The following is a 72089-nucleotide window of genomic DNA, read 5'->3' as shown; positions in this document are numbered from 1 at the left end:
GAAAAAGCAAGATAGTTCCAGAAAAACATCTATTTCTGCTTTATTGACTATACCAAAGCCTTTGACTGTGTGGATCACAATAAACTGTGGAAAATTCTGAAAGAGATGGGAATACCAGACCACCTGACCTGCCTCTTGAGAAATCTGTATGCAGGTCAGGAAGCAACAGTTAGAACTGGACGTGGGACAACAGACTGGTTCAAAATAGAAAAAGGAGTACGTCAAGGCTGTATATTGTCACCCTGCTTATTTAACTTATATGCCGAGTACATCATGAGAAATGCTGGGCTGGAAGAAGCACAAGCTGGAATCAAGATTGCTGGGAGAAATATCAATAACCTCAGATATGCAGATGACACCACCCTTATGGCAGAAAGTGAAGAGGAACTCAAAAGCCTCTTGATGAAAGTCAAAGTGGAGAGTGAAAAAGTTGGCTGAAAGCTCAACATTCAGAAAACTAAAAGATATGAAAACAGTGTCAGACTTTATTTTTGGGGGCTCCAAAATCACTGTAGATGGTGATTGCAGCCATGAAATTAAAAGATGCTTACTCCTTGGAAGAAAAGTTATGACCAACCTAGATAGCATGTTAAGAAGCAGAGACATGACTTTGCCAACAAAGGTTCATCTAGTCAAGGCTATGGTTTTTCTTGTGGTCATGTATGGATGTGAGAGTTGGACTGTGAAGAAAGCTGAGTGCCGAAGAATTGATGCTTTTGAACTGTGGTGTTGGAGAAGACTCTTGAGAGTCCCTTGGACTGCAAGGAGATCCAACCAGTCCATTCTAAAGGAGATCAGTCCTGGGTGTTCTTTGGAAGGACTGATGCTAAAGCTGAAACTCCAGTACTTTGACCACCTCATGCGAAGAGTTGACTCATTGGAAAATACCCTGATGCTGGGAGGGATTGAGGGCAGGAGGAGAAGGGGATGACAGAGGATGAGATGGCTGGATGGCATCACTGACTGATTGGACATGAGTCTGAATGAACTCTGGGGGATGGTGATGGACAGGGAGGCCTGGCGTGCTGCGATTCATGGAGTCACAAACAGTCGGAGACGACCAAGTGACTGAACTGAACTGAACTACATAGCCCCTAAAAAAGATTTTACCTGTAAAAAAATTTTTATGAGCCAAAGTCTAGTGCAAATAACATTTTCATGAAAACTTCTCAGAATTTATTCCTCCCCTCTATTGGAATTTACATATATACACATATATACATATATACATTTATATATATACACATATATACATTACATATATACATATATACATTTCTTCAGTATCAGATTTTCAAAATATATCAAGTTTCAACATGTGCTAGCTTATTTTTATCTTTTTATTTTGTTTTGGGGTAGCCAATTAACAATGTTGTAATACTTTCAGGTGAACCACGGAGGGACTCAACCATACATATGTGTGTGTGTGCTCAGTTGTGCTTGATTTTTTGTTGCCCCATGGGCTGTAGCCCACCAGGCTCCTCTGTGCATGGAATTTTCCATATAAGAATACTGGAGTGGGTTGCCATTTCCTCCTCCAGGGCACCTTTCCAACCCAGGGATCAAACCCAAGGTTCTTGCATCTCCTGAAATGTCAGGTGGATTCTTTACCATTAGTTCCACTTGGGAAGCCTCTACATGTACATGTATCCATTCTCCCCCAAATTCCCCTCCCATCCAGGGTGCCACCTAACATTGAGCAGAGTTCCATGTGCTACGGAGCAGGTCCTTGTTGGTTATCCATTTTAAATATAGCAGTGTTGTGCTAGGTTTTTGTGTGTTTACTCAAATGCCACCCTAAATCTCTGACTAACCTTGAGAACTCATTCCAGAAAATCTGCTTTATACGAGTAAAGCTATCTTGTCCTGAACACTGCTCTATTTCATTAGTTAAAAAACTCATTCATAAGGTGTTGGGGACACAGAGATGAATGAGACAGTCTCACTCTGTCTTATTTTAATTATAAGACTGGGAAACCACACAGGAACACATACGGTATTGGAATGTTAATAAATGCTTCAAACATGCTCAGTGGGCTAAGGAAGCATACAGAGGACTATGCCTGACCATCTGGAGGGGAGCTGGAGATCTGGTCGGGAAAGTCGCCTCAGGATAGACTCACCTGGGCTCACCATGCGGGATGGAGGGTGAAGGGGAACAGAGGCATTGGAGGCGGAAATCAGACGTGTCCATTACAGCCCTCCTATTTGGTTATAAATACAAATAGCAGAGAAAGGGCAATTCTTACAATGAAGAACAAAATTTTCAAAGACAAAATAAACTGAGTCTCAGATGGGAAGGAAATTTCATATTTGAGGGAGCAGTAAGCCAGAAAGAGTAGATGAAGCCATGTACATGGAGAGAGCTGGAAAGGTGGGGGGACGGGGACCATATGGAAAGAGACATGGGGCACTTCTTCATCAAAGGTAAAGAAGAGGAGAAAGGAATGGAGAAGAGCTCAGAGCGTTTCTGGGGAGGCACAGGAAGATGAGGAGCCTCAGAGGGGAGGCTCACTCTGCACAGGCTGAGACAAGCAGACTCCAGGGGAGACTGAGGGAAATGGGGCAGACTTTGAGACTCAAGAGTGTGAGGAGAACTTGCACAGGTGTGTGGGGAAGCAACTGGGCATAAAGGAACAGGAAACAAAAGGCTGGGGAGGAGTGGTGAGGTCCCAGTTGAGGTCGGACAATGGGAGTTTGCAGCAGGCTTACTTATGTGAGTCCATGTCCCAGGACTTCTCTGACTGCCTAGAAACCAGCATCCCAGCCCAGCCCCATGGGATCTTGGGGGTACCTAGAACTTTACTGCTGCTTTTGCTTAGAACTGGGGAGCTGAGAAATTAGTTAACGGTGGCCAAATGGACATTATAAAGATGGGGACCAGACATGTTTCCTCCTCACTAAAAACAAAAAGTAAGGCTTAAGAAAGGGGATTCAATAGAACAGAAGAAATATTGTCCAGCTAGACTCAAGAAAACAAATTCCTTCCTTATAACAACTTTGTTCTGTGGGACAACAATTAGGTTACAGAATGACATATTTAATTCTTCAATCGGTTATTTCTTTTATGTGCTTAAGACTAATAAGCTTAAACTTCAGCTTGAGCTATTTAAGAAAATGTCAAAGAACACATTTGTGGGGCTGTTAAAAAGCTGGATGGCGTAATGGTTATGATCGCAGGCTTTGGAGCCGTGCTGTCTGGATTTGAATCTTGCCTGTGCTGCTTAGTGGTTGCGTGACTCTGGGTGAGTTACTGCTCTTTCATGTTTCTTTTTTTTTTTTTTTCATCTCTGAAAAAGTGATGACAACAGTACCTGCTTCGTGGGTTGTTGCAAAAAGCCCTTAGCACAATAACAATACAGCGTTCAATAAATATTAATTAGCTGTTATCATTTTTAAAAAATCAGATTGCTTAGTGAACTTCCTAGGAGCCCTGGCTCTCAGAGTGGGGAACTTCTGAGACTACTTGATTTTCAAACTGTGCTCTTCAGAGCCCAAGGGTGAATAAGAGATGCTTCCGGGAAAATGAGGGGGAGGAACTTCTATGGCCCAGTCCATTCCCCCACTTCCATAAGAACAGCTCTGCGTTGATCAGTTTCACGTATTTGGTAGACTTCTGCCTATACCTCAAAAGATTTCAGTATAGAGATAGAAACCTGAAATAACTTTACAGATGAGGAAACTGATGTTCAGAAGGGGAAATGACTCACCCAAAGTCAAATGCTGAATTGTCAGTAGAGCAAGACCCAGCACCCAGGCCTGCTGCCTCCGGTCCAGGGTGTCTCTACTGCACCTCTTTACCTGCAGCTCCAGCCCCATTTCAAAAAGGCCTACGATTTTTTCTTTCCCGCAGGACCTAGCCCAATCACATTTCCTCTGGAAAACCTTTCCCAGTTCCCGAAGGCAGTTGGCTCTTCCCTCCTAGATCTTCCTACAGTACCTCTTCCTGTATAATGTTTTAAATGGCAATCTTGACTGATGTATAAAAGACCTCAGTTTCAAAGGAAACCATATTTTATTTATGTTGGACTTCCTGGTGCCAAGCCCAGTGACTAGCATATAGTCACTGGGCAAATAATGGGTGTGAATAAACATTTTAAATAAAAAAGCTGATGTATAAATGTGATGAATAATTAACGTTGCCATTATGATTATGGTGAAGGAGTGGCAGATGAAACAGTTCTTGTCCCAAATGAGCTAATTATTGAGTTGGCTTAAAGCTTCTGCAAATTTTATTTCTTTGGGGGAATAAAATGTGAGTCCAAAGTGGCACATAGGGTTTAATTTTAATTTGTAACATAAAATGCTTCTGTGGTTGGAGAGGAGGTTTGCAGGGAGGCTGGGAGGGACTGGTTAAGGGCAACCAGTGTCTGCAAGAAGGTTTCAGGAAGACCTGCCGAGCTGTGTGCACAGCCAGAGGCCAGCTTCTTTCTCCTGTATAAGGTCTGTCTGCAAGCCCGAAGTACCTTTTTCCTATGAGCACATTCCGTGGCTGATTGATTAGGGGAGACCTTTTAATGAAGGCATTAATAAAAGAAGCTCCAGTGCCAGAGGGGTCCTGCACTAATTAGGATGGTGCCACTCAGGAGAACACCCACACAGACAGCTCTGGGTCTTCTCCACGGCGGGGGTGCAGGGAGCTGCCGGTTGTTGCTGCCCCCCTGCCCTCTCCTCCCCACCTGGGGCCTGTTTGTTAAAATCTGCTTCCTACACAGTCAGCCCCCTGAGAATGTGTGGGCTTGCCCCGCCCCAGCCAGAACCTGGGGAGGTGGCTCTGTTAAACCTTCTGGGACACCACTATCCTTACAGAAAGCATCGCAGCTGTGTATGTTTCCAGGGAAGATGGAGAGAGGGCAGTACGAGACCTTCCCGCCTCTCAGTTCCCTCAGCTGAGCAGAGAAGCTTTGCTTTCCTCCCTTCACTCTGTCCTTTATTTTATAACCTTCCAAAGTGATTGACTTTCCCATCTGTATCCGTGTTTTCCAGAGAATTTATAGATACATGCACACATATGTGCATATGAAAAACACTGGCTGATTGATTTTTAGACATTGTCTGGTGCAACTGTGCATGCGTGCTAAGTTGCTTCGGTCGTATCCAACTCTCTGGTGACCCTGTGGACTGTAGCCTGCTAGGCCCCTTTGTCCATGGGGTTTCTTCAGGCAAGAATACTAGAGGGGGTTGTCATTCTTCTCCAGGGGATCTTCCCAACCCAGGGATTGAACCCATGTCTCTTATGTCTCCTACATTGACAGGCAGATTCTTTACCACTGTGCCACCTGCAACTGTAGGGGATGACACATCCAGAATTTGGAGAGCAAGCCAGCAGGCTGGAAACTCAGGCTGCAGTCCTGAGACAATTTTTCTTCTCCAGCAAACTTTTGGTTTTTGTTCCTATAGCCTTTCAGCAGATTGGATGAGGCCAGTCCTCACAAGATTAAGGGTAATCTTCCTCTATTTACAGTCAACTAATTGTAGATGCTAACCCCATTTGCAAATTACCTTCACAGCAACACTTAATGTTTGGTTAATAACTGAGTGTTATAGCCTAAACTGAGATGGCACACAAAACTAACCATCACACTGTCTTTATGATATTTGAACTTCCCAGTATTTCTTTAAGCTAAGCAGAAAAAACTCCATACAAAAACTGAGGCTTTTCTAGTCATGTCCTGTTTACTTCCACACAGCTTTGTTGTGCAGTAGCTAAGTTATGTCCAACTCTTTGTGACCCCATGGACTGCAGCACAACAGGCTTCCCTTGTTTAATATTAATGTTAAAATTAAACCACAGTTTCTGGAATCAGTCTTAAGTTCTTAACGTGAGATGTTACTGCCTTTCTCACACAAGGTTCATTCATTCATTCAAGTAGTTAGGCATTCGGTCCCCACTACAGGCCAGGCACTGACTTGAACAGGATGGACATGGAGTCCTGGCGTGACAAAGATGATCCTCTGCTGAGAGAGATGCACACAAAGGTACTAAAGACAGACACACACACATGCATGTGGGCACACGGAGATGCTCATAGGGTTTAAAAGGCTTCTCTGAAATTACCGATGACCTCTGGAAGAAGCAGGAATTGTCATCCATAATAGAGAAGCATAAGACTGAGAAGACTGGAAAACGCAGCCGTTTTTTCAAAGACAGAGACAAGCTAAAGAAATCCAGTGTCAGTTTACTTTAGAAGAGTCTGAGCCCCATGTCTGTGGAGGAAAGGGGACGGGTTAGCAGCCTGGGAAGTGTCTTGGTTTTCACCTTTGATGTGAGAGGGGCTGCTGGATGGGAGGCAGGTGGAACCAACATGGGGCAGAAGTATACTGGGGCTCCGGGCAAGCTGGTCAAGCAGCAAACCCCCTACCCTGGTCCCTGGTCTACCCCTGGCCTCCATGTGCTAAGTTGCATGGGGAAGAATGATTCAAAGTTACCTCTCTGGCTGACGAAGACATTTTATTTAGGTCGTGAAATCAAAGTATTTTATGTAGCTTTCTACAAACGCAGAATATGTACCTTCATCCTATATCTAGGCATCCCTTCCCTCCCACCATCACCAGATCGGAAATGGATGCTCCAAACAGTATTTGTTGTGTAGGATTTCACAGTTTACAAATGCTTTCAAATATATTATCCCACCTAATACCTGGAAAAAAATGCAATAGAAACACTATGAAATTGCCATTTCACAGAAGAAACTGAGGTCCAGAGAGATGAAATGACTTAACCAAAGTCTCCAGGCCAATATTTTTGACGGCATTTCACCTAAGAGTATTTCACCTAGCTCTTACTACTCAGTCACCAAAATCAAACATCAGTACTATAGTTTAGGGCTACTGTAGCAAAGCACCACATACCAGATGGCTTATTGTCTCTCAGTCTAGAGATTAGAAGTTCAAGGTCAGGTTCTGAAGGCTGTGAGGAATAACCTGTTCCAGGCTTCTCTCCTAGCCTCTGGTGGTTTGTTGGTGTCTTCTGGAATTCTATGGCTTGAAGGCACATCACTGTAATCTCACCTTCAAGTTTCCATGTCCTTCTCCCTGTGTGCATTTCTGTGTCTGAATTCTCTCTTTTCATAAGGGCACTAGATAGGCACATTGGATTAGGGGCTCAACCTACTCCATGCAGGACTGCATCTTAACTAACAACACCGGCAAAAATTCCGTTTCCAAATAAAATCACATTTTGAAGCACTGGGAGAGGCAGAATTTGGGAGGCACATGGCACCATTAAAATTAGCGTCCCTTAAATCCGTCATCTTACCACCCTGTGAAGTGGTAAATCTGAGATTATCATTCCCATACAATGGATGAAGGTGAGAATCTTCAGGGTAAAGTAAGTTGCCAAGACCATGCGGTGGCAAAGCTGCCCCTGCCCTCACTCTGCCTCAACTACTAGCTTTAAAAGTGGGGCCTTCAAGCTATGATATGGCACATGGAATCCCCCTGATGCCCTACCTGTGAGGTTTAGTAAGGGTAGAGCAACGGCTCATGTGATCCTTGAGAAATTGCAGATTGAGAGAAAAATGAATGACCTAATGAAATTCTTTGACTGTGAAGTACACTTGGAGGGGATTTTCACTTGAAAAGGAAAGAAAAATAGTGTTGGGTCTGCATGTAGTCCGTCTCCAAATACTGTACCAAGGAAATGGAATCAGAGAGAGAGCATACAAGGTTAACAAGATAATGCAAAGATTAGCTCTACTCTTTAGGAATATTAACATTCCTTCATTGCCATAACTATGTCAGCAAAATGTTTGGAATCACAAATAGGATCAAGATATTTGAATGAAATTATCTCAGACTAGAAAACCTTTCAAAATTACCTAGATTTTTTTTTGAAGGGAACAAGGAATCTTTGGTCTCAACAAAAACATACAAATTACAGCATGCCTGGTAAAGAACTGATTTGAGTCATAACTTAAGGCGAGGCCTTTCAGATGAGTTATGGAGCATCAGTCAGTGCTCTGCTGTCTGTAGAGCAGTAGAGAAAGCCTATGGTTGCAAGTGGAAACATGGATTCCCATCTTGCCTTGCTTCATCACTTTATGATTAGACGGGGGACGACTTGGACAGCGGGACTTGTTGGGCTTTTTGGGTAGACAGACCTGAGTTTGACTTATGTGTATCACTCACTAGCTATGTCACCAAGGGCAAGAATTTGAGCTCTCTGAACCTTGGTTTTTTCATTTATAAAATGGGTATAAAAGTCATTAGAATTAAGCAAGATAATGTATATAAATGCCTGCCACATAAGAGCTCTTAATGTGAGCTATTTTTCCTCCTCTGTCTCTGATTCCACCCTACTCCCTTCACACAGCTATTTGAATGATAACTAAAGAAAACGAAAATGATTATCTCTTGGAGGCATCCTAAGGAAGCATTTTTTTAAAGTAAATAAAACCCTCTTCCTGAACATTTGTTGTTGTTGACTTGCCTGATTTTTGAGGCTTTGCATAATTTCAACAGATCTGAGGTTGAACCAGGGACCTGGTTGGCAAGCACAAACATCAGTTGGAAAATCCAAAGAAAAATGGCATTTCCAGATAGTATTTCTAGCAGATATGTCTTGGTAATCTAACAAAGCATGCCAATAGTAACCATGTGGACCATCATCCCCACATTGACATACACTGTTCAGGCTACAAAGGCTTTGCAGGGTTTTATTTCCTTAAGCCTCATTTAGCCTGTCTGTACATTGGAGAGGACACAAGTAGTTATTACCTGTTTATTCTGTCATGAATACACTGAGTCACAGAGCAGCTAACCAGTACTGGAGCCAGCACTCAAACCTGAAGCTTCAGGCATCCCAGGCAACCACACCACACTGCCTTCTGGCCTGGAATTATCAGTCCAAACTCCATCCCAGAACTCTGGCAAGAGCTGAGGCAGAGCTCATATCCGTGACCCTGTGTGCTGGGGCTTTGTCCCTTACTTTTCTTACCTGCTCGCTCATCACCCACCTCCCCAAAGAATCAGAGCCTACTTCCCCAGCAGGAGAAAAACTTAACATGGATTCTCACTTAGCCAGTAGTTAGTTTTAACTTCTGTTTCTCTTTAGATTTTTACTGATGTATTGAATATAGCTATTTTCTTGGTAATACTGAACATATTTTTATGTTCAGTAAAAATATGAACATAATTTTATGTAGTCACACATTCACAGAGGCCTATCATGTCAGGGAATTTTGCAGGAACATAACATCGATCAGATACAGACACTGTTTCCAAGGAACGCGTGGTCTAACAAGGGAGATAAGACATATGATGGGGAGCAGGGATGGGGAGAGTTCTAAATGGCTGCAGCAAGCAGCTTCAGAACCCCAGTCCAGGCCCTGAGAAGGCACTGGCATGGGCTAGCCACTATCTGTTCTTTCTCCACTAGTGTGTTCCTTTTGTAGAACAAGTTATCCATCGTAGGTGTCTGGAGCTACCCTGTATGGTAGAGTATTCATTGATGGTAGAAATATCCTATACCTACACTGTCCATGGGCTTTGCTAGTAGCTCAGCTGGTAAAGAATTGACCTGCAATGCAGGAAACCCCAGTTCAATTCTTGGGTTGGGAAGATCCCCTGGAGAAGGGATAAGTTACCCACTCTAGTACTCTTGGGCTTCCCTGGTGGCTCAGACCGTAAGAGAATCTGCCTATAATGTGGGATACCTGGGTTCCATCCCTGGGTTGGGAAGATTTCCCTGGAAGAGAGCATGGTCAAACACTCCAGTATTCTTGCCTGGAGAATCCCCATGGACAGAGGAGCCTGGTGGGCTACAGTGCATGGGGTCGCAAAGAGTTGGACACAACTGAGTGACTAAGTACAGTGCGGCCCAGCATTCTGTCCTCAACAGTTACCATGAGCCATGCTTGATTTCTGAGCACTTAGAACGTGGCTAGAGCAGCCAAGGCAAAGAGGTTTCAATTTTATTTCATTTTAATCAATGCTGATTGTAGCTAGTGGCTACCATGTTGGACAGCACAGAAGTACAGACAAGAAAGTGGACAGCTCTTCATGGCCATGTCAGTTTTTAGGGGGGGAGGCAGCTGAAGATGGCTATGGGGAAGAGCTCTCCCTTTGCCCCACTGCTCCTCCAGGACATCTGTCATCATCTGGTTGTCCTGGAGTGAACGTCAGGAAACTGAGACACATAGGGCTGGGTCCTTTGAAGTGTCCCTGAACCAACGTGATAAGTCAGACCCTCCCCACACCTACATGTGGCTGCCACCAGCAATCCTCCCTTCTCTTCTGAGTGATGAAATTAATAGATTCTGGCAAGGTGCAGATTTAAAGAGGAGCAAATCCTCTGTGAAAGAGAAGCAATGAGTTGTCAAAAAAGCCCCAGGCCTCACTAGCAAGTTCGTGTGGTGGCCTGAAGGGAGCGTGGAGTGGACATAAAGAAACCTGTGATCCAGCCCCCACCTGCTGTGAGCCCACCCCGTGACCCTGAGTAGCTATTCCTTCTTGCTGGGCCTTGATGTCCTTTTCTGTAACCTGGGGGATGAATTTTCTGATTTGTCAGCCAGCTCAAAGCTTCAGAGAAAATCTTATTCCCGGAGACAGCAATTTAACAGTGAAGGAGAGTCTGGGGATGTATTTTCCAATGTGAAGCACAAGGCAAAACTAATTTAGCAGAAAATAAAAAATGGGAATAGTTGAAAGTACATGGTGTTATCGGTGGTAAGCGAGTGCTACTCGTGAACTTAGCAGCAGTAAGAAGAAAAAAGGCCAAGAAGATTGCAGAGGAGGCGGGGAAGACCGATGAGGAACTCACAAGAATAGAGGCAGGAGCCACGGGGGCAGGTAAATAACAAGAGAATCACCAGCCGCGCAGCCAGAGAAGGGGGAAGAAGGCAGCAAGCAGACCTCCCTGAACTGGAAAAAGCAATTCGATTAGGGGTGATGAGCAGCACAATTTTTGCCCTTGATGCGGAACATCCTGACTTCAGTCAGTGTCTGAAAGCACAGGGGAGAAAAACGCCTGCGGCAACAACTTCAGTCAGTCAGTCAGTAAATATTTATTGAGCACTCTGCAACACTGGCTCTCAGTCCTGAATGAGTGTCAGAAGCACCTGGGGAGCCTAAGGAATACTAAATAAAAGCCTGATGCCCAGACACATAGCCAGGAACCCTTCGCTAATTGGTCTGGGTGGTGCTCAGTGCTGGTGGGACATGAAAGCTCCCTAGGTGCTCTGGCCTCAACTGAGAACCTCTGGTTTCTGGTGCCAGGTTTCATGCTAATCCAGGACCTACAATGGGAATCAGACAGACATGCATGACCCCTGCCCTCGCCAATGTGGGACATGATCTCTAAATCATACATGAAAAAAATAACATTCAGAAAAGGGGTCTATTTCCATATATGTTGAAAGTCATTAGTCTTGGACTCACCTCCATCAGGTCAAATCTCAAAACCCAGCACTCCTTCCCTTATACCACATGACCTCAAACAACAGGATGTAGAGAAAGGTGACTTTCTAGTGGTCCCTTCTCTTTTATTGGCAGTACTTGAAATGCTCACTAGGCTCTGACCATATCCAGACTTGTCAGACTTATAGGTGCCCAAGAGCTGCAGGGAGTGGCCACAGGCTAGGAACCCTGGGATAATCCTAACATGGATTACAGCAAGAGGACACCTCACTTGAAGTACCTGGAAAGGGAGGGAAACACTAACGTACAGAACCTAATACTTGCCAGGCACTGTCCTAGATGTTAGAGACACGGAGATGGAGCCTAGAAATTCACGAGTAGCTGCTTCAGACTAAACAGAAAAGGGCTACCTTTTTTTTTTCCTCTCTTTTTGCTTCACATGAATTACATTTAAAAAATACATTATTAATAATAGAATGGTAAATTAAAAGATGCTTACTCCTTGGAAGGAAAGTTATAACCAACCTAGATAGCATATTCAAAAGCAGAGACATGACTTTGCCAACAAAGGTCCGTCTAGTCAAGGCTATGGTTTTTCCAGTGGTCATGTATGGATGTGAGAGTTGGACTGTGAAGAAGGCTGAGCACCAAAGAATTGATGCTTTTGAACTGTGGTGTTGGAGAAGACTCTTGAGAGTCCCTTGGACTGCAAGGAGATCCGACCAGTCCATGCTGAAGGAGATCAGCCCTGGGATTTCTTTGGAAGGAATGATGCTGAAGCTGAAACTCCAGTACTTTGGCCACCTCATGCGAAGAGTTGACCAATTGGAAAAGACTCTGATGCTGGGAGGGATTGGGGGCAGGAGGAGAAGGGGACGGCAGAGGATGAGATGGCTGGATGGCATCACTGACTCAATGGATATGAGTTTGGGTGAACTCCGGGAGTTGGTGATGGACAGGGAGGCCTGGCATGCTGCAATTCATGGGGTCGCAAAGAGTCAGACACGACTGAGCAACTGAACTGAACTGAACTGAATTTAACACATGGCTGATGGGAGAAAAATATTTATTGTATATAGCCTCTCTTTCCGTAAGAAGTATGGATCCAGATAACTAGAGGAATTTTTGGTTGCTGATAATAGAAAAAAGTCTTCATCTTCAGTGTACTGGACTTAGATTTATTTAAAAGATGATATTACAAAGTGGGAAAGAGCATGCAAGTAGGAGAGAAGAGACTAAGATGTCTAAGAAGAGTAATTGAGTAATTGTTTCTAAGAAGAGAAAAGACTTAAGATGTCTCCCAGAGTAATTGTTCCCTGGAGGCAGGAGACAGCAACCAAGAGGCTGCATGAAGACAGCTGCAAAGCCAAGTTACGTAAGGAAACAGGTATGAAAGAAGATGCCGGTCTGGGGGGCTGAATGGGAACTCCTGTGCACTGTGAAATGTTGTCCTCCTTTGCCTCCCACCATGAATTTGACAGTGCTCCACATCACTCATTTTTCCTCATGAGTGAAGTTAATCTGGAGAGAGTGTGAGAAAAAAGAGAAATGTGGGGACAGGACTGAGCAGCAAGTTTAGGTTATGCCTATCAGGCATTTGGGCTGAAAAGGAACTTGGATGCAGATGCTGTTGGGTAGAGGACTAGGAAATCCCTTTTACAATAATCATTCCAGCTGAACTGAAACTCCACTCTAGACAGGAAGCAGAATCTGGAAACTCCAAGCTTCGAAAATGTACATCTACATAAGAGCCTGGAAATCTCTTGGAAGGGAATCGATCTATGTTCTTGTACCTATTTGCATCTACTAATTTACTTCACGAAAATGTTTATTGTCATCAAATATACTTCTGCCATATCATTTTCAGTAGCTTTATAATATCTGTTATATACCTGCACATTTATTCAGCCAATATATTTTGCTTGGCATTAAAGCTGTTTATATGATTTTTTAAATAAGCTACACTGAAATGTTATAGATATGTTCTTATACATCTTCCTTAGGAAAAATTCCTAGGATTAGAATTTACGGTCAGAAAAAAATTTGTATTTTCCGGGATGTTTAACATGTTCAAGCGATGGAAATATATGTCTATATATACACATGTATGTGCGAAGACTTGATAATTGCTTGTAAATTTAAGATCACAATTGATTGAAAAGCTGCTTGAGTCCATATATGTTTACTTCTGGGAAAGCCTGAGAACTAGGGTGCTACAGCTGTCCTTGTCTCACCTAATTAGGATGAGAATGCAGACTAAGGGGCTTACCAGGTGGCGCTAGAGGCAAAGAATCTGCCTGCAATGCAGGAGACATAAGAAACTTGGGTTTGATCCCTGGGTCCAGAAGAGCCCTTGGGAGAGGGCATGACAACCCACTCCAGTATTCTTGCCTGGAGAATCCCATGGACAGAGGAGCCTGGTGGGCTATAATTCATGGGGTCGCAAGAGTTGGATACGACTTGGCCACTAAACCATCATCACCACCACTAATTTGCTTCAGTTGTGTCCGACTCTTTACGACCCCATGGACTATAGCCCGCCAGGCTTCTCTGTCCATGGGATTCTCTAGCCAAGAATACTGGAGTGGGTTGCCACTTCCTTCTCCAGGGGATCTTCCCGACCCAGGAATCGAACCCAGGTCTCCTGCATTGCAGGCAGATTCTTTACCAACCGAGCTATGAGGGAAGCCCTTAGTATGCAGGAACAAATTCAGACTAAAGTGGCTGTCTCCATGAGGAGTCTCAGAGACAAGAAAATAGTATTGAAACTCTGCAATCTTGGTACAAACCCCGCAGAAGACTTTTACACTCTAGAAGACTTTTACGCTCTTTCTGTTCTCCAAATTTCTTTGTATAAAATCTCCACTGACTCCACTTTGCATACAGAAAAAGAACTCCTTGAATGACTCCTTGAATCATATCTAAAGTCCTCAGATGAATAAATACAGAGAAGATGATAGAAACAGAAAATCATCCTTTTGTTAGCTCCAAAATAATAATTGATTCTGGCAAGGATCATCAAAAGGAGCTCTAACAATTAGGTAAAATATATGGGAATAGAGTATTTACCCTAGAACCAAAATATCACCACACAAATTACTCATTCAAATAAAAAACACATCACTGAAAGAAGAACAGATGGTCAGTACATTTCACCAAGCAATCAAACCTAACATCACAGATAGTGGGATAGCAAAAATTTCCCTTTTAATTTCTGTTTTGGCTGTACCTTCCAAGTCTTGACACATTTTCATTCAGTCGCTTCTAAATATTTTCTAATTTAGCGTTTTTAATGCCCCTAATTTTAGTATTTAATTTTCTATTTTACTGTTTTATTTGATCTGTGAATAATTCATGTGTTTTTAAATTTTTAAAATACATGTGAATATTTAATTAACTTTGGAAAATAATCAAAATATGCACTGTGGTCTGATTTTTATTTTTGTTGAAACCTGACTTTTATGTTTGTGGAAAAATATGTGGATAATCTTTGTGCATATTTGGTATGTGCTTGAAAAAAGTGGGTTTTCCCTGATTTGGAAATGCAGGACTCTATGTATGTATCTGTATTAGATCAATGTTGGTAATTGTGTTACTCAAATGTTTTATATCCTTACTAAGTTTCTGCTTACTTGGTCTATCAGAGGAAGAAATGTTAAAATATTCCACTATAATTGTGGTTTTGCCAGTTTCTTCCTGTAATTTGGACTATTTGACAAGTGTGCTCGGTCAGTCAGCTGTGTTTGACTTTTTGTGACCCCATGGACTGTAACCCACCAGGCTCCTCTGTTCCTGGAATTTCCCAAGCAAGAATGGAGTACAAGCCATTGGAGTGGGTTGGCATTTTCTTCTCCAGGACATCTTCCCAACCCAGGGGTTGAACCCACATCTCCTGCTCGGCAGGTGGATTCTTTATCATTGTGCCACCTGAAAAACCCCTATATACATATATATTCTCAAATATGTATATGCATATCTGAGAAATTATTTTTAGATGCAGGGAGGTACAGGACCAAGGTCATCAAAAATAAGGAAAATGAAAAATTGTCACAATCTAGAGGAGACTAAGGAGACATGAGAAGGAAATGTAAATGGTGTTCTATGGGATCCTGGGACAGAAAGGGGCAGCAGGTTAAAAACTAAGGACACTGAATTAAGTATGGGCTTCCCCGGTGGCTCAGTGCTAAAGAATCCACTTGCCATGAGGGAGAAGCAGGAGACAAGTTGGATCTCTGGGTTGGGAAGATCCCCTAGAGGAGGGCATGGCAACACACTCCAGTATTCTTGCCTGGAGAATCCCATGAGCAGAATAGCCTAGCAGGCTACAGTCCATAGGATCTCAAAGAGGTGGACATGAATAAAGCAACTGAGTACTCAGGCATTCACTGTAGACTTTAGCTAACAATAATGTATCAATACTGGTTGCTCAGAGGGTAAAGCGTCTGCCTACAATGTGGGAGGCCAGGGTTCGATCCCTAGGTCAGGAAGATCCCCTGGAGAAGGGAATGGCAACCCACTCCAGTATTCTTGCCTGGAGAATCCCATGGACAGAGGAGCCTGGTGAGCTACAGTCCACGAGGTCACAAAGAGTCGGACATGACTGAGTGACTTCACTTTTGCTGGTTAATTAGTTATAACAAACACACCATACTAGAAGATGTTAATAATGGGGGAGCAAGGTATATGGAAACCTCTGTACTATTATATCTACTTTTCTGTGAATCTAAACTGTTCTTAAATGTTTTCATGTTTTTTTAATGAAAATTATGCAGGGTTAGTGATACCTGCCAGAGGAAATGTAAACCCTAACCCAGGATTTACAATGTTTCCACAGGTAGAACCTTGCAGATGTTCTCAAATCGAAAGTTACAGAAACAAAGAAAATTAAACACCGAGACAGAGAGAGAGACACATAGAGACAGACAGTGCATTAAAACAGCAAATTAAAGGCTCCCAAGAATTTGAGATAATAGAGTTATCTGCTATAGAGAAAAACAATTATTTTAAATTACTAAATGTATGAAAGAAGGAATTTAAAATGTGGGGAAATAGAAATAGTGGTTGCACTATACGTTTTCTTCATTTATAGAAACAGTTATGAGACCAAAAAGACATAGAAATTACCTTCTTTAGCAGACAAATAATCAGAAGAATTTTCTTTCTCAGTAGTATAATCAGCCACACATCTTGCTCTAATATTGAATGGCCATTATCAAAGACATGAAGGTTTAAGTACCAGCTTTAGAAATACATGTTACCAGACTGGCAAGGTAGCAAAATTCTGAGCAGCCTTAAGGAAATGTATGAGAGCACCACTACTGAATGATCACATGAAGATTTGGGGACAGAGGCCATAGAAGATAAGATTTTCCAGCTACATACAGAACTTATATTTTCTTTGAGTTCCCTCCCCATCAAAGGAGAAATTTACTTTCTAAGAATAAAATTTTAACTCTGAGTTATTTAACAAAGAGTACATAAAATCACTTAAGTTTTGTCTGTAGTCTCAAGTTCTTGAGTGGTTTTGCAGACTCAAAACTATTACATCTGAAAGTGAAAGTTGCTCAGTCCTGTCCAACTCTTTGCAACCCCATGGACTATAGAGTCCATGGAATTCTCTAGGCCAGAATACTGGAGTGGGTAGCCTTTCCCTTCTCTAGGGGATCTTCCCAACCCAGGGATCAAACCCAGGTCTCCCAATTGCAGGCAGATTCTTTACCAGCTGAGCCACAAGGGAAGCCCAAAGTAGAACTGTAATTCTATTTTGCTTTAATTTCACAATCTTTGAGGCCTAGAAGTGTCTGCTCACTTGTACAGAATGAGAGATGATTTCGCATACATTTTTGAGCTTCTTGTCTATACCATTAGTCAAATCAGAAGGCAGTAGAGGACCCTTTCTTAACAAAAGGATAAGAGAGCAAAGGGAAAGAAGACAGGAAGCCTCCTTTTGATGTAAAAAACTCTCCTTAGAATCTTCTGCACATTCAGTTGTCATCTATGCAGCCATGACTCAATTAAATGCTATCAACTGCCCCAAGTCAAGAATTATTTTATTTTTCCTTTGTCTAAAATTACAGCCCACTCACATGGGAGCCAGTTAGTCATCATCATTGTAAAAGGGCAAAGAAATATGCTACAATCTGATTAAATTCAAATGCTCAGGATGTATTACTCAACCAGAAGAGCATCTTGTGTTCTTATTAGAATTTTGTTACAGGCAATATTTTTCACATTTATCACCCTTCATAAGTTTTCTTGGGTAAGAGGTAGAAGCTATTTTCATTTTCTTTACAAAAATTAAAGAGCAAGAAGGAGTTTGTGTAGGCACATAAAACAACAAAAAAGGAAACAAGAACCAGTTTTCCTGACCCTCTGTTCAGATCCTAAGAAGCTTTCTTCTGGGGATATCTAAGATTAAATAAAAATGAAAGTAAATGAATGTATCAAATGTAAGAGGCAGCTGGAATTCTTCACTTTCTCATTCCCTCCAGAACAAATCATTCAGCAAGTCTACATCACAGAATTTTCAAAACTTTCAGACTTTCACCAGTTCCAGCCTTCTTTCATCTCTGTTACTTTCTCTATAGTCCAGACTTAACTATCTTCCAATCTTGGACCATGAGAGAGACCTCCTAAATCCCACCTTTGTCTCTCCTGCCAGGCTTCAATTGATTTTGGTCATAAGAGCCAGAATGTGCTGAAAAAAAAAAAAAAAAGTGAAGGCAAGATTCACTCTTCTGCTTCAAACCCTCTAATTACTTCCTCTCGCACTTGGAATAAAAGTAAATCTTAGTGCAGCCTCTGTGATGCTGTATGATCTGGGTTTGTGCCAACAATTCTGACCTCAGCTCCTCTCCAATCCTCCACTCATTCACAACCTGCCATCCATACTTTCTTTGTTTCTGTCTCATAGTCAAGACCATTGGGACCTCAGGGCCTTTGCACTGACCATTCTCTGAGCCTGAAATGTTCATACCTAAGATCTCAAGAGGCTGGCTCCTTCAAATTCCAATTAATCTTTCTTTCACCCCCACAAAACCTGCCCCCCTCCAACTTTGTCATTTTGGTTTCAGTTTAAATGCCACCTTCTCAAAGAGGACCTGCCTAACCTCCCTATCTAAATGGTCCCAGTCATTCTTTTTTTCACCACTTTGCTTTACTTTATGTTTAGTATTTGTCCTTATTTAATACATTTAAAAAATCTATTTATTTTCTATTCCTCACCTCTCCCCCATTAGAACCTTAGTTCCATGTAAGCAGTAAATTTGTCCATTTTGCTAATTAATATATTCCCAACATCTGTTGTAATGCTAAACACATGAAGCAGGTAGTAAATACAATTAATACAATATTTTTAGAGCAAGAGGCTAAATAAAACTTGGCTGAAGTGCAGAATGGTAACTTTTTGCTTATAAGAATAGAATGAATTAGATTTAAGGAAATCTTGTTTAAGTAAAATCACATATCAGTTGAGTACATCCTATTTTACTTTCTCATGTCCAAAAATATTAGCAAAGCAGCCATTTGACAAAGATGGCTGGTTATCCATCCAAATTTATGACTCCCCTTCCTTATTATATTAATAGGATTAACAGTGGAACTTGACTGCCCAGCTTAGAACTGTTTCCCAGTCCTCTCTCATCCACCCCTCCTCAAGCATGCAGTTTAGTGCACCATTTTGATGAGTTCTAGCTAGTGAGTAAGGAGATGTTGTGTGCCTGTTCCAAGGGCCCTGAGAACCTCTCCATGCAGTACTCCTCCCAGCTCTTTCCCACATCTGACAGGAATGCAGCGGATGCTCAGGACAATCATGGGAGCCCTGTGTTAAAGATGGCAGATTTTCCATCAGCTTAAGTCTAAGAATGGCTGCATAGAAGAAGCCACTTGATAAAGTTTTTACCCACTGGTACTATTTCCTAAGTCAAAAATACTTTCCTATTGCATTTGAGCCATTATGCATATTAGCAACTACCTGTTACTGCATTTAACCTACAAAGTAATATTATCTAAACTTCAGGTAAATTGAAAATACCACAAGAGCAAGCTTATCCTATTAAAATTGTCCTTTATGGCTCTTGGGAGACTTAAGGCAAATACGTCTACACTAAATTTAGGATGTTAGAACAGAAGGAAGGATTGCAAAGCATGAGGATACATATTAGGGACAAGAAGGTGAAGGATTCAAGCACAGAATGACAAATAATTTCCAACTGGTCATGTCCCTGCACAAAGACAATAAAGGCGCTTCTATTTCTGGAAAAGAAAATGTGTAGAAAGTTATTCCATGGAGATGGCAATATTTCCATGATAAAGGTGAGTTCATAGTTAAATTACAAAGGAGGAAAATTTTATCTGTAGTTTCCTTCTTGAGTTCCTTTCTTACCCTCCAGCCAATGCAAAAGCCTCCTTTCCTTAACTGTTTTCTCCAAAGAATGGTGTCCTGGCAATCAGGAAGTCTAGCTTTTAGCTTGGTTGCTCTATCACTTCTCTTGAGCTAGTTACTTCACATTTCTGGATCTAAACACCTTTTTTTCTAGAAGGAGGTAGGGTAATAATGGCTGGTTCTTAAGTTGTACATTGTTTCCTGTTCTGATACAACATCACATGGACTGATCAATGGACTAATCAACGATTCAATGCTTTAGGCCTTGATATCCTGGAGAAACAAATCTTCAAAGGCATCGTGAGAGGTCTTTGGGACTAGAACTGAGGGTAACAAAAACTTACCCCTTGAGGTTCTCCTGCCATTCTGTGTGAATCATTTTCCTGCTAAATGTTGCTAGCAAAGCTCATCTTTAATTTTCATCTGAATGACCTCTCTTGGGAAATAATAGACCAGCCTTGGTTCTTCTTTAATACAAGACTTTCATAATATGTAATTTCTGTGCAGAGGCAAGCATACCAACTACATTAATCTCATGAGCTAATCTACTCTGTCTATCACCACAGCGGCATTTGGGGGCCCTCACTAAGGCTAATGTGGCCCCAGGAACTACATGGACCTTCAAGAACACCTAGGGTATAGCATTGTATCTTCCTCCAGTGAAGTTCAGACAGATTATTAAGGTGGACACCACACTTGAAGAGACACTGTGATCAGAATGAGGGAATGGTGAGGAGATTCAGCCAACATGACTCATGGCTGTCCTCATGTGAACTTTTGGGGTGTGCTGGGGAAGAGACTGAGCTTGAAGGATCCCAGACATCCCTATCTATAGGTCTTTGCTATGAATCCCTTCCATTTTCTCATAAGAGGAAACATTCTGCCTTGAGATTAGGACCTCAGCCTGAGGATCCTGGGCGTGGGTCTTGGAAAGGTGAGTGGGAATCCTTAGGATCAGTGTTCAGAGTTTCACTTTATCCTTTTTTGGGGCCATACTTCTCACACCAGCCCTGTGCTGTCCCCAACTCAGGATTCAGTGGTTCTGTTTTCTGAAGGGATAAATTTCAGAGCACAAGTGTTGTGGGGCACAGAGGATTTCCTGGTGGTCTGGAGTAAGGAAGGAACTGGAACTGCAATTATTCTCTTTTCAAATTCTAATTAATCTTGCCTTTGATGGCTTACGGTGAATGATATTGCATTCGTGATCGCTGAAAAAGAAGATTTAGCTTCGGGACCAGGAACCAGGCTTGATCATTTGTGTAGCAGAGTTTTATTACAGTATAAAAAAGGGACAGAGAAAGCTTCTGACATAGACATCAGAAGGGGGATGAACAGTGCCCACTTTCTAGTCTTAGCGAGGGAGCTATGTGTACATGCACACACTCGGTCACTTCAGTCATGTCCGACTCTTTGTGACCCCATCCATGGACAGTAGCCTGCCAGGTTCCTCTGTCCATGGGATTCTTCAGGCAAGAATACTGGAGTGGGTTGCCATTTCCTCCTCCAGGGGATCTTCCCAACGCAGGGACTGAACCCTCGTCTCTTGCATCTCCTGCATTGGCAGGCCAAAGTATTGGAATTTCAGCTTCAACATCAGTCTTTCCAATGAACACCCAGGACTGAACTCTTTTAGGATGGACTGGTTGGATGTCCTTGCAGTCCAAGGGACTCTCAAGAGTCTTCTCCAACACCACGGTCAAAAGCATCAATTCTTTGGCACTCAGCTTTCTTCACAGTCCAACTCTCACATCCATGCATGACTACTGGAAAAACCATAGCCTTGACTAGATGGACCTTTGTTGGCAAAGTAATGTCTCTGTTTTTGAATATGCTGTCTACGATGATCATAACTTTACTTCCAAGGAGTAAGCGTCTTTTAATTTCATGGCTGCAATTACCATCTGCAGTGATTTTGGAGCCCCCAAAAATTAAGTCTGTCACTGTTTCCATTGTTTCCCCATCTATTTGCGATGAAGTGATGGGACTGGATGCCATGATCTTAGTTTTTTGAATGTTCAGCTTTATGCCAACTTTTTACTCTCCTCTTTCATTTTCATCAAGAGGCTCTATAGTTCTTCTTTGCGTTCTGCCATAAGGGTGGTGTCATCTGCATATCTGAGGTTACTGATATTTCTCCCAGCATTCTTGATTCCAGCTTGTGCTTCATCCAGCCCAGCATTTCTCATGATGTACTCTGCTTATAAGTTAAATAAGCAGGGTGACAATATACAGCCTTGGCATGCTCCTTTTCTTGGAACCATTCTGTTGTTTCATGTCCAGTTCTAACTGTTGCTTCCTGACTTGTATATAGGTTTCTCAAGAGGCAGGTCAGGTGGTCTGGTATTCCCATCTCTTTCAGAATTTTCCACAGTTTATTGTGATCCACACAGTCAAAGGCTTTGGTATAGTCAATAAAGCAGAAATAGATGTTTTTCTGGAACTCTCTTGCTTTTTCGATGATCCAGTGGATGTTGGCAATTTGATTTCTGGTTCCTCTGCCTTTTCTAAAACCAGCTTGAACATCTGGAAGTTCATGGTTCATGTGTTGCTGAAGCCTGGCTTGGAGAATTTTGAGCATTATTTTACTAGCATGTGAGATGAGTGCAATTGTGTGGTAGTTTGAGCATTCTTTGGCATTGCCATGCCATGTGGGGCCACCCAAGATGGACGGGTCATGGTGGAGACGTCTGACAGAATGTGGTCTATTGGAGAAGGGAATGGCAAACCACTTCAGTATTTTTGCCTTGAGAACCCCATGAACAGTATGAAAAGGCAAAAAGATAGAACACTGAAACATGAACTCCCCAAGTCAGTAGGTGCCCAATATGCTACTGGAGATCAGTGGAGAAATAACTTTAGAAAGAATGAAGGGATGGAGCCAAAGCAAAACAATACCCAGTTGTGGATGTGACTGATGATAGAAGCAAGGTCCGATGCTATTAAGAACAATATTGCATAGGAACCTGGAATGTTAGGTCCATGAATCAAGGCAAATTGGAAGTGGTCAAACAGGAGATGGCCAAAAGTGAACATCAACATTCTAGGAATCAGTGAACTAAAATGGACTGGAATGGGTGAATTTAACTCACATGACCATTGTATCTACTTCTGTAGGCAGGAATCCCTTAGAAGAAATGCAGTAGCCATTATAGTCAACAAAAGATTCCGAAATGCAGTACTTGGATGCAATCTCAAAAAATGACTGTTCATTTCCAAGGCAAACCATTCAATATCACAGTAATCCCACTCCAGTACTCTTGCCTGGAAAATCTCATGGATGGAAGAGCCTGGTAGGCTGCAGTCCATGAGGTCGCTAAGAGTCAGACATGACTGAGCAACTTTACTTTCACCTTTCACTTTCATGCATTGGAGAAGGAAATGGCAACCCACTCCAGTGTTCTTGTCTGGAGAATCCCAGGGACGGGGGAGCCTGGTGGGCTGTGGTCTATGGGGTCACACAGAGTCGCACACGACTGAAGTGACTTAGCAGCAGTAGCAGCAGTAAGTCTATGCCCCGACCAGTAACGCTGAAGAAGCTGAGGTTGGGAAGCACAAAAGGAAACTAAAAGTGAAAGTCACTCAATCGTGTCCAACTCTTTGTGATCCCATGGACAGTAGAGTCCATGGAATTCTTCAGACCAGAATACTGGAGTGGGTAGCCTTCCCCTTCTCTAGGGGATCTTCCCAAGCCAGGGATCAAACCCAGGTCCCCTGCATTGCAGGTGGATTCTTTATCAGCTGAGCTACCAGGGAAGCCCCAAAAGTCAGCAAACAACAAGGGCTGGAGAGGATGTGGAGAAACTGAGAGGAAAACCCCTTACACTGCTGAAAGTGAAGTGAAGTGAAAGTTGCTCAGTCATGTCCAACTCTTTGTGACCCCCATGGACTATAAAGTCCATGGAATTCTCCAGGTCAGAATACTGGAGTGGGTAGTCTTCCTCTCCTCCAGGGGATCTTCCCAACCCAGGGATCAAACCTAGGTCTGCCACATTGCAGGCAGATTTTTAGCAGCTGTGACATTAGGAAAGCCTGGGAACTATATACTTTTTTAAATTGGTTATTGCAATAAATCAAAAGAACGTCTCAAGGTTGTAAAAATCTTACTAGACCCAGTCTCACAATTTACATTTTAAGATAATAGATTAGAACTAACAATAGAAAGATCTTACCAGACCCTACACTTAAAGATGACAGGATTATTTAGAAGGTTCTTAAGAAGGAGAAACATGTCCTCCAACAGGATACATTGTTGTTATATAGTCACTGGTAGAGAGTTTAAGGAAAAACATATCCTTGAGCAAGATAGATGGAGGTTCCTGACATTGTACAGGAGACAGGGATCAAGACTATCCCCAAGAAAAAGAAATACAAAAAAGTGAAATGGCTGTCTGAGGAGGCCTTACAAATAGCTGTGAAAAGAAGAAAAGAGAAAAGCAAAGGAGAAAGAAAAGATATACCCATTTGAATGCAGAGTTCCAAAGAATAGCAAGGAGATATAAGAAAGCCTTCCTCACTGATCACTGGAAACAAATAGAGGAAAACAATAGAATGGTAAAGACTCAAAATCTCTTCAAGAAAATTAGAGATACCAAGAGAACATTTCATGCAATGATGGGCTCAATAAAGGACAGAAATGGTATGGACCTAACAGAAGCAGAAGATATTAACAAGAGATGGCAAGAATACACAGAACTGTACAAAAAAGATCTTCATGGCCCAGATAATCATGATGGTGTGATCACTCACCTATAGCCAGACATCCTGGAATGCAAAGTCAAGTGGGCCTTGGGAAGCATCACTATAAACAAAGCTAGTAGAGGTGATAGAATTTCAGTTGAGCTATTTCAAATCCTAAAAGATGATGCTGTGAAAGTGTTGCACTCAACATGCCAGCAAATTTGGAAAATTCAGCAGTGGCCACAGGATTGGAAAAGGGCACTTTTCATTCCAATCCCAATGAAAGGCAATGCCAAAAAAATGCTCAAACTACCACACAATTGCAGTTATCTCACACGCTAGTAAAGTAATGCTCAAAATTCTCCAAGCTAGGCTTCAACAATATGTGAACTATGAATTTCCACATGTTCAAGCTGGTTTTAGAAAAGGCAGAGGAACCAGACATCAAATTGCCAACATCAATTGGATCATAGAAAAAGCAAGAGAGTTCCATAAAAACATCTATTTTTGCTTTATTAACTATGCCAAAGCCTTTGACTGTGTGGATCACAATAAACTGTGGAAAATTCTGAAAGAGATGGGAATACCAGACCACCTGACCTGCCTCTTGAGAAACCTGTATGCAGGTCAGGAAACAACAGTTAGAACTGGACATAGAACAATAGACTGGTTCCAAATAAGAAAAGGAATACATCAAGGCTGTATATTGTCACCCTGCTTATTTAACTTATATGCAGAGTACATCATGAGAAATGCTGGGCTGGAAGAAGCACGAGCTGGAATCAAGATTGCCGGCAGAAATATCAATAACCTCAGATATGCAGATGACACCACCCTTATGGCAGAAAGTGAAGAGGAACTCAAAAACCTCTTGATGAAAGTGAAAAAGGAAAGTGAAAAAGTTGGCTTAAAGCTCAACATTCAGCAAACCAAGATCATGGTATCTGGTCCCATCACTTCATGGCAAATAGATGGGGATTCAGTGGAAACAGTGTCAGACTTTATTTTTTTGAGCTCTAAAATCACTGCAGATGGTGATTGCACCCATGAAATTAAGAGACGCTTACTCCTTGGAAGAAAAGTTATGACTAACATAGATATCATATTCAAAAGCAGAGATGTTACTTTACCAACAAAGGTCTGTCTAGTCAAGGCTATGGTTTTTCCAGTGGTCATGTATGGATGTGAGAGTTGGACTGTGAAGAAAACTGAGTGCCGAAGAATTGATGCCTTTGAACTGTGGTGATGGAGAAGACTCCTGAGAGTCCCTTGGACTGCAAGGAGATCCAACCAGTCCATTCTAGAGGAGATCAGTCCTGGGTGTTCATTGGAAGGACTGATGCTAACGCTGAAACTCCAATACTTTGGCCACCTCATGCGAAGAGTTGACTCATTAGAAAAGACCCTGATGCTGGGAGGGATTGAGGGCAGGAGGAGAAGGGGATGACAGAGGATGAGGTGGCTGGATGGCATCACCAACTCAATGGACATGAGTTTGAGTGAACTCTGGGAGTTGGTGATGGACAAGGAGGCCTGGCGTGCTGGGATTCATGGGGTCACAGAGTCAGACACGACTGAGCAATTGAACTGAACTGAACTGTTCCTTGGAAGGAAAGTTATGACCAACCTAGATGGCATATTCAAAAGCAGAGACATTACTTTGCCAACAATGTCCATCTAGTCTAGGCTATGGTTTTTCCAGTAGTCACGTATGGATGTGAGAGTTGGGTATAAAGAAAGCTGAGCACCAAAGAATTGATACTTTTGAACTGTGGTGTTGGAGAAGACTCTTGAGAGTCCCTTGGACTGCAAGGAGATTCAACCAGTCCATCCTAAAGGAGATCAGTCCTGGGTGTTCATTGGAAGGACTGATGTTGAAGCTGAAACTCCAATACTTTGGCCACCTGATGCGAAGAGCTAACTCATTGGAAAAGACCCTGATGCTGGGAAAGATTGAAGGTGGGAGGAGAAAGGGACAACAGAGGATGAGATGGTTGGATGGCATCACTGACTCAATGGACATGAGTTGGAGTAACTCTGGGAGTTGGTGATGTACAGGGAGGCCTGGTGTGCTGCAGTCCATGGGATCACAAAAAGTTGGACACGACTGGGCAATTGAAATGAACTGAACTGAACTCAGAAAGATGAGTTGTTTTGTTGTGCAATCATCATCTCCGGACTTAAAGAAAAATGTTTGTCCTTTTCTCCTCCTTGAGAACTCCAGACTCCTATCTCCTTCTTGAGAGCCCCAGACCCCTCTCTCTGCCTTGGGGACCCCAGACTTCTTATCAACCTAGCTAGGAATTCACTTTCTCACTTTCACCTCCAGAAAACTTGCCTCCTGCTTTCTCACCCAGGGCTGAGCCTCTTAGGGATTCTGTAGGTCAGGTTCAGATTGGCTCACCCCTTACAGCATCCCATTCCAAGGCCCTTAGCTTATAACTGTCTTTAAAGTGCTTTCAGGCCTCCCAATCCATGTCAATATCACGTAATGTCTTTGAACTCTTTTTCCACTCTCTGTGTCCTCAGGACAAGGTACATCTGTGAGCAATTCATTAGTTTTAAGAGAAGTCCAGATTATTTTTAAGGCTATATTTGAAACTCTAATTGCCCTCTGGAACCTTGTTGTGGAAATTGTTGGAAATGTCTGCATTTCTTAGTAGAGGCTGTGTCCACAGTGTTCCTGAGTTTTTGTGGAATCAAAAACCACTACAAGCCTCAAGAATTCTGTACAGTAAAGTGGTCTCAGTAGAGAAGTAGAGAAAATGAGAAGCTTCTCTTGGAATGCAGACTGCCAATTGTTTGAGAAATCCAAAGTTTGAAGAATCATCTTCAAGTGGTTGTAAACCTCAAACTGGTAGAAAGGCCTCTCAAACTTCTCTCATCCAGGGAATTCTGTGTTGTTTTTCTTATTGTCTGGAGGAGTTGTAGGAGAGTTTTTCTGTTTTCTGGTTCCATCTTTTAAAGTCTAATTAGATTTGAAGTGCAGCCATCTGGCTCCTCCTCCAGGAGGTGCTGAAACAGCTCTGATGCTTGGAAGTCACGGCCAGAAAATCTTCCATGTGAATAAACACTCCCAAGTGCTCCTATGCACACTTTTAATACTTTAAACTTTCAAAGGTTCAATTCAAACAAGCTCTTCTTGTAGAAAGCTGACTTTTTCCTCCTCTCCCCACCCCCCCCCCCACCCTCCATTTCTGCGCAGAAACGTCAAGGACATTCCTGGATTGACATCGAGAAGCTTCTCCATCAAGCACTGACAGGAACCACTGATGCTAGGAAGCTTTTCTCCTGTGGGGTTGTGAATCTCTGCTTTTCTCTCATTAATCAAAGAATTTTACTTCCTTGGGCAAACTGGAGCGCAGCTGTCAGTTTTCCAATGACAGAGAAATCATAATATTATTTTAGTTTATCTTCAGCACCCCTCCCACTCTTACTGAGTTATTTTGGGTGAAAACCAGGTTATTTTTGGCTCTGTATTGATCTTCATGAAGAATAGACAGAATAGCAGAATGCTTAGGATCTCAGTGTCAGCCACACTGGATTGAAACCCAGGCTCCCTCATTATTAACTAGGTATGGCATATTGAGCATGTTACTTAGCCTATAATTACTATACATATCTATGAAATACATAATTATACTATGTTTTCAATAGGACCCTGTGGAAGATTAAACCAAACAAAATGTACAGAAAGATTTGAACATATAGATTAGCATACAGTGAATCAGAAAGATTTGAACATATAGATTAGCATACAGTAAATGCTCAATAAGTTTAAATTATTATTGGCATTGAGAAGATGAAAATTGTGTGTGTGTGTGTGTGTGGCTCAGATAGTGTGTGAGGGAGCAGCCAAGATGGCTGAATAGCGAGACCACCACAACCCCACCTCACCTCCTCTCAAGAGCACACGAAAACCACAACTATCTGCAGAACAACACTGGATGAAAAAGCCCAGAACCTACCAGAAAAGATCTTCTAAAGACATAGAGAACCCCGGAGCATTTGGTTTTGAAGGCCAGTGGGGCTTCAGGAGTCTCCACAGGACTCAGGGATGTAGAGACTTTGGTCTTAAAGCACATTAAAACTACAAACACACACACACACACACAGGGACACTTGGCAAAAGCAGTGATTTGATAGGAGTCTGGGTCAGACCTACTTGGTAGTCTAGAAGAATCTCCAAGGGTGGGCGGGTCCTCATCCTCAGGGCATGAAAGCTGGCAGCAGCCTTATTGGGGAGCTCCTTCTACTGTGTGAAGGCCACGTGGAACTTAGTTACCTCAAACATCTGGTACTGCCCACCTGCCTGTGGACCTGCACTGAGGGTCTGTGGCCAAACAGCTAATGTGGCAGAGACATGACCCCACCCATCAGCAGACATGCTGCCTGAAGACTAAAGACCCCACACTTCATGGCAAATAGAAAGCAAAAAAGTGGGAGCAGTGACAGACTTTATTTTCTTGGGCTCCAAAATCACTGCAGACAGTGACTGCAGCCATGAAATTAAAAGACGCTTGCTCCTTGGAAGAAAAGCTGTGACAAACCAAGACAGCATATTAAAAAGCAGAGACATCGCTTTGCCCACAAAGGTGCGTCTAGTCAAAGCTATGGTTTTTTCCAGGAATCATGTACAGATGTGAGAGTTGGACCATAAAGAAGCCTGGGCACAAAAGAACTGATGCTTTTAAATTGTGGTGCTGAAGAAGACTCTTGAGAGTCCACTGAACTGCAAGGAGATCAAACCAGTCCATCCTAAAAGAAATCAACCCTGAATATTCATTGGAAGGACTGATGCTGAAGGTGAAGCTCCAATACTTTGGCTACCTGATGTGAAGAGATGACTCATTGGACAAGACTGATGGTGGGGAAGATTGAAGAAATGAGAAGGGGGCAACAGAGCATGAGATGGTTAGGGAGCATCATGTACTCAATGGACATGAATTTGAGCAAACTCCAGGAGATAGTGGAGGACAGAGGAGCCTGGCGTGCTGCAGTCCCTGGGGTCACAAAGAGGCAGACACAACTTAGTGACTAAACAACAACTGCAGGCCAGAAGGAAGAGGCACATTAGTGTGTAATACTGCAGAGGTTTACAAGACCTACATCAAGGAATATTGCAACTCTGCTGGATTGATGTTTCTGATGCTTCAGTCCCACACCTGTCAGAACTTCTCTATAATTCCTTAAGAGGGGAGATCACTCTATGTCCAAAGGTGGCCTGTATCATCTTCAGAAAGCTCAACTGTTAGTAAATTATTTGTATTGAAAGCAAAACTGACTCCTGATCATTTCCATATGTTGGTGGAGGACCCCACTGAGGGCACATGCATGCTAAGCATGCTAAGTCGCTTCAGTCATGTCCAGAAGGACACATGATACAAGTCTAATTTGATCTCTACTGGGGTTAGGAAACCCCAGTTTCCTCAATACTCCAGATTGTCTCAAGTTTCTCAACACATGTTGTGATAAACAAAGGTGCACAGGCAGCCACATTAAGAATAGTCAGTTGCTGGCACAATTCATAGGAGCTCTAGTGATCCCACATGTATTTTATGGTGGAGTTCAGGTTTGGACACAACTTTCAGGACCTTGGGCACAACTGTCAAGTACCCCGTGAGTTTTTCTTAGCTGAGGCCCTGAGCTGGACATGTTCATTTCCTCCCAGGGTTTCTGCATGCCTTGGACCCAGGCCCCTCTCCATCGCAGAAAGTGTTCTCCATTACTATGACTGGTATCTCATCATGAGTGGTACCCAGGGCTGAAGGCACAATGGCAGAGACGCTCTCACCAAGGCAATCCATGCTTTTCTCAATTCTTGTAAATCTCCTGAGCTCCATGAATATTTCGAAAAGGCCATATGAAAGGGATCCATAAGCCAGGCTGGAAAAAAAAACAACAACAACCTGAACTCCACCATAAAATAAATGTGGAATCACTAAAACTCCTTTGAATTGTGCTAACAACTGACTATTCTTAATGTGGCTGCCTGTGCACCTTTGTTTATCCAACATGTGTTGAGAAACTTGAAACAATCTGGAGTATTGAGAAAACTGGGGTTCCTAGATTCTCTTTTCAATTCACTTTGAGAACCAGTCCTGTGACTAAATTAGATTCAAGTTCAAATTCAGTCTCTGCCTTTTGTCAAAAGCAAATGTTATAAGTTGTGTAAACTTGTTTATGCTTCTGAATGTTGTTTCCTCAAATCTTCACAGTGAACCCCAAATCCCTACTTTCCATGACTACAGTGAGATGTTCCTGGATCAATGCTTGTGAACATGTTCCACACAGGATGTCATAGGAAATACTCAGAGGTACTGCCACCTACTGGTTTCCACTAAATACAGACTCAAGAGTATACATGTTGCAAGGACTCTCGGCTCTTTATTTCACAGCAATCTATTAAAGGTTTAAGACTGTTAAGAGACCTCTTTGAGTCAAATAACTATGGAATGGAATTAGGAGTCCTGGAATGTATTTCCCACCCAGCTCATGTGACGTTGGGCAAGTTACTGCCTTAGCGAGGGTCTCAGTTTCCTTATTTGTAGATGGGAATTCTAATTATGATGGGAAGATTCTTCTCGAATCTGATATTTTCAGATTATAATTTATTCTTTCCCCTTCGAGCCTACATCATTGTTTGATACGTCCTGGTAATATACTTCAGAAGCTAAATTTTGTTTTAACTCCAAAAATATGTTGAATAAGAAAGAAGAGAGTTCCCAGAAGCATTCAAGCTAATGTCCCAAACAGTAACTTAAATGATTTCCTGTTACTCTATTTATGAATCAAAGAACTTAGAAGCTACACAGTATGCTAGTATGTGTGCCATTTCTACTTTTCAGACAGTGAGGAGTTATACTAAGAAGGATAAATTAACAGGTCATGTATCACTCAGGCTCCCCAAGCATATCCAGTGCCTTCTTTAAGAGTTGCTGAGAAAGAGGGATGCCCTATAAAACTGTCTGGTAGGTATCAAGGACCAAGTCTCCTAACTAGCAAGCTTGCCTTTCAAGGTTGCCTGAGTAATGACCCCATGGTAATATCTGCACCTCCAGGCAAAGTGACATATGATAAAGCAAAAAATAAGAACCCAGTTTTTCTGTAACATCATACTCTTTCTCCTGTCCATACCCATTGCAATAATATTGACACTAATATCCAATTCTACAATTTGCAAAACAGTTTTATTCCCAGTAGTTTACAACAACAATAATCCTGCAAGATAATGAAGCATGGCAGAAAAGAGCAGATCTGAGACTGTTATCATTTTGCCTTAGAGAGAAAAATTGAGCCTAAGTGAAAATACAGAATTTCACAGTGTTAAACATGGAAAGAGTGGCAAATTTTAGAACTGTAAGTCAAGTCATCTGACTCCAGATCCTTTATTCAGTCTAGTACATCATATTGCTTCTCAGTGTCATCAGCTTGACTCCCACAGTGGTGCTAAATGCCAAGAAGGACTAGTGGAAAAGGACATCACCATGAAAAGGACATCATGTTGAAAGCTGCTCATTCTAATGACAAAGCGAAAATCTGGATGTCAGAACAATGAGGCAGTCACTTACTATCAGACTTCCTATCAACACTTCTCAGATGCTAGGAGACAATGACAACTCTTCAAACTTCAGAGGGAAAAGAATTTCAACATAGAACTCTATACCCCCCCCCAAAAGCAATCAAATCTAAAAGTAAAGACATGTAAGACACTTTTGGATGCCCCTATACTCTGATTAAAAAATACTACTTGAAATGTGATTCTCCATCAAAATATAACAGAAATTTGACAAAGAGGACGCAATGGGACAGCAGAGAATAACTGAGAAGTAAGAGGGGCTTCCCTGATGGCTCAGATGGTAAAGAGTCTGCCTACAATGTGGGAGATCCAGGTTCAATCCCTGGGTTGGGAAGATCTCCTGGAGAAGGAAACGGCAACCCCCTCCAGTATTCTTGCCTGGAAAATCCCATGGATGGAGGAACCTGATGGGCTACAGTCCATGGGGTCGCAAAGAGTCAGACACAACTGAGCGACTTCACTTTCCTTTCACTTTCACTTTCACTTAAGAGGGACTAGAAATCAAGTAAGATAGAATCTATTAGATGGGACATTTGGAAGATTCTCCTTTAACCTGAAATATGTAAATGGAATAGAATATTTTCTTTTATATGGCTTAATCCATACTTCCTGGTTCTATATAGAATATTTACGTAACAATAATATGGTAATTCTGGCCATTCATTTTCTTTTTTATAATTCATCTGTTATATAATAAGATGTATGTACAATTATAGGAGAGAATGTAGATGTAAGAAATTTTATAAAATAAAAATAATTACAGAGGAAAGAAAAATTTGGAGATGGTTGAACTGTAGTGTTGGAGAAGACTCTTGAGAGTCCCTTGGACTGCAAGGAGATCCAACCGGTCCATCCTAAAGGAGTTCAGTCCTGAATATTCATTGAAAGGACTGATGCTGCAGCTGAAACTCCAATACTTTGACCACCTGATGGGAAGAACTGACTCACTGGAAAAGACCCTTTGCTGGGAAAGATTGAAGGCAAGAGGAGAAGGAGATGACAGAGGATGAGATGGTTGGATGGTATCACCTACTCGATGGACATGAATTTGAGAAAGCTCCAGGAGTTAGTGATGGACAGGGAGGCCTGGCGTGCTGCAGTCCATGGGGTCGTGAAGAGTCAGATATGACTGAGAGACTGAACTGAACCGGGTATATCATTGTCATTTTCTTTATAGTGGAGTTTTTAGCTGTCTAAAGTTCAATAAATCATGAAATAGAGTTTACTTGTATTACTTAAATTCGTGAAGACAACTAAGAGAATATCCAAAAATAATAATCAAGCTAACAACAGTTAGGAAGTGGAAGAGGAAATAAAAATGGATGGTAAGGTCAGTGAGTAAACTCCTTAGACCTTGTATCTAGAAAGTAATAGGTCTATCTAGAGTTAACACATCAAAAAGTAGGGATCTAAGTATGTTATATACAGTTATAACAATAATTACTAGTAAAACTAAAAAGATGAAATACTGACAGTGTTTATCTCTGGGGAGAGGGTTGGTAATAAAATGAAGGGTAACTTTATGTTTTATTTTTGTTCTTCTGCACTATTTGAATACTTTAAAACTCTATACATGCATTAGTTCTATATTTAAACAAAAGAAAATTCAGTCTATTTGAATATCTTATAATATGTGGATGAAAACTACATCTGGATGATGGTTTGACATGATGCTGGCATATCAATCACTGAAAAAATCAGTTTCATATCTTTTATTTTAAATATGAAGTATCATGAACCAAGAGGAGGTGACTCTTTCAAAGAGACTTTACAGTGCTGACTGTAAAACTTAGATTCATATTCTAACCAAGAACTGACTTGAATTTTTTTAAGTAACCAACATTGTCCCAATGTTGAAGCACAGTCATGGTCAAAATCTGGTAACTTCTGGCACAGTTAACTACCCTGTCAATCAACCTTTTCAAAATGAGACCCTTTATCTCTTATGGTTACTTAAGTATAAAATTGGATAATTTCAATGCCTACTTTACTAAGCAATGGATTTCCAAGAGTTGTAAATCACCAAATCCCAGATCAATGTTATTAATGCTATTTTTATGCTTTCTCATTTGCCATAGTGTAAGGACAACCCTTCACAGACTTAGGATGGATTTACACATAAGCAAATATATTCTGTTTTCTCTCACAAAGCCTATCAAAGTGACTTGGGCAGAACTGTCAGGCCTCTATGACCCACTAGGTCTTTAATTCCGTGACAGGCCATGGACCACTGAAAGGGCATTTCCTCTTTGTTCACTGACCATGCAGAGGTGCTGAGTAGGGACATACGCATGCCCCAAACTAGCTTTTCTTCCTTTCTTTTCTTTCCTTCTTCCTTCCTTCCTCCTTTTCCTCCTCTTCCTCCTCCTCCAACTCCTGTTCCTTCTCTTCCTTCTTCTCCTTTTCCTTCTTAAAACTAGACTAATCTCAACAGAGACCTTAGCTTTTCAAACCCTTCTTTGTGCTCAGCTCAGTACCTTCCTGGCTCCAGCTTTCTCTACTCACTGCTCTGTACCTACACCACTGCAGGTGCCAGGCGAACAGAGCCCTCATCAGACTTTACAGAACCTTGAGCTTTACCACCTCCACGTACGGTTCCCTCCACCTACACCATCTTCCCCATCCATCACACCCAAATCCTACCCTACATGTAAGTCTAAGCTCATGGATCAGCCTCCTTCATTAAACTTTCCTTTATCTGCTCCCTAAACTTAGGCAATTGCTCCACCCACTGCATGTTACGTCTCTTTGTCTTGTCCTGTCTTTCAACTCAAGTCTCTATGTACATCACACTGGAGTTGTTTATGCATGTGCTTCAACATCTGGCCATTCTTTCACATCCATGCCCATTTCCTCTCTCTGCTCTCCTGTTCCATAAAGCCTGGCAAATTGCAGGGGCTCAACAAATACCTATTGAGTTCTATTGCTGTGCCAAGTCTTACATAGATGGGAAATGTAAAGTTGAGACTAGAACCCAGGCTTTTTACTGTGGCTCAGTTTATTCTCCATCACACCCATGGCCTCACACATGACACCACACATTTAAGGAGCTGATCTGAGCATTTTGAACTATGACAGGGAGTCAAGCGAACATTTGTGACTTGTCCCAGACTGATATCAATTCAAGCTGACAAGGTGAAGCATAAGGTATGAAAGTGTCCTTAGATAAAGCAAACATTAGAATCTGCCATTTTGATATTTCATAGGTAGTGAAAACATGTCAGACTTCATTAGGCACGTTCAACATCCCTTAAAGAAAGGACAGAAAATGCTTGGTGAAGTGTCACGGCTGCTACCTACTTTTTCACCTATTGCCCTCAGATGAAGGAAAGAAACTGTTTTCTAAAAGTGGTTTACAGTTTAAAAAAATCTTCAGGAAGCATTAGACTTGCCATGTGTACTTTCTGATTTAAAAGGTGATTTAAGACATTAAAAACTGAGAGGCTAACATTTAATAAGCATGTCTTCCTGGACAGATTAAATTTTTTAAAAAGTTCAGTTTTGATTTATTATAAATAATCAGTTTTTAACCAAGAAAAGTCCGCATCATTTAAAATATTGAAATTATAATCCCAATCTAAATTGTTGTATTTCATTTTCTATTTCATCCTGAAAAAGCAATAAATAATGATCCATAAACTAAAATGTAATGGGAACCAGTGAAGACAGTTTGCTAAGCTAAGTCACTTCAGTCGTGTCCGACTCTGTGCGACCCCATAGACGGCAGCCCACCAGGCTCCCCCGTCCCTGGGATTCTCCAGGCAAGAACACTGGAGTGGGTTGCCATTTCCTTCTCCAATGCATGAAAGTGAAAAGTGAAAGGGAAGTCGCTCAGTCGTGTCCGACTCTCAGCGACCCCATGGACTGCAGCCTATCAGGCTCCTCCGTCCATGGGATTTTCCAGGCAAGAGTACTGGAGTGGGGTGCCATTTTAATTTTTCCTTTTATATTCTGAGTCAAGGAAAACGTCTATAGCAACTGTACTTTAACATGCTACCAATCAAAACTTCAAAACTGAATTGTCTGAATCCCTACTCTTTCACAATGCCCAAACAAGCTCTTGTTCTAGTCACCTGTCTTCCTTATTATACACAACCCACTTACACGAGATCCCTATTGCCCAATATAATTCAAGTACCCCTATTCTATTCAGAAAATTGAAACTTGAAGGAACACACTGTCTGCAATATCCATTGATTTGTACAGTGTAACAAAAGAAATTTATCTAAGACTTCTTAAGTAAAATAAGTCCAGATACTTGATATGAGAGTAATCTTGAGTCTCTCGGCATAATAGATAATACCTAGACACTTGTAATCACACCACTTTTCTAGGGGTTCAGAGTTCTTTATTGCTGAGGAATGAATCCACAAGAATATCCTTTCAACTGCGGCTGCGCTTGTAGCACTTGCGGTGTATTTCTCATCTAGCCTCCTTGTTCATTCAACTAAGACATTTTCCCTTCATTTATACGGAATGTCAGCCTCTTTGAAATATATTACTGCTACAAGTGAGATAAATGTTCACTGGAAAGCATAAATCCTCTCAAAATAAAGATAAGCAAAGTCCCATTTGGATATTATAATGGGCTGAATCATGTCATCAAGAAATATACCTGAATCCTAACCACGTGAATCCTAACCACTGTACCTGTGAATGTGACCTTATTTGGAAATAGGGTCTTTGTAAATAAAACTGAGTCGAGGATCTCAGGATGAGATCATCTTCAACTTAGAATGAACCATAAATCGAATGGTTAATGTCTTTATAAGAGAAAAGAGAGGAAGATTTGAGACACTCAGATGTAGGGGACGAGGCGATGTGAAGATGAATACAGAAACCGGAGTGATGCAGCTGCAAACCAGGGAATGTCAAGGCCAGCGACCACCAGAAGCTACCAGAGATTCAAGAAACTGCCTCCTCCTCAGGGCCTCCAGTAGGAACCAACCCTACCAATGTCTTGATTTCAGACATCTGGCTTCCAAAATTGTGAGGGAATAAGTCTGTGGTACTCTGTTATGGCAGGCTCAGGAAACTAATACAGACTCAGTAGTGGGTACCTCAACAAATTTTTGGCTCAGTGGGAAAAGGAAAGTATATGTGTGTATATGCACATTATATGTCTCTACATGTCTATATGAATCAATACTGTCAAAATAAAACCTTCTATTCCATCATGAGAGTGACAGTTGAGAGGAGTGTTCAGTAAATATTTGTTCCAGGAATGAATAAAGTACTTTATCAGAAAACCAGCAGAGTGCACGCTGTGTGGATATGGACCAGCTAAAATCTTCCCAAGATTGGGAGACTTAAAGAGATTGCTGAGTTCTATTTTTTCCCCCAGTCTGGGGAACATCAAGGAAAAAAAATAACTAACAAGCTCCCCTCCCCAAAGACTCCCTTACTCCCTTCCCTTGGCCAGTTGAAAGGGATTCCCTTTATCTCTGACTCCGTAGTTTCCTTTTATTGCCTTGCATCACAGTCAGTATGTATATAACATATCTATTATATATAAAATTATATATCCCAGATGGCTCAGCAGGTAAAGAACCCACCTGCTATGCAGGAGACACAGGAAATATGGATTCGACCCCTGGGTCGAGAAGATACCCTGAAGAAGGAAATGGCAACCCATTCCAGTATTCTTGCCTGGAAAATCCCATGGACAGAGGAGCCTGGCAGGCTACAGTCCACGGAGTTGCAAAAGACTCTGACATGAAAGACTGAGTACATGGCAATGCCCTTGTATGGTCTCTCTCATATTAAAGCGAGCAAGTCACAGGCAGTCCTGTGCAGTGGAAAGTGGGTGAATTCAAATCAGGGGATAAAATTTTTCTTCTCACAATGACCCATAACAAGCTTCACCCTCTCTGTGTTCAGGCTCTTCTACATAATAGGAACAAAACTTCCTGTCAAACAGCTCTTACAGGCTTTCTGGAAGTTGCAAATAAAATAATTAGAGTGAAAGTATAGTCAGAAAGAACATGCCAGAAAATACAGCCAGGGAGAGTATATGCTAGGAAAATCTGTCCATATTAAAACAAAGAACTGTTTGCCTTTGCATCTCTGGTAGCACGGCTTATGCCAGAGCCCTGCACATAGAGGGTCTCAGGAAAGATCTGAGGAATGAACAAGGGGTGTCCAAGAGCATCATCCTCACTCAGACTGAAACCCCTGAAGCTTCAGGGCAGGGTTCACTAAAGGTCCTTGAAAATGAACAAATGAATGAACCAGATAACTGCACTCTCCCTGACTTCACAAAAGGCCTTGGGGATTAATAGCACCCAGGGCTTTATCTGCAAAGGGGTTCCAGCGGCTCCTGGTAGCCTTATCCCTGAGCAAATGGAGTCCCCATGATCATGGTCAGCCTGACCAAAAGACCAAGAGACACTCCTTCTTCTCTGGGCTTCAGGCTTTAAATACTGTGAGCATCTCACATTTGGCATTTTCTCATTTTGTAGAATTATAATGAGCATTTAATTCCTTAATTTCGAATAGCCACTAACTGGATTCTGAATTAATGTAAAATTTGAGACTTTTAATTTCTCCCATCAAATTTCCTAGTCTTACTCTATTTCAGTCTCCTGCCAAAGAGTCTTTTTGTTGCAAAGTTTAATTCAGTTGGTTTAAAGAACATCTAGATATGCTTCTCTAGTTGTTACAGAAGCTTACAAAATTTTACTGAGTCACTGATCAAGCAGGAAGGAACCTGATAGAGAGATATTCTCTGGAGATTCCTAATTTAGAATCCGTGGATCCCATAAGGCCCATGTATGGATTTCAGGAATGTTATTAACCCTGCAAATTGTCTGCACATTCATATGTGTGTGTGTATTTGTGATGGTGGTCATTTCCAGATCTAGAACAGGGCAAGAATCACCAATCCATTCCTACTGTTTCATTCAAAATATTTTTGCTAATGTGCTGCTACTATTACCATGATACTGAATACCTACCATGTATTCACTGAACAACCTTCCAATCTAGGTATTTTTATTATTAATATAATGAAGCAATTTGGACTAAGTAACTTGGCTCAACTTGACTGGGAAGTTCAGCTGGTAAGATAGAGCAGGATTCCAATTTGTCACAGTCTAAAGAGTACACTTTCCACCACACAATAACAAGCCTCAACATGTTTTTCCTCTAAACTTTGTATGTTGTTGCTCCTCACAGGGATCCCTCACTAGGGTCACTGGAGCGCACACAGAGTTGAGGGTCACTGCTCAGTTTCAGTTTGCCACCACAAACTGGATCGGTATTTTGCCTCCTTCTCCTGCCTATGGCCATAGGTCTCAGACACTAGAATAATGGTCTGAAAGGGAGCAGAGGGAGCAGGAGCAAGCAGTCTGACTCTGGCTTTGTGAAGAAATGCCCAAGCAGACTACTGGCCCAGTCCGTCTCCTACTTGAGGATGAAACCCAAGGAAGTGGAAGTGACTTGCTTAAAACACTAGTTAGACTGGAGCATAAAGGAAGAGAAGTTACAAAGACTAGGAGGCGGAATGCCCAGGTTCTAGTCTAAGTTCTGCCATGTCAGGTAACTTCAGGAAATTCTCCCTGGTTCTCTCTTCTTCAGTTTCCTCATCTGAAAAACAAGAGACTGAATCATACTATTTCAAATTCCCCTTCTACCTCACCACACCAGGAGTGACTAACTTGAGCTTCAGTTTTTAATGTTTTGAACATGTGTTGAAGAAGTGCAAAGTGTTAGAACAGCAAACCAGATTTCGCATAATTTTCAAGGTCACAAACAGAGTCGGGAAGGATATTTTTACTTATAAATCATCTCTTGCTTTAAAAGGCATACAGAAAGTTACTAGAAGTCATTATTGGTGAAATCATCAGGAAAAAGTAGCAGAGCATGCTCAAAGGGAGGCAATTTACGATGATGGATTATCTACTAGCTTGTCTCCTGTCAATTCAAAAAGCTTTCTGACTGCTTGCTTTCCATTTCCAAAGCTTCAAACTCAAATAGCTCTTTACAAAAATGATTGAGCCAGACAAATTAATATAACTGCCACAGGAAGCCCACCACCATCCCCTTTCTGTCTTTTGACTTTATCTAATATTTCTATGAAAAAAGAGAATTACCATTTATTGAGGTACTCATAATGTGCCAAAATCTATTTAAGGTGCTTAATGTACATGATATCATTTAATACTCTCAACAACTAGGTTGATTATGTGACATAGGGGCTTGGAGTGCATTAGTACTTAATCCCTGTATGCATGGCACATGTTGTGCCCCTTGCCCTTCTCCATGTCTCCTAATTAGAGGAAAATTGTGATGGCTGGTACTCTTGCAGCTATCTTGAGATCAAGAACACACACACACACACACACACACACACAGAATTTCTGAGCAGCATAGGAGAACCTACAGTCATCACTTACATTTATGGGTGATATGCCAGCGATGGACTGCCCGCATCTGGATTTTTTAATGCTTGATAGAAAAATAGATCTCTGTATATTATTTAATGCCACTTTAATTTGTTTTTCTCTTACTTACAGTTGAACTCATTTCCTAACTGAAACACATGAAACAGCCCAGTAGAAAAATATTTCTTGAAGATGTCTTCAGTTCAGTTCAGTTCAGTTCATTTCAGTCGCTCAGTCATGTCCGACTCTGCGACCCCATGAATTACAGTGCGCCAGGCCTCCCTGTCCATCACCATCTGCCGGAGTTCACTCAAACTCACGTCCATCGAGTTGGTGATGCCATTCAGCCATCTCATCCTCTGTCATCCCCTTTTCCTCCTGTCCCCAATCTCTCCCAGCATCAGAGTCTTTTCCAATGAGTCAACTCTTCGCATGAGGTGGCCAAAATATTGGAGTTTCAGCTTTAGGATCATTCCTTCCAAAGGATACCCAGGGCTGATCTCCTTTAGAATGGACTGGTTGGATCTCCTTGCAGTCCAAGCGACTCTCAAGAGTCTTCTCCAACACCACAGTTCAAAAGCATCAATTCTTCGGCGCTCAGCTTTCTTCACAGTCCAACTCTCACATCCATACATGACCACTGGAAAAACCATAGCCTTGACTAGACGGACCTTTGTTAGCAAAGTAATGTCTCTGCTTTTCAATATGCTAACTAGGTTGGTTATAACTTTTATTCCAAGGAGTAAGCCTCTTTTAATTTCATGGCTGCAGTCACCATCGCAGTAATTTGGAGCCCCCAAAATAAAGTCTGACACTGTTTCCACTGTTTCCCCATCTATTTCCCATGAAGTGATGGAGCCAGATGCCATGTTCTTAGTTTCCTGAATGTTGAGCTTTAAGCCAACTTTTTCACTCTCCTCTTTCACTTTCATCAAGAGGCTTTTTAGTTCCTCTTCACTTTCTGCCATAAGGGTGGTGTCATCTGCATATCTGAGGTTATTGATATTTCTGCTGGCAATCTTGATTCCAGCTTGTGCTTCTTCCAGCCCAGCATTTCTCATGATGTACTCTGCATATAAGTTAAATAAGCATGGTAACAATACACAGCCTTGATGTACTCCTTTTCCTATTTGGAACCAGTCTGTTGTTCCATGTCCAGTTCTAACTATTTACTGTCTCCAAAATTCATGACCATCAAGGTCTCTTCTTGAGGATGTGGTTTTAAGGAGAGGAGAGGACAGAGATGTACTCATAGTGCAGGGGTAAACAGCGAGTAGATTAGACCCAGCTGAAAATGTCAGGTCTGGAGCTGAGGAAAAAGAGCTGTGCTGGGAAAAAAGCTATCAGGACTCTACCCTGACTTGGCCACTAAATGAAGATGATCTTTTTTTTAAAAATTACTTTATTGAAGTGTGGTTGATTAACAATGTTGAGTTAACTTCTGCTATACATCAAAGTGATTCAGTTATATATATATAAATATATACTATTTTCATATTCTTTTCTATTATGATTTATTACAAGATATTGAATATCGTTCCCTGTGCTATGCAGTAGGACCTTGTTGTTTATCCATTGTATGTATACCAGTTTGTATCTGCTAATCCCAAACTATTAACTGATCCCTCCCCCATCTCCTCCTGGGCAACCACAGTCTGTTCTGTATGTCTGTGAGTCTGTTTCTATTTTGAGAATATCCATGTACTTGATTATGAACTTCATAATTGCTAAGGCAAAAATTCAGTCAGTTTCAGAGCCACTAACTTCCTAAAAGTCACACAGCAAATTTGTAACCAAGATAACCAGGAAATTTAGGGGCACAACTGGGACCCTCGGACTCCTTTCCTGTACTAAGTGACTCCTAATGAGCCCAGTGACAGCTCCTTATAGGGAGGGCAACCAGCTGAGGCACAACACTGCCCTAAAGTCTGTAAACATGGAGTAGGTCAGGACACCAGAGACTGAGGTTGTTTTCAGAACTTGACGTCCAGCCAATGTGGACAACCACTGCAATAAGAAGGCTACATTAGGAAGAGTACAGAGGGATGGTGAGTCAGAAATGTATCAGTAAAGAACATCACAGAAAGGAGAACTGTGGTGCCCATCTAGGCAATATGCTGGAGATGGAAAGTCATTAGAATCTAGACCTGGGATAGGCAGCCTGCCACTCTTACCATCTGATGCATGTGATTCCTCTGATTTGACTCCATTCTGAACAAGAAAATTTTGAGTATGGTTCAGCTTCCTAGGGAAGCATTTCTCTGGGACACGCCAGGTCTGCCATATGATTTATGAATTCTCGTCCTTGTGGCCATGGTCCTTCATTAGGAATCTATAACTTTTTACATCAACCTCATGAGCTTGGTGGAGAAGGCAATGGCAACTCACTCCAGTACTCTTGCCTGGCAAATCCCATGGATGGAGGAGTCTGGTAGGCTGCAGTCCATAGGGTCGCTAGGAGTAGGACACTACTGAACGACTTCACTTTCATTTTTCACTTTTATACCTTGGAGAAGGAAATGGCAACCCACTCCAGTGTTCTTGCCTGGAGAATCCCAGGGACGGGGGAGCCTGGTGGGCTGCCATCTATAGGGTCGCACAGAGTCAGACACGACTGAAGCGACTTAGCAGCAGCAGCAGCAGCAGCATGAGCTTGGTTGGGCTTCCCAGATGGCTCAATGATAAAGAATCTGCCTGCCAATGCAGGAGTCACAGGAGATGCGAGTTCAATCTCTGGGTCAGAAAGATCCCCTGGAGTAGGAAATGCCAACACACTCCAGTATTCTTGCTTGGGAAATCCCATGGACAGAAAGCCTGGTGGGCTACAGGCATGGGGTCATGAAGAGTTGGACATGACTGAGTGACTGAGCATGCACACATGTACTTGGAGTCTAGATCTTCCATGAGAGAAGAATGAACACTTTGGTGTTCATAAAATCAGGTGTGAGCCTGCCAGACTGAGAGCCAAAAGATGGCCAATTCCCTAAGGAAAGGAATATATCCTTTCTGAACTCTTGGGAAATAAGGAGCCAGTGGTTCCCCTGGGGGTCCTTCTCCCCAGTCTTGTGTTAAAACTAACACAGGGTAAGCCCTGAGGAGAGCTTGAGTTCCACGTAAGAAAGCTCTTTCTTGCTCACCTCTTCCCTTGCTTGTTTGGGAAACCTCTGTGCACAACCTTGGATTTAGCCACCAGTGATACTTCTTACTCCTGGGAACTTGTGTCTACCTCAGACCCTGCACATTGATGTAAAAATCATTACATCTTAAACAGCCAAATTGCTAGAACTTTACATTTATTAGACCCACTTCCTTATGGGAAAATTTGAAAATTATATCTCTTCTTGGGTGTTTTATAACTGATTTCAAATAGCCCAGCCCAGCATGAAACCACGGGGAACTGAAATGAGGATAGAGGCAGAAGGGGGAGAAGGATCAACTTTATCCTCTGATTAGCTGAGATGAAAAATAACTTGAGAGACACAAATGGAATGACAATAACCTGGTTCATTGGAGTGATGGCCTGCTATTCATAAACAGATAACGGAACCTCTGAAAGCTTGTGTAGCTTAAGTCTGTTTGTGATGACCAAATAGGACCAGCGGAATTGCTTTCATTTTGGATTTCAAACACATCCCTAGACTAATGTAAAATACATAAAAAAATTTTTTTTAATAATATGAAGAAGTCATAGTACATCCAATGGGAAATCAGAATTGAGAAGGAGAAAAAACAACTCAGAGTTACTGACTTTATATAGTTCGGTTTTGAAACAATTTTTCCAAAGGGACTTTGGTGAAACCTCCTTCCCAGTTCACAATCAGGATGCAAGCTCTAAATTTCTATATCTTAAAAAAATTTTTTTTATTGCGGTATGACTAACATACAAAAGCCTGTACATATTTAATGCATACGACTTGATGAGCTTGGGTAGGTATACATCCATGAAAACATCCTCATACTCTATGCCATAAACACATCCATCACCTCTGAAAGTTTCTTGTTACTCTATATATTGTTTATGTTTATTTTGCAATAAGAACACAAGATCTACACTCTTAGCAAAATTTTAAGTATATGTACAGTATTGTTAACTGCAGTTCTCTAGGACATACTCATCTGTATAACAGAAACTTTATACCCTTTGGCTAATGCCTCCCTTTTCCCCAGTCCCCTAGACCCTACAAATCACCCTTTACTCTATGAGTTTGACAATTCTAGGTTCTTTATAGAGGCTGTATTATGTAGCATTTGCTCTTCTGTATCTGGCTAATTCCACTTAGCATGATAACCTCTAGTTCATTCATGCTGTCACAAAGGCAAGATTTCCCTCTTTTTGAAGTTGAGTAATATTCCATTATATGATTATACTTCATTTGCTTTATCCATTCATTTATCGTTGGACATTTACATTACTTCCCTGTCTTAGCTACTGTAAATAATGCTGCAATAAACATGAAAGTGTGTCTTCAAGATTCTGATCTTAATTCCTTTGCATATACACCCAGAGGTAAAATTTGCTGGATCATGTGGTAGTTCTATGTTTAATATTTTGAAAAACCTCTATACTGCTTTCCATGGGGGTTGTCTCAAGGAACTAGAAAGAGAAGAAAACACTAAGCCCAAAGTTGGCAGAAGAAAGGAAGTGATGTGAAGACTAAAGCAAAATAAATGAAATAAAAAATTTTAATCAATAAAACTTAGAGTTGGTTTTTTGAAAGAAATAACAAAATTGACAAATCTTAGCTAGACTAGAAAAAGAGAGAGAAGATTCAAGTAATTATAATCAGAAATGGAGTGGGATATTATAACTAGTGCCATAGAAATAAAATAAGGGACTATAATGAACAATTGTATATCAACACACTGGATAACTTAGAAGAAATGGATAAATTCCTAGAAACATACTATGTACCAAGACTGAATCAAGAAGAAGTAGAAAGCCTGAACATGTCAGTAACAAATAAGGAAACTGAATCAGTAGTTAAAATAGTCCCAAGAAGTGGAAACCCAGGGCCAGATTGCTCACAGGTAAATTCTACCAAACATTTAAAGATTTAATACTGATCCTTGTTAAACTCTTCCAAAAACTAGAAGCACAGGGAACACTTCCACACTTATTTTCTGAGGTCTGCATCAGCCTGATAACAAAGCTAAACAAGACACCACAAGAGAAGAAAATCATGATCTCCATTGAAAATTTATGTAAAAATCCTCAATAAAATGCTAACAAACCAAATTCAGTAGCATATTTCAAGTACCATGCGCCATGACTAAGTGGGATTTATCCCTGGGATGCAAGGATAAACCACATGAACAGAATGAAGGAAAAAATGGCAAACTCTTCTCAATAGATGCAAAAAAAAAAAAAAGCATTTGACAAAACCCAACACTCTTTCATGATAAAATTTATCAAAAGAATTATGGATAGAAAGAATTTATAATAGCACAATAAAGGCTATATATGAAAAACTCACAATCAATATTATATTCAATGGTAAAAGACTGAAAGCTTTTCCTCTAAGGTCTGGAACAAAGCAAGGATGCCCACTTTTGTCAAATATTTAACATAATTCTGTAAGTTCTAGCTAGAGCAATTATGCAAGAAAAGACAATGCATCCAAATTTGAAAGAAGTAAATTAATCTCTGTTTGCAGATGACATGATTTTATGTATCTTATTTGATTCAGCATTCTGACAGTTACTCCATTTTCCTTACTTTGCAGTCCTTCATCTGAATGTCTTACCTCCCCTAATGGATGGTCAGTCTTTGAGGGAAGGGCTAGGTCTCTTCCATCTATTTTTCTTGCAGTGATGGCTTCATGCCACTCAACTTGTAGGTGCTCAGTACAGATGGAGAAGGAAAATGTGGGTAAACTGTAGTATAAAGGGAGTCACTCATGGGTGTAGAGCTCTTAACAGTTTCCAAAATGGCTTCACAGATTTGATCTCATTGGAACCTCCAAAAACTCCAGTAAGTTCACTGGGACTATTATGTTCTTCTTTAGATAAAAATGCTTTATCTTCTATAGGCATCATTTTCATGGGTCAGCACTAAAACAGGGATTATAATAGCCCCTATCTCATAAACCAGGTACAGATACTAAAAGGAATAAAAGAATTAATGTATGCAAAGGCACACACAACGGAGCCTGGCACTTAGGAAATGCTATACACACTTGCTGTTATAACTTTTTCTCATCAGTTTATTTAATCTGGAATCAGAAGACTAGGACCTAGATTTTCCATTTCTGAATCCAGGGTCCCTTTCAGCACCTCCAGGCCTCTGACACAGCATGAACCAGGTCTGTGCAAACCACTTCCTGCTGGGTCCTTCTGTGCCCTTATTTATGTCACAGGTATTTGAAGTAGACCTTCTCCAAGGACACTGCCTGCCATGGCCATCTATGGCTGCTTTCATGAAGATAAATATTCTTCCCTTCCTGAGAAGCTTCACTTTTTCTTCCAGGGTTCATTTCTTCTTTTCCACAGAAGAGAGAAGGCCTTTTGCCCCTTGGAACTTCAGCCCTCCTCAATTCTTCTAAATAGTCATCTGCCCTCCACCTGGATATGGGACCGGTAATACCCCAAATGGGCAGAAATGCTACTGCAAGCCCTCGATCACAGAGGTAGTTACACAAAGTGCTTGATGGGCAGATAAGTACACAGCAGTAGAGAGGAAACCCCGACCACGGTCTTAATGCTGATGCCAGGACAGCTGGCCTGTTCCAGGAGGAAAAGTGCTTCGTTGAAAGAGGGTCAGTGTGGCTCACATGTTCTCAGCCCACAGCCACAACAGTCCAGTGTGCTGGCTACGCTATAAATCCCTCCTCAGATTTTTAGAAGGTCAAAAACAAACAAAAAGGTTAAGCTATTAAACAAAAAGCAACCACCATGTCCTAGGGATTTGAACAGACTCTAGTTGCTGGATTTATTCAAACACAATAAAATCCTTTCTCCATTCTCATACCTACTGGTCAAGGAAAGGCTGGATGTCCTTCAGAAGTCCTTTCTGACCACCTCCCAGAAAAAAAACCTCTCTCTTCTGTATGAATGAACTCCCATGATTTCTCTGTCCTGTTTTGAGACACTTAGTTCTTCTGCCTTGTTAAAAGTTGTCAGTCTATTCCTGACCTCAAGCATCACTCCAGTGCAGAATTAACTTTGCTCTTACGGGTGCCAAGGCAGCCCCTTCTACATGCCTCTTCTGTGGTCTTTACCTCATTTCCTCATGGTTATTTGCTTAGGTCCATCTCCCACACCCTCTGCCATCACCATTGCTGAGTTCCACTAGAACAGAGAAGGTGTTTTTTCTTGCTTGTACCCCCATTGCCTCGTATAGTGTTATGAATTGTGAACTGAATTCAGTGAGGTCAGATTGAGATTTAGTCATCTCAAAATGTGCCCGGTACATAGGAACTTGCTTATTACTTGTTAATTGAATGGTTTGAATAATTGAATGCTTAATACTTGTTAAATGAATTAGTGGCTAGTTCCAAGGAAATAAATCTCCACTGTTTTTCAAGTTTACATTATAAACTTAGATAGTAATGGGTATTGAGAAGTACAATGTATGAATGGGAAGAATGGTGCAGCGAAAAGCTTTGATTCATGATCGTCATGTTTTGTTAAAGTCCATTAGCTTTGCAAAAGACTAGTCTCTGAACTTCATAAGTCATAGGCTGGGAAGTGGTCTTAGAGCAATGTGTCTAGTTCAACTCATATCTGATAGTTGAACATCCAGCCTATCTCTGAGCACCTGTAGGGATAAGAAAACACTAGTCCTTTAAGCACAGATTCAACTTATAGGCAGCTGATGACCAGGAGTATTCTGTGGCCCAAAGGAACATGTTCTATAAGGACAAATAAAGAGAAAGCAAGGTGCAAAAGCCAACACAGGCATCATGAACATACCCATGAAAAATATGTATGGCAGGGGAAAACATAGAAGAAAATACATAAAAATTATAATTCATTCACTTCTTTACCAGACAGTATTAAGGCTCTACTCTGCACTAGCACTGTTCTAGGTCCTATGAATATTATATGAATAAGATAGATGAGCTTTCATGGCTCATGGTCATGGGATGAAATTGGACTGAACTTTGTTTATTTTCTCTATATTCCACATTATCTGGACTAGACTTATCTTGATCATTAAAACCCTATAAGGCTTAAGAAGCCTTTCCATACACTAAAGCACACAAATCTTTTATTTCTAGAATCTTGGAGTTCTTAGAAAAGATATCATGTTAATACTTTCTCCTGAAGAAGATGTTGAGGGAGATATAATCAACTGTACCAAGGTGAGTGTGACATGTCTGCAAGGAACTCACCAGCTAAGCAATACTTTCCATGAATTTAAAAGAACAGAACAACCACATGATTCTCAAGTTGGAGAGGACCTTCTGATTTATTTATTCAGATTACCTCAGTTAAGAGCAGAGTCAGACCAAGAAATCACAGGATAATGTTTTAATAATAAGACCTCAGTGGTGAAAGGACCTTTAGAGTTGGACCTGCAGTCAGTGTCCCTAGATGTCATTCAATGTCAGATTGAAGTCCTCTAAAAACAAATCATTTCAGATACTTGGTGAAATTTTTGCAAAAGAGGATTTCAGTTCATTAAAAACCTAATGAATAGCTCATGGAGGGGAATTGTACACCTCCAGCGGCTCTTCCTTCAGTGTTTGGTTGTCTTCTAGGGGAACTGGGCTGGAAGGTTCATGAGCACCTGCTCCAATCAATTATGTGAAACGGTCTCCATGCATTACTACAGATTCACGTCCTCCTGGCAATATGGCTGTGAGTGATGAGCAGCATCTCCTTATGACATTCCCAGAAGACAAGATTGCCCATCAAACCAGGGTCACTCTACCTGGGATCACAGCACAGAGTTTGGGAAGGAAGTCTGATGATACGGATCAAAGCTGTCTCAGTTCAAACTCCTTGAAAGTCAGTAAAAATATTACCTCAATTCTAGAATCACTAATAATGGAGTTCAACCAAATAGCCTTACTGACCCATACCAACAACTTTAAAATTCAATTCTTCTTGGGCTTGCTGGAGGGACTAATACCTCCCAAGGCAGCTAGCTGCTTTAGTAAGCTTTGCAACCTGTGTTCTCACAGAAGTGAAGTGAAGTGAAGCTGCTTAGTCGTGTCCGACTCTGCGACCCCATGGACTGTAGCTTACCACGCTCCTCTGTCCATAGGATTTTCCAGGCAAGAGTACTGGAGTGGGTTGCCATTTCCTTCTCCAGAGGATCTTCCCAACCCAGGGATTGAACCTAGGTCTCCCGCATTGTAGGCAGACGCTTTACCATCTCAGCCTCCAGGGAAGTCCAAACTGGATGTAAAACCAGTGATGTTCTTCAGCAGAAAGAACTTTGCTAGAAGCAAAGTAAATCACCCAGGGAGAGGCATGTTTTGCCGTGGTCTGATGAGATTAGTAACATTATCTTCATTTCCACAGGCGGCCAAGAGGAGCAACCCCGCGTCCAAGGACTGGCATAGCTGCATGGGGGCAGAAGGGCCGAGAGGAGCTACTCCACATTCAAGGTCAGGAGGTGCGGCAGTGAGGAGATATCCCTCGTCCAAGGTAAGGAGCAGTGGCTGCGCTTTGCTGGAGCAGCCGTGAAGAAATACCCCACGTCCAAGGTAAGAGAAACCCAAGTAGGACGGTACATGTTGCGAGAGGGCATCAGAGGGCAGATTCACTGAAACCATAATCACAGAAAACTAGTCAATCTAATCACACGGACCACAGCCTTGTCTAACTCAATGAAACTAAGCCATGCCCGTGGGGCCACCCAAGACGGGCGGGTCATGGTGGAGAGGTCTGACAGAATGTGGTCCACTGGAGAAGGGAATGGCAAACCACTTCAGTATTCTTGCCTTGAGAACCCCATGAACAGTATGAAAAGGCAAAATGATAGGATACTGAAAGAGGAACTCCCCAGGTCGGTAGGTGCCCAATATGCTACTGAAGATCAGTGGAGAAATAACTCCAGAAAGAATGAAGGGATGGACCAAAGCAAAAACAATACCCAGTTGTGGATGTGACTGGTGACAGAAGCAAGGTCTGATGCTATAAAGAGCAATATTGTATAGGAACCTGGAATGTCAGGTCCATGAATCAAGGCAAATTGGAAGTGGTCAAACAAGAGATGGCAAGAGTGAACATCGACATTCTAGGAATCAGCGAATTAAAATGGACTGGAATGGGTGAATTTAACTCAGATGACCACTATATCTACTACTGTGGGCAGGAATCCCTTAGAAGAAATGGAGTAGCCATCATGGTCAACAAAAGAGTCTGAAATGCAGTACTTGGATGCAATCTCAAAAACAACAGAATGATCTCTGTTCGTTTCCAAGGCAAACCATTCACCACAGTAATCCAAGTCTATGCCCCAACCAGTAACACTGAAGAAGATGAAGTTGAACGGTTCTATGAAGACCTATAAGACCTTTTAGAACTAACACCCAAAAAAGAGGTCCTTTTTATTATAGGGGACTGGAATGCAAAAGTAGGAAGTCAAGAAACACCTGGGGTAACAGACAAATTTGGCCTTGGAATACAGAATGAAGCAGGGCAAAGACTAACAGACTTTTGCCAAAAGAACGCACTGGTCATAACAAGCACCCTCTTCCAACAACTCAAGAGAAGACTCTACACATGGACATAACCAGATGGTCAACACCAAAATCAGATTGATTATGTTCTTTGTAGCCAAAGATGGAGAAGCTCTATACAGTCAGCAAAAACAAGACTGGGAGCTGACTGTGACTCAGATCATGAACTACTTATTGCCAAATTCAGACTTAAATTGAAGTAGGGAAAACCACTAGACCATTCAGGTATGACCTAAATCAAATCCCTTATGATTATACAGTGGAAGTGAGAAATAGATTTAAGGGACTAGATCTGATAGATAGAGTGCCTGATGAACTATGGACGGAGGTTCGTGACATTGTACAGGAGACAGGGATCAAGACCATCCCCATGGAAAAGAAATGCAAAAAAGCAAAATGGCTGTTTTAGGAGGCCTTACAAATAGCTGTGAAAAGAAGAGAAGCGAAAAGCAAAGGAGAAAAGGAAAAATATAAGCATCTGAATGCAGAGTTCCAAAGAATAGCAAGAAGAGATAAGAACGCCTTCCTCAGCCATCAATGCAAAGAAATAGAGGAAAACAACAAAAAAGGAAAGACTAGAGATCTCTTCAAGAAAATTAGAGATACCAAGGGAACATTTCATGCAAAGATGGGCTCTATAAAGGACAGAAATGGTATGGACCTAACAGAAGCAGAAGACATTAAGAAGAGGTGGCAAGAATACACAGAAGAACTGTACAAAAAAGATCTTCACGACCCAGATAATCATGATGATGTGATCACTCACCTAGAGCCAGACATCTTGGAATGTGAAGTCAAGTGGGCCTTAGAAAGCATCACTATGAACAAAGCTAGTGGAGGTGAGGGAATTCCAGCTGAGCTATTTCAACTGCTGAAAGATGACGCTGTGAAAGTGCTGCACTCAATATGCCAGCAAATTGGGAAAACTCAGCAGTGGCCACAGGACTAGAAAAGGTCAGTTTTCATTCCAATCCCAAAGAAAGGCAATGCCAAAGAATGCTCAAACTACTGCACAATTGCACTCATCTCACACGCTAGTAAAGTAATGCTCAAAATTCTCCAAGCCAGGCTTCGGCAATATGCGAACCATGAACTTCCAGATGTTCAAGCTGGTTTTAGAAAAGGCAGAGGAACCAGAGATCCAATTGCCAACATCCACTGGATCATGGTAAAAAGCAAAAGAGTTCCAGAAAAACATCTATTTCTGCTTTATTGACTATGCCAAAGCCTTTGACTGTGTGGATCACAATAAACTGTGGAAAATTCTGAAAGAGATGGGAATACCAGACCATCTGACCTGCCTCTTGAGAAACCTGTATGCAGGTCAGGAAGCAACAGTTAGAACTGGACATGGAACAACAGACTGGTTCCAAATAGGAAAAGGAGTACGTCAAGGCTGTATATTGTCACCCTGCTTATTTAACTTCTATGAAGAGTACATCATGAGAAACGCTGGGCTGGAAGAAGCACAAGCTGGAATCAAGATTGCCGGAAGAAATATCAATAACCTCAGATATGCAGATGACACCACCCTTGTGGCAGAAAGTGAAGAGGAACTCAAAAGCCTGTTGATGAAGGTGAAAGAGGAGATGTGAAAAGGTTGGCTTAAAGCTCAACATTCAGAAAACGAAGATCATGGCATCTGGTCCCATCACTTCATGGAAATAGATGGGGAAACAGTGTCAGACTTTGTCTTTTTGGGCTCCAAAATCACTGCAGATGGTGACTGCAGCCATGAAATTAAAAGACGCTTACTCCTTGGAAGGACAGTTATAACCAACCTAGATAGTATATTGAAAAGCAGAGACAGTACTTTGCCAACAAAGGTCCGTCTAGTCAAGGCTATGGTTTTTCCAGTAGTCATGTATGGATGTGAGAGTTGGACTGTGAAGAAAGCTGAGCGCCGAAGAATTGATGCTTTTGAACTGTGGTGTTGGAGAAGACTCTTGAGAGTCCCTTGGACCGCAAGGAGATCCAACCAATCCATTCTAAAGGAGATCAGCCCTGGGTTATCTTTGGAAGGAATGATCCTAAAGCTGAAACTCCAGTACTTTGGCCACCTCATGCGAAGAGTTGACTCATTGGAAAAGACCCTGATGCTGGGAGGGATTGGGGGCAGGAGGAGAAGGGAACGACAGAGGATGAGATGGCTGGATGGCATCACTGACTCGATGGACATGAGTTTGAGTGAACTCTGGGAGTTGGTGATGGACAGGGAGGCCTGGCGTGCTGAGATTCATGGGGTGGCAAAGAGTTGGACATGACTGAGCAACTGAATTGAACTGAACCGAACCAGAATCTGCCTCAGAATCCTGCTCTGAACGTTACAAAATTTCTGCCACTTCAGTTTCATGCCTCTTTTATTACAGGACAAGATAGGAAGATGGGTACATAAGGTCTCAAGGTTTCTTAGTAAATATCCTTGTCATACAGGCGGCTCCAAAACTACAAATGCTCATTTGTTAAGACCTTCTTGAAGTGTACTTTTTTTCAATAGGTAGTATTTGGGGTTTGGATTTAAAAAAATTGTTTTTATCCTTTCCTTTGGCAGTTCCCTGCCTCAATTGCTTTATTAAGAAATGATCAATATAATAATTTACTCATACTTGCATAAGAAAGCTCTTGGCCTGCTTGGAAATTAAATAATTATTTTCTATTGATAGCATTTCCTTTGAAATCAAAGTTCCTGGAATGGATGTTCCTGAGAGGGTTCTAACTCATAAAAGTTGAGGAGAGTATTAATTGCTCTTTTGCTATTTATAATAACAATGTCACTAAGACTGAACAAGTCATCTGTTAAAGTAATGAGGGACAGCCATAAATGGTGCCCATTCTGTGAGAAAGGTCTGGAGAGAACCAAGTTTCAAAAGATCAAATCTATTTCACAGAGATCAGGATGGATGGTCTTTTTGCTGAGATTCTCTTAGAAATTGATCTGTACTGTGAAAACAGCAGAACACCTGACACTCGAAATAAATCTCTTATTAAGCCAAATTGTTTTGTTGGCTATTCTTGTACCAAGTTTTTCACCTCTTGCTTGTTTTCCTACATTCAAAGGGAAAAGAATCTTTCTTCCCACCCAGGAACCAGTGAACACTATGTTAGAGAGAAAAATGTGCTTGTTCAATTCTCAGGCACGATGTAAGCTGGTTAGGACATGTAACCTAACCAGTTTCTGTGCCTCAATTTCCCCAGCTGTGAAATAGGATTCTTATTACAAGCATCCTCACCTCACTGTGTTAATCTGAGGATCAAATGAAATAAAAAGGTAAGAAAAACTAAAATAGACTAGAAGTGCTCTGCTCCCTTGTTACTGAAATTATGTTTTGATAGCATCTCTTGGTTTTGTAGGAGAGGATAAATCTTCGCTCTACCCTCCTAGACTCTAAAGCTAGGGTTCTCGAATCAAACTGATAAATATTAGAAAGAGAAATAAAACAGTTTTGATTACATATGCACCAGAGATCTCTCTCTCTCACACACACACACACCAGTGTGACTCCAGGAGATGGCTGACGAGAAGATTGACACTTATGTGCCATCTTAGTTTAAACAAAAGAAGAAGGAGTTGGGGACTTTTGAAGGGTGGGAACATCCCTCCAAAAGTTACAGGAAGGTGAGGGGAGAAATGTGTGGTAAATAAAATTGCTACATATTATAAACTGATAAATTTATCAAAATATAATGCTAATACATTTTGAAGGGAATAGTGTCCTTCTTTTTTAGTTAGCAAGAACAATATACTTTGTTGTATTTCTCTTTTTCCTGGACACCAAGAAGTTCAAAAGCAAATGTATTGCTTATTTACAAGAATGTTCTCCAAACGTATAATCCTGGTAAAGATTCTTTCTTTAAAAAAAAAATTAATAATTAAAGTTGTCTTGTTATACAGATAAGTCTCTCAGCTGATAAGAGTTGTCTCCCAGCGTAACTAGGGAGACATCTTTACAAATGGAAATTTCCTTTATAAATGTAAATTTTATTTGCAAAGTGAGAAATTTATACTCTTATTTTTAGGCCGCGGGGGAAGGGGGAGGGGAAGATTTTTTTCCTGCATCTGCTGGCTCTCAATTGCCTTCAGCTCAAAATAATTCATATATTAAAGAGGCATATTTTGAGGTGACATATTCTGCTACCCTTCAGGATCATAATTTATCTGTTACGTGCCTGTCTTCCTAATGGACTGTGAGGCCAAGGCTTATCAGTCTCCACACCAAATTAACAGGGCATAATCTCTGTAAAAGGCATAGGTCTTCATGGCACCGAATGATGTACAAAGAAACAAATCAGTTACTCAGTTTCACATCATGGAGAACAAACCTACAAATATTTCATTGCGTTATTTCACTTTTTTGACAGTATACAAATATTTGTCAGATAGACAAATACTCACTAACTAACCTGAGAGGGATTTGTCAGCCTTCATTATGGATTTACCCGAAAGCAACAAGGAAACAGTGCACACACATGCACAGACACACAGCCAGCTGCAGGGTAGAATGTGGAAAAGCAGCTCAGAAAGAGGAGTGTGTGGGCATGTGTGTGTGTGAGCCCACTGAAGGTTAAACGAACCAAGGAGAAAATGAGGCAGAGAGATAGAAACAGTAAGAACCAGAAGAGGGCTTTTTGCTGTTAGTGTTGTTGTAAAATCGATCAGAAAAGCAAAAAGAAGGGAAAATGTTAGTACCACAAGAAGGAGAAATTCACAGTAGGATTAACCCAGAGAGCATTCCCTTGGGTGCTATGTAATCTGCAGTGGGTACCAGGGTCCAGGGTTTAACAGGCTAAGAGCTTTCCTATGCTAGTATGGTGTGCTGCAGTCAGTCCACAGGGTCGCAAAGAGTCGGACATGACTGAGCAACTGAACTGAAATGATGCCAGTATGAGATAGCTTTCTGATGTGCCAAAGGGCCAGGAAGAAAGCTGGAGGAACAGAATACACATCTAGGAGACAAACGCACACCAGCTTTCAGAAGCTGCTGCTGCTGCTAAGTCACTTCAGTCGTGTCCGACTCTGTGTGACCCCATAGACGACAGCCCACCAGGCTCCCCTGTCCCTGGGATTCTCTAGGCAAGAACACTGGAGTGGGTTGCCATTTCCTTCTCCAATGCATGAAAGTGAAAAGTGAAAGTGAAGTCGCTCAGTCGTGTCCGACCCTCAGCGACTCCATACACTACAGCCTACCAGGCTCTTCCGTCCATGGGATTTTCAGGCAGGAGTACTGGAGTGGGGTGCAAATGCCTTCTCTGGCTTTCAGAAGCAGCACAGAGTATTCCAGTACTGAAATATTTTCTCCGGAGGACTCTCATAAAGGGCATACTGCTGGGGACAATGTCCACAAATTTCCTATATATAAAATGCCTTGACTGTACCACACCAACGTCAGGAGAAGTGATTCTGCGAGTGGAAGAAAGCATACTTTAAACCAGAATCTGTAGCCCTGAGATCTAACTCTCCAAAACTCTTGCCAACTGTGAGTCCTTGAACATATTACATAATCTTTTTTTTTTTTTAAGTTTGAATTTTCACATCTGAGAAAGAAGAATATTATTTACCCTGATAGGGTTTCTGGGGGAAAACTTCAAAGTACTTAGCAAATAGTAGATTCAATAGTAGCAAATAGTAGTAAATATAGGCTCCCTTCTCCCTATGTGAAGTCTAGCAAATCCCGTGTAGGTCTGATCCTAAATGAGAAGCTGCTGTAGACAATAACTTTCTCTGATCCAAATCCTGAGTGTAGAGTGGACAGATCTTAAATGAATCAAGCCCTTAATCCAAAATTAGATTTCCTGCACACATCCTTCAGAGCCAACATCTCTTTAATGAGCCCATTACATTAAGAGTTAATTTATAACAAGTAGCTTAGTACCCCAGCTCTCTGCTCTACCCTCTTTTCATCTGCTCAGCAAGACCACAGGCATTAACTACAAGAATATATTTTGTATTTTGAAAGAGGGAAAAAAAAAAGAAAACCAAACCTGCCACCCCTGGATACTTATCCCTTCAAGGAAGCCCAAGACCTCAACAACAACAAAGCTTGGTGTGTAGGGACCCCGCAGGGTTCATGAATTTCAGAAGCTTGTAAGAAATTATCTGTTTTGCCGGACTCTTGCTGGGATCAATCAGCCCCTCAGTAGTTGGTGCCAATTAAGAGCTAGTGTGATGCAAAAAGGATATTTTAAACACTGTTTGACACCAAGTATTCCTCCGTTCTCTTCCCACCTCCCTCCCTCCCTCTCTTCTAACTCTTATACCAACCACCTTTCAGTCATCTCCTTCCACCACGACCCTGCTCTGAAAGTCATGACAGGTAATGAAAGTAATGGTACTTGTCTTTTTTTGAAGAGAGATGCTGTTTATCAAGTGATCTCCCTTGGTCAAACATGATCTCCCACAGCCCTGTGCAGGACGGCAAGCAGCATTTATCACCGCCTCTGCCTTCCATCTCCCTTTGTCTTTCCCTGAGTCCTAATCCGTTCCCGACAAAGCTGCCAAAGTTACCTTCTGAAGATCAAGTCGGATCTGTCATTCTGCTTATAATAAATCCCTGGCTCCTTCCCATCGCCCAGAGGATAAAGCCCTCCAAGGGCTGATCCCTATCCTCCTCATCAGTCTTACCTCTCACCACTCCCCCTCCTGTCCCATTCTCTCTGGCAATTCCCTGAGTACATCCATCTACTTCTTCTTCCTGTTCTTCCCTGTCCCTAAATTACCCACAGCACCCTGTCCATGGAGCTAACTCATATACATACTTTAAGATCCAGCTCAAGCATCTCCCCCTCCAAGGAACCTCCCCCAGCTGCCTCAAGATGACTTATGTGCCCCCGTGCCGTATTCCCTGGCTCTAATGCTTGCTTCTGGGGTAGTATTTCTCAGACTGTAGACTTCTCAGCCAGTTAACTTATCTGTCTGAACTCCCATCTCCAACTAAATTTGGAGTTCCCTGAGAATAAGGGTAGGCTTTAAGTATCTCTGCTTTCTAGTGTCTTGTATGGTATTTCATACATAGGAAGCTATGAGTTCTCAGTGTGGCCACTTGTCACAGTCACCTGGGTGAGTTTGTTCACAATGCAGATTCTCTAAACTTACTTTGGACATATTAAATCTATGTGTTTGCCAGGGGTGGAGCCTTGATTTCTGTGTTTTGTTAAAGTGCCATTGATAATGTACTGCTGCTGCTACTGCTGCTAAGTCGCTTCAGTCGTGTCTGACTCTGTGCGACCCCATAGATGGCAGCCCACCAGGCTCCCCCATCCCTCGGATTCTCCAGGCAAGAACACTGGAATGGGTTGCCATTTCTTTCTCCAATGCATGAAAGTGAAAAGTGAAAGTGAAGTCGCTCTGTCATGCCCAACTCTTAGCAACCCCATGGACTGCAGCCTTCCAGGCTCCTCCGTCCATGGGATTTTCCAGACAAGAGTACTGGAGTGGGGTGCCATTGCCTCTCCTGATAGTGTACAGACCTTGTTAAAGTACTGTGGTAGGAGTAGGTGTTAACATATTTAATGATGAGTGCATGAATGAATATATGAATGTGCCCATTTTAGAAATGAGTTTGAAGAGTTGAAAATTTGGCTCCAGTTGTACACAGAAGGCTTTTGAGGAGATGAAATACAAAGGGGAATGGAATGGAACTTTTCTTGGACTAGTATTATTATTATTATTTTAATGTTGATCATCTCAATTACTCTCTAAGCTTTGGGGGACAAGGACCGGCTTTGTTTACTGTTGGAATTTAATAAAGTCTGACCCAGTATCTAACAGGTAATTTGACCTCAATATTTGTTGAGGTACAACAGTACAATGTGAATCAAAAACCACTGTATTTGAAGTTAGAAGCCTTGAATTCCAGGGCTGGCTATGACAATAACTACTACTTAGTCTAGGGCAGGAATTCCCCTGAGCCTTAGATTCCCCCACCTACACAAAGAGGGTAGACCAGATGATCTAAGGTTGCGTCTAGCTCTGACATTTTTAACCAGCGTCTAAGCTGGAGTCTGAATCTTGGCCTCTTGCTGAATGAAATGTCTTCATAGTGATAGGCGAGATGGTGGCTGAGGTCCAGAGGGAAAAGTGACTTGACTATACTGTATTTTTAAATTCATCATGAGTATGGCCAGAATGGAGTACTGCCTTTTGTTCTGCGAAAGTAAAGTGTTCAGCCTTAAGCACCCCCAGGGCTTGCCTGAGATGCTTATCTTGGTAGTCAGACACTAGCAAAAATCTCCCTCTCTCGATCACATGGTGCATCAGTGTAAAGACTGTGTCCCTGGAGGAGTAGGGCAGGTTAGGAAATGCAGTGGGAAGGCATGTGCTCAGGAACCTTGCATGTGTCCCAGAGTGATTGCAAATCACAGATCAATTACTTCAGCTGATTTTTCACAACTTTACAAAAAACCGCAGGAAAAAAATGAACAAAAAAGCACAAATATCAACTAATTCTACCTTGATAGTTGGGAAATTAAGGCTTAGAGAGATTGGAGGATTTCTGTGTAAATGTACAGTGATTAAAAGGCAGCAATCTGGCGTTTTCTGGTCCCAGTGTAATGTTCCTTTGGCTACATCATGTCGCTCCTCTTTCTTATCTTCTTTGGTGGACCCTGACAAAATTTCTGACAAGGAGAACCGTCAAGTATTTCCATTTCTATTTCACAGAGCAGGAAATTGAAGCTCAAAGTGACTTTTCAGTCTCACAGTCAATACTAATAGGAATGATTTCCAGTGTACTTTTGACTAGATCACTACTGCTTTTTTCATTGTTTATTTGTATTTTTTATGTAACCTTACTGATACCCCATCAGGAAGGCAGAGCAGTCTGCTAACCATCTCCAGTTTTCTAATAAGTGAAAACTGAGGTCCAAAGAAGTATCAATAATATTGGAGGAATTTTTTAGGAGGAGTTTATGAGTTTGGATTGGTGTAAGAATGAACTTTCCAACACCCTGCCCCATCATAGGACCAGAGGACCTCTCAGAGGTATGATACAGGGGTCTATAAAGGGAAGAAGAATTGGCTTGGATATCCATTAATCTCCTTCCTGGCCCCATGTTCATGATTCTACATCTTATCCCAAGCCCCACAGCCAGGATGTGATCAGTCAGGATGTGAACCCATGTCTTCCAACTTCACCCATCCCACCAACTTTGATTGACATGCTTCTCCAAAGATTTCAGAATCCAGTTTTCCTAGGTGTCGGTATAGCTGTCATTTGACTATTAGCCAGAGGGCAAATATGTCTCTATAAGTTTCCTGGGTGAAACATTGATGAACTGGCCATTCAACAAATCACTATAAATGATAGAAAAATCCCCTAATGTGAGCCATAGTCCTGACTTTTCCACCAAGTTCCTGAGAGTCCCGGGCAAAGTCATTTCTGTTCTCATGCCAATGAGCATTCTCCCTTGTATAATGTAACTTTTGGGCCAGAGGTCTTTTCTAGCTCACTAGCACAAGGCTGGAAGACAGGCTTATCTTTGCTGCTAACCACAGAAAGGCTGAAAGAAAACGAGCTGGGAATAATCAGCTCACCTTGGGGCTCAGCTGAGAATGCCAGACTTAACCATGTTGGCTGACACTCTTTACCAGCCCTAAATTCATTTAAGGTTGTAAAGTAAGAACTAACATAAAAATGATAAAATCAGAAAGTCCTTGCGGTCTCTTAAGTCCTAAATGATGATGTGTCTCTGAGCTCTGTCCCCCAGTCTCGAGCAGGCACTATCTGATGTCAGTAGCTGGAGTTTTTCCCAACTGCAGCCCATCTTTATGTCTCATCTCTAACCCATCCTCCGTCCTCTCCCTGCTGACATTCCTGCCATTTCCTGACTGGCAGCCAATTTTCCTACCTGTCATTATCAATTCTGCTCATTAACTCTCCAACCTGCCTCAGCTGAGGCCTCTTGACACCAAAAAGCATCTCTAAAAAATGATTTTTCCAAGCAGAATAATTGAAAGTTCTTGCACATCTAGGGAACCTTTTCTCCAAAGCTCTCAGAGCCATTTCTAAATGTCAGTAGAAACGTACATTTTCTACCAAGGAAGCACACTTTGCCATTCCACCACAACCAGATGAAAAGTGAAAAGTAGAGTCAGTAATTAGTTTTTTTTTCTTCTTTTTTCTTTGAGAAATGCAAAAGTGATCTGACTTTTGAAAAATGTATTGACTTGTTAATTGCCTATAGCTCTTTTAGACATGGGCTCCGAAATGGTTAATGATAGAAACAATGATATACAGATCCAAACCACAGGGAGACCCCTTGTCTGTTTCTCCAAGGAGTTCCATGAACTGCTGAGGTGCTGAGACTTGTGATGAGCCTTCAGAGAGGTTTGTACAACACTAAGGCAGGAACACATTTGGGGAAGAGTTCTGTCTCTGCTACCACACTAACTGGATTTAAGAGTTATAACAGCACATGTGGAGACAATCCTTTACTATTTATAAAATATTTGCAAACACTATCTCACTTGGCACTTGCGGTTTCCTGTACTGGAAACACTCTTTCCTCAGCTGTTTGCTTGACTTGCTCCTTACCTGTGTCATGCCTTTTTAACCTCATCTTTCCTGGTGACATAGGTGCCACCACTCCACCTGGCACTTTCATCATATGCTTTTCCTCCATGGCACTCTTCACCAACTGACTCTTCAAGGCTGGTGCTGTGCTGTGCTTATCGCAAATACAGCCATTTATTCCTTGAGTCCTTCATCATGTGTCAACTGAGCAACTACTTTGTGTCAGAGAGCATGCTGGGTCTTTATATATTTATTTATATATATATTTATTTATATATATATAAAGTCCCAGCATGCTCTCTGACACAAAGTAGTTGCTCAGTTGACAGATGTTGAAGGACTCAAGGAATAAATGGCTGTATTTGCGATAAGCACAGCACACAGCCTTGAGGAGTAGACATCGTCATCATCACTATTCTGTGGATGAGGTGAAGGAGGCTCAGAGAGGTCAATGATTCAGCCCAAGTGGCTTGGACGGCAGACCTGGCTCTCCTCATGCCACCTTGTGGTGTGTTCTCCAGAGAAACATAGCAGGAGCAGACCCAGTCATGCATGAGCCTCTCCAGGAAGAAGCACTAAGATCTTTATCACTCAGCCCCATGCCCTCACCCCTGCGTTAGGCCCCTCTTGCATGCCGCCTCACCAGTGCTCCAGGGAGGCTGAGTTCCTAGGTACCTAGGGCATTTGATGAATGCCTGCAGCCCTAATCACCCCATTAAGATGAGAGCAAACAAAGAGAGGGATAAAATAATTGCCAAGTCAACAACCTGAACAGCTGGCTAGAATAAGGTCAACATGGTGATTGCTCTGCTCCAACAAAGAAAAGCGTGGCGACTAAGGCTTCCCACTATCTCTTTTTGATGGATGTCTCCCTGCCTGTGAACTGCAGAGCAGCTCATGGAGGCCAGTGGTTCTCCCACCCCTACTGCCTGCCTCGTTGCCTCTTGATAGAAGTGGGCCATTACTCTTCACTAAAATTCATTGTCCATGCATTTGACACTTGACAACGCTCGGGAAATTGATCCGCTCAAATATTTTTGGAGCTAAATTAATGTAATTTGTCCTTCCAGGGCTCCACACCAGCATCCCGAGAGATAGAATCAGTGGTAAGAGGATGATTATGCCTTCCTGGGAAGGGAGGGAAGTCTCATCGGAGGGAGATAATCCAAAATCTTGGTAGTGTGGGTTATAAAATGATTTAAAAACATCAAATATCATTTGCACTGCTCTACTGCTTACACAGAACACTCATGTACATTATCTGTGAGATATGAACCTCACACTGCCTGTGAGGAAGCTGGGAAACATCTGACTCTACATTTTACAGAAGACAGAACTCAGAGGTACATGACTGGCCCAAGGTCACACTTCAGTTGGTTAAAGATCCAGGTTGAATCCAGGCTTAACGGCCCTAAGTGATATGCTGTGTGTCACTGATATGGTGTGTGTGTGTGTGTGTGTGTGTGTGTGCGTGCATAGGCAGGAAGTATGTGTGTAGAGAAAGAGATGGACACTTTTCCTTTCACTGACTCCACACCTTCCAAACAGTCTTTCCCTCACACTCTTCACCTAACTCTAGTCTCCATCTAGCATTCCCATACTCAGAGGGTAGGCACTCTGCCTGACGTCCTCAGGCTGGTTGTCTCTAGCGAGGTGGTCAGAGGTAAGACTCTCTAATTCTACAAGTATTTGACTTGCCTCAAGAGCATGGGCTTTGGGGTCAGATTCCAATAGGGGCACAGTAAAAGGACAAAGTAGATGATTAAATAGATTATCCCACTAGGGGATTATAAGTAGAAAAAGTATGGGAAACCCCTGGAAGTTAATGATTACTCAAGAAAGCAGGTTTGCTTACCACATAACCAAGCAGGCTTCTTTAGCCCAAAACCATGCAGTGGAAGCAGAAGACATACCCCAAACAGTAAAACAGTGGTGGCATGTGACCTACATACTTCTCAGTGAGCTCAGTAAATTAGTTTTATGTTTGTTCTGTACACATATAAAAACCAATAATTTGTGAACCTAGCTTGACCAGATAGAGACAAAAAAAAAAAAACCTCCCCTGCATAACCTGGAGGAGGAACTGATGATGGGAACATGACGTCTACTCAAGAAAGACAAAGAAGTTCGTCTCCCTTTCCCCACTTTTCCTTTGATTCTAAAACTGTAGTCCACTAAGCTCTTAGGCACAGCATTTCTCACCCACCAGCTTGCAAACCTCACACACGTCCTATTGTAATAAGTCATTTCTTACCTATCGCTTACTCTCGCTGAATTCTCCTCTGTGCTGAGACATAAAGGACTATGGTACCTGACCCCTTCTTCTGCTGCTGCTGCTAAGTTGCTTCAGTCATGTTCGACCCTGTGTGACCCCATAGACGGCAGCCCACCAGGTTCCCCCATCCCTGGGATTCTCCAGCAAGAACACTGGAGTGGGTTGCCATTTCGTTCTCCAATGCATGAAAGTGAAAAGTGAAAGTAAAGTCACTCAGTCATGTCCGACCCTTAGCGACCCCATGGACTGCAGCCTACCAGGCTCCTCCATCCATGGGATTTTCCAGGCAAGAGTACTGGAGTGGACCAGAGCCCTTTGGAGCCCAATAAATGACATCTAATGGTTTTAGCTCCACCAGGGACCAATTTCTCTGAACCTCAGTGTCCTCACCTGCCCCACAAGCTGTTGACAGAATGATATGAAAAGGCAAGTCTGGTATCCATCACAGCACATGGCACACAGTGAATGCTCAGTTCACAAAAGCAGCTATTACTGATTACTCTGCTCACTCCTGTGTCACATCTGGGAAGTGGTGTCCAGGCTGTTATCTGGTCTAATGCTGTTGTCCTGAAACCTTCACCAGAGTCACTCTCTGGGTGTGAAGATGGAGGGGATCAGTGCTGTTCTCTCCTCTGAAAGTTTCCAGCTGCTGAACGATAGCAGTGACAATAAGTAGTCATTCCCATTTCCTGAACATTTATTCTCGCCCAGAGTCAAAGTGTTCTCAACTTATGGATGCCATTGATGCTGTCAACAAGCCCTGTCACAAAGGGCTACCATTATCCTCATTTTAGATGTAGTAATGCCATTGTGTCACCTGGGCAGCCCCAATAAGAACAGGGATCTTGTCTAATCCATTATCTTTACACTATTTTCCTTGGGCTTAGAACTGGGCCTTGCATACAACAGGTCCGCAAGAAATAACTGTCTAAAGTAAATAAAATCACTGAGTAACTCATATTCTAAGTCAAGAGTCTAATTGACAGAAAGTGGTCCAACCCCATCAATCCATCAATACCCAGTTGTCATTCGCTGTATGCTGGGCTCATTGTGTGAGCTTGAGGTTGGGATGTGGCTACAGAGATTAATATGGCTAGTCCCTAAGCTCAGGAAGTTTATAGGGAGTTAAGACATATGCATCTGAAAGCATAACTGAAACAATGCCACCAATGCTCAGGGGCAAATACGGGTTCCAAAGGCAGAGGTGTTGAAGGCTAGACATACAGAGGGGGACGGAAGCTATGAAGGACATTTCACAGAAGGCAACATATCTCTCAGATAGCCATAGCACAAGAGTGGCAGAGAGAGGGGACCACAGCTCACAATGTCCCCAGCCAGGACCCTTCAGCTACACTGCAGGCTTTCCTAGAGGCTCTGTGACTCCAAGAGACTTGGAGTTGGAGAGCTTGACTCAGAACCTGGCACTTGGAGAAGAGTCTGCATGAATCAAGTACTCTTTCTGTAAAGGTGTGCACGGGTCACCTCAGTTATCCTCACCACAACGCTGCCACAGAAGTACAATAATTCTCATTTTAGATCTATGAACACTGAAACCCTGGGATGGGAACTCTTTCATCCAAAGTGGCACAGCCAGTGGCACCTGGTGTCCTGACCTCTCCAGCCTCCTACACTCATCCCGTTCACACATCTGCCCCCTTTTGCAGGCTGGCAACTTGTTCAAGTTCACACAGCAACTAAGAATCCATCTCCTGATCTATACAAAGTAGACGCTCTTTAAGAAAAAACAAAAAACAAAACAAAACCCTGGCAGAGGTGAACCGGGGCAAAACCCACTATTGCTCCTTTTGCTCCAGTGCAGAAACTGAGTACTTCAGAAGGCTCACAGGCTTATGTAAAAGCAAGAATAATGGTTGTTAAAATGCAAAGCTGTACTTCCCTGTAATTCAGTTGGTGCTCCCACCCCTATTCCTGAGGAAATGATACCCTGGTGACAAGCTCTTTAAAGAATTTCCTCTCTACTTCTTTCTGCAGTTTGGAATAATTGTATGTCATCACAAACCTAGGAATAGTCAAGATTGCAAAATTCTTGCTGTGCTCTTGGCAAACTTATTACTCACCAGCCAATGTTTAGAAATCAAAATGCTTCCCCTAAGTGCCATTAAACACAAATATTTATCAGCACTGTGCTAGAATGTTAGGCTGACGAATGTTGGGTGTTGGTGGGTGTGCATGTGTGTACATAATTAGACTCAGATTTTCAATGAGTACAAGATGACTTACTTCTGTTGTTTTACTTCTCAGAAAAATGTTCAAAATCTTAGCGGTATTGACCAGAGATAGCCAGGAAAATTTTGTTTCTAAGCTCTTTGCAGGCATTATGGAAGGTGCTGCCTATGGTAAAACAGATGAAAGACTGATGGAAGAGACAAAAGTTGGCAGATCAGGATAGCCAACGCTGATGGATAAGTCATTGTTATAAATTCCTACTAAAATGTAAAGAAAATGCAGTTTTTAATCTCTTTCTTTGATTTGCCTAAACTCTGCTGTGAGAGTTAACACCTCCTAAGACAGGTTAGCAGGCTTCCCTGGTGGCTCAGACGGTAAAGAATCTGCTTGCAATGCAGGCTACTTGGGTTTGATCCCTAGGTCAGGAAGATCCCTGGAGAAGTGAATGGCAACCCACTCCAGTATTCTTGCCTAGAGAATCTCCATGGACAGAGGAACCTGAAGGACTACAGAAGATGGGATTGCAAAGAGTCAGACACAACAGGCAACTTTCACTTTTTCAAGACAAGTTAGCATATATCTTACTGAGGCCAACTTCCCTAGAAGCTGAGCCTGAGGCTGGGGTTCTTGTTCCAGTGATTTACTGGAGGAAGAGCTCTCTGGATAAAGAGAGTAAGGAAAGCAGGGCAGGGCAGGGGAAAAACTCAAAATATCCAATCCCACAGTAGTACAAATCACCCACAGAGTTAATCCCCAATCCCAAAACAAGGGAACTAACTAGCCTTCTGTACTCTGTGTCAACTAGTCATGTGCTGAGGTCTATCCCTGGAAAGACTCCCCTTCTCCTGTGATGTGACACAGCTGTGAATATTATGACCAACACACAGAAGCTGGGACTCATGCATGAGTTGCAAAGGCATCTGAGTGGGGCACCAAGTCAGCCACAATAGTACTTGTCATGGTCCTTATGAAACTTTTCATTCTTCAGGATAATGTGCAAACTTTTCAACATGGATTTGATTCCTTTTTTTCATTATTTGTGGCCACATGGCATGTGGGATCTTAGTTCTCCAATCAGGAATTGAACCCATGGCCCTTGCATTGGAAGCATGAAATCTTAACCAATGGATTGCCAGGGAAGTCCCTCAAAATGGATTTGAAACCTTCCGCATTCTGGCCTAAACCTCTTGATTCCGAAATAGATTTTCTAAAATCTCAGGCTACTGATAAATCTGTCCAAATGTCTATGTGTGTGTTGAACATACCATTCCAGGGTGGTCATAGGACATTCCCTCTCACACTGCCAGTAGCCTCCCCTGTTTTCAGAAGGAAGTGGACTTCCTAGCCCAGCCGTCTATGGGTCCCAGCCTACCCCTCCAGTCTTATTTCCTCTCACCTCTTTTCACATAGCCCGACCTTGACAGTGCAGTAGACTCTGAGTCATTTCCCAAAGATGCCATGTTCTTTCACCTCTCACTGCTTTTGTGACACTTGCAATCGATAAAGGTAAGATAGTACACAGAACAGAAACACACTTCACCCCATCCCTCGATGCTGCTGGCATTCTTGTCTGAAAGCAGTCTTAATCTCCTATGGCCCTTCTTACAAACCTCCCACGGTCTCTGTCTTAAAGATCCAAGTCCTAAATCTGAGGCATGAAATGTCCTTCACCTCCTCTCTGTTCTCAGTTCTGACATCCCGCTCCAGTGCACATGCCACCTCTGCTGTGGACACTTCCCTGACCCACCCAAGCTTTCCTATCCCCTCACAGCACCACCCTGATTCCTTTTCTTAGCACTGCCTTTATTCTGCTGTGAGCCATGGTCTGTAGTGTAGGTGCCTACTTCCACCATCAGATTGTGAGCTTCCTAAAATCAGTGAACTCCATAGCACCTGACAACTTGCTGAGTACCAAGCACATGTCAGTGCAAGTGTGTTGAAAGGAAGCGAGGAATATTCCTCTAGGGAATAAGCCCCTGGGAGAGGCATCACACACAAGAGGAGACTTCCATAAGGGACTCATTATTTGAAAGGATGTAAAGAGTGACATAGTAACAGTAGCAGCAAAAACCAACACGAAGACTCGTTGAACACATATCAGAATCTGTATTTAATATTCTACTTGAATTCACTGATCAAATCCTATCAGGCAGGTACCATTTTTACTGCCATTTTACAGATGAGAAGACCTTGTCTTGGAGATTATGTGACCTATTTAAGATCACACAGCTAGTGTGATCTTAGTGCTAGAGCCAGGGTGTTGGAGCCAGAGTCCGGGCCTCAGATCTTTGCTCTTAAGACTAAATTATCACTGCAGGGAAGATTGGTAAGTCTCATAAAGTGAAACTGAAAGCACTAGTCACTCAGTTGTGTCCAACTCTTTGCGACCCCATGGACTGTAACCCTCCAGCCTCCTTTGTCCATGAGATTTCCCAGGCAAGAATACTGGAGTGGGTTGCCATGCCCTCCTCCACGGGATCTTCCTGACCCAGGAATCAAACCAGCATATCTTACATCTCCTGCATTGGCAGGCAGGTTCTTTACCATCTGAGCCACCAAGGAAGCTCAACAGTCTCATACTTTTAGTTATCCACCCAGAGGGCAGGGCTTCCCAAGTGGTGCAGTGGTAAAGAGTAATAGAATATGCAGCATAATAAAAAACACAGTCAAGGCACTTTCTGTGAATAACAATGAAAAGCCCCCTGGCTGGTTCCTCTTTCCTCAAAGGGAAATGGCCAGAATGAGAAGACCAAAGAGCAGATTCTTGATGAGTATTTTATGTTTATATGTTGTATTTATAGTCACATGTTGTATTTATTTATGTCAGAAAGGTTCTGACATGGAGTGAGAACAGTGCTTCTCTGGGTCTCATTTCCTCATGAGTAAGAAGGGCTTTTGCCCATCCTAAGTAATCTTAGGTGTGCTGCAGTCCATGGGGTTGCAAAGAGCTGGACACGACTGAGCGACTGAACTGAACTGAAGTTATCTTAGAACTCCGCACTGTTCTCCTGTCAGTTATAAGCTCCACAGAAGCCTCTAACACAGCACTAGGCACATAATAGGCCTCAATACATATTCTTTGACTGCGTGAATGGTAGGCCATGCTGCTGGAAGTAATGCAGCATTTCTTTGTTTTTCTTTTTTATTGTAATGAGTATTTCTTCTTTATTCTGTTTTGAATAAGTTAGCATGCATTTATTATACGTATATATTTGACTAGGAAGCTAGACCATTGTTGCAAATTTCTACCCTTTCTTGTTGACTATCAGTGCGTTTTGGCCATTAAAAGCCCAAACATGGAATAAGTTGTCCCTTCTCTGCCATAGTCATGCCCACGAGAGTAATTCAATAGTGCTTCATGCTGCCGCTGCTCTCAGGAGTCTCACAGTCCAACACAATGTTTCTTAAAGTGCAGTTCTGGGACTCCCTGCTCCAAGACTGGATTACATGGCGAACTTGTATAAATGCAAATTCCTGGGCTCAAAGGGGCTTTTCTACTCATTCATGTTTGAGAACCACTGAGGTTATCTCTCTGCAAGGGTCTGCAAATTCTGTTCAAAGTTAACAACTTAAGCTAACTTCAGGTGAAGTTCCAAAATGAAGAAGGGAGAGGAAGTTGTCTTGTTTCTCCCACACTTTACCTAATTTAATCATCTCACTCTATCTTGTCTCCCCTTTTTCTCCTCCTCCGATCAGTCCCCTCGTTGTCTCCCCACTGTCATTTATAGGCATTGGCTCAGGGCAGGACCCGGGACAGCAGACAGAAATGAAATTCTGTATATAGGATTTCATTTATATAAATGCATAAGTATAGAATCTGGAAAATGGTACAGATGAACCTACTTGCAAAGCAGAATAGAGACACGGACATAGAGAACAAACGTATGGACACCCAGGGGAGAAAGGGGGGTGGAATGAATTGGAAGATTGGGGTTGACATATATACACTACTACGTATAAAACAGATAGCTAATGAGATCCCACTGTATAGCAGAGGGAACTCTACTTGGTATCCATTGATGACCTAAATGGGAAAGAAATCTTAAAAAGAGAGAATATAGGTATACACATAGCTAATTCATTTTGCTATACATCAGAAATGGTATGGACCTAACAGAAGCAGAAGATATTAAGAAGAGGTGGCAAGAATACACAGAAGAACTGTACAAAAAAGATCTTCACGACCCAGATAATCATGATGGTGTGATCACTCACCTAGAGCCAGACATCCTGGAATGTGAAGTCAAGTGGGCCTTAGAAAGCATCACTATGAACAAAGCTAGTGGAGGTGAGGGAATTCCAGTTGAGCTATTTCAAATCCTGAAAGATGATGCTGTGAAAGTGCTTCACTCAATATGCCAGCAAATTTGGAAAACTCAGCAGTGGCCACAGGACTGGAAAAGGTCAGTTTTCATTCCAATCCCAAAGAAAGGCAATGCCAAAGAATGCTCAAACTACTGCACAATTGCACTCATCTCACGTGCTAGTAAAGTAATGCTCAAAATTCTCCAAGCCAGGCTTCAGCAATACATGACCGTGAACTTCCAGATGCTCAAGCTGGATTTAGAAAAGGCAGAGAAACCAGAGATCAAACTGCCAACATCCCCTGGATCATCAAAAAAGCAAGAGAGTTCCAGAAAAACATCTATTTCTGCTTTATTGACTATGCCAAAGCCTTTGACTGTGTGGATCACAATAAACTGTGGAAAATTCTGAAAGAGATGGGAATACCAGGCCACCTGACCTGCCTCTTGAGAAACCTATATGCAGGTCAGGAAGCAACAGTTAGAACTGGACATGGAACAACAGACTGGTTCCAAATATGAAAAGGAGTATGTCAAGGCTGTATATTGTCACTCTGCTTATTTAACTTATATGCAGAGTACATCATGAGAAATGCTGGACTAGAAGAAGCACAAGCTGGAATCAAGATTGCCAGCAGAAATATCAATAACCTCAGATATGCAGATGACACCACCCTTATGGCAGAAAGTGAAGAGGAACTAAAAAGCCTGTTGATGAAAGTGAAAGAGGAGAGTGAAAAAGTTGGCTTAAAGCTCAACATTCAGAAAACGAAGATCATGGCATCTGGCCCCATCACTTCATGGGAAATAGATGGGGAAACAGTGGAAACAGTGTCAGACTTCATTTTTTGGGCTCCAAAATCACTGCAGATAGTGACTGCAGCCATGAAATTAAAAGATGCTTACTCCTTGGAAGACAAGTTATGACCAACCCAGATAGCATATTGAAAACAGAGACATTACTTTGCCAACAAAGGTCCGTCTAGTCAAGGCTATGGTTTTTCCTGTGGTCATGTATGGATGTGAGAGTTGGACTGTGAAGAAAGCTGAGTGCCGAAGAATTGATGCTTTTGAACTGTGGTGTTGGAGAAGACTCTTGAGAGTCCCTTGGACTGCAAGGAGATCTAACCAGTCCATTCTGAAGGAGATCAGCCCTGGGATTTCTTTGGAAGGAATGATGCTAAAGCTGAAACTCCAGTACTTTGGCCACCTCATGCGAAGAGTTGACTCATTAGAAAAGACTCTGATGCTGGGAGGGATTGGGGGCAGGAGGAGAAGGGGAGGACGGAGGATGAGATGGCTGGATGGCATCACCGACTCGATGGACGTGAGTTTGAGTGAACTCTGGGAGTTGGTGATGGACAGGGAGGCCTGGTGTGCTGTGATTCATGGGGTCACAAAGAGTCGGACACGACTGAGCAACTGAACTAAACTGATACATCAGAAACTAATACAACATTATAAAACAACTGCACTCCAATAAAATTTTTTTTAAAAAAGAAATAAAATCTGGTCCTTTGCTCCCAAGGATCTCACAGTCCCACAAGAGAGAGGGAACAGTAACTTACATTTGGAGGTAATAGACTCTAGAGCAGAAATACTAGGATGTCACTTCCCCCACTTACGGGTGAAGGAAGTGGTGGCCACCTTGCACTGGGCCTCTTCCCCATAAGTACTATTCTCTAAATGTTGATGATCAAAGGGACTAAGGTGAAGAGTTTTGTTGTACTTTTTCAGCTTTATTGAGGTATAATTGACAAAATTGTAAGACATTTAAAGTGTATATCCTGGTGATTTTAT

This window comes from Bos indicus x Bos taurus, chromosome 1 (genome assembly GCF_003369695.1).
Source record: "Bos indicus x Bos taurus breed Angus x Brahman F1 hybrid chromosome 1, Bos_hybrid_MaternalHap_v2.0, whole genome shotgun sequence".
NCBI classification, from domain to species: domain Eukaryota; kingdom Metazoa; phylum Chordata; class Mammalia; order Artiodactyla; family Bovidae; genus Bos; species Bos indicus x Bos taurus.
The sequence above is the reverse complement of the archived record's forward strand: the minus strand, read 5'-3'. Positions refer to the sequence as shown.